The sequence below is a fragment of the Monodon monoceros genome, unplaced genomic scaffold, assembly GCF_005190385.1.
Source record: "Monodon monoceros isolate NGI ecotype Baffin Bay Population unplaced genomic scaffold, NGI_Narwhal_1 Super_Scaffold_20, whole genome shotgun sequence".
In the NCBI taxonomy this organism is placed as follows: Eukaryota; Metazoa; Chordata; class Mammalia; order Artiodactyla; family Monodontidae; genus Monodon; species Monodon monoceros.
Window position 1 is genome coordinate 50,165,288 of NW_021703777.1, and position 72,089 is coordinate 50,237,376.

Below are 72,089 nucleotides of genomic sequence, written 5' to 3' on the forward strand. Positions count from 1 at the left end.
TTTAGGTCTTATGTTTAGGTCCTTAATCCATTTCAAATTAATTTTTATGAGTGGTGTAAGGTAGAGGCCCAGTTTCATTATTTTGCATGTGAATATCCAGAAGAGACTGTCCTTTCTCCACTGATTATTATTGTCTCTCTTGTCAAATATTAGTTGACCATATATGTGTGGATTTATTTTGGGGTTCTCAATTCTGTTCCATTTGTCTGTGTGTCTGTTTTCATGCCAGTATCCTACTGTTCTGATTACTAATACAGATTTGTTGGATATTTTTATTCATACCTTATAAGGGTCATATAGCAGGAGCCCATATCAGTTTCTATGTTTCTACATGCCTGCAACCCAAGGGGATATGTGAAGCTCTCCCAGGAATGTTTTCCTTAAACTTCATTGCAACTGATAGCCCCAAGTTGAGTTTGCATTTTCTGCAACTCAACAAGGCATGACCAACATAATGTTGGTGATAATTGTTATGATGATGATAGTAATCACTAGTACCTATTTAGCACTTAGCATATGCCAAGATCTGTTTTAACTTCTTTATATGTAGTAATACATGTTAAGCCTCACAACAGTCCTATGAAATATGTATTGTTATTATCCCCATTTTATAGAGAGGGGAATTGAAACATAGAGGTTAAATGATTTGACCAAGGTTTGCCTAGTGTCTCACAAATAGTAAGTGGTGGATTGGGTGGTAAACGCAAGCAGTCAGACTCAGAACCCTTTGTATTCGGTTGGCCAAAAAGTTCGTTCGGGCTTTTCCATAACATCTTACAAAAACCCGAACGAACTTTTTGGCCAGCCCAATATTAACTATTATGTATATTGTTTCTCAGTTTCCCCTTCTTGCAGGGTTCTTGATCTCTTTATTTTCTTGATTCTCTCCCTCACTTAACTTTGGGGAGAAAAGAACACCTTGTCCTGCCCCCCTCTCAAAAGTAAAAGGGGGAAAGTCTCTTACCACAAACAGTGCTATTTCCAAAAGGCCAACAGCTTCTGTGATAGCATTCCCCTTTTCCCTCCAAAGTTCTCTAAAGACTAGAGGATTGAACCTGGAAGTGGTGGGGTAGTGATGGTAGTAAGTTGAGTTCTGTTGCTTCTTGTTAAGTCTTGGAGGAAGTATCCAACTCTCTTTAGAATTTAGGGTACTTAGCCATTCTTGTTTGTCATCTGTGAGTCCGAGTTGCCAATGCTGGGGCAAAGGAAAAAATCACTTTTTATTACTGAGGCTATTATAGTAGTCTAGGAAAGAAGACAGAGGCTTGGACTAGGGTAGCAGTGAAAATGGAGAGAATCATAACGTTGGGATATATTTTGGAAATAAAACCAACAAGACATGGTAGTAAATTGAATATGAGGGAGAAGAACAGAAAGGGATCAAAGAAGAGAATTTTGCCTTGAGTAACCAGGTAGATGGAGGTACCATTTACCGAGATGAGGAAGACTGAAGATGAAAAGAGATTGGAATGGAAGTGTGAGGGTGGCTTGTCATCAAGAGTACTGTTTTGCCTGGTTAAGTTTTAGGTACCTGTATCAAATAGAGAGTTGGATACAGGAGTTTGCAGCTCGATGGGCAAGGTAAAGTCTACAGTTATAGATCTGAAAGTCACAGCATGTCCTATATTCAAAGCCATGGGATCAGATAAAATCAGTTAGGGAGAGGATGAGAGAAAAGAGAAGGCTGAGGATCAACCTTAATATTCAGAGGAAAACTCAGCAAAATACTGAACAGGAGTCATCAGTCAGATAGGAAGAAAACAAGGAAAGTGTATTGTCTGTGTCTCAAGAGAATCAAGTCTTTGTCATGATTTGAGTATCCTAAATATAATAAGCTATGTACAGAGGAAGTGAAGCATCGACCTATTTCAGATGGTTTTCTGAACTCAGGCTGTCTGCTGTATAGGAAATTGAAACAAAACTTGAGTGGGAATAAAGAAGGTGAGACTAAATTACCTTAAGATCTCTTTTATCCAAATGAGTCTACCACTGAAACTCTTACTGTAAGAATCATATGTTTAAATGTGGAAAAATAAACCATTTTTGATGAAGAATTTAGAACATGGGGCTAAGCTCCCAATTATTTTAACTCACTTGAATGGATACATTTTTTAGTAGGAAGAACAAAATCAGAGATGAAGTGGTTTAAAAATTAAACCAGACCTACTAAAAAGATTATGAAACAATTCACCTATAAAACATAAATAGAAGTGAACATAAGCCTCAGCTAAGTGATTTCCAATGTAAGCCCATTTGTTTAAAAAAATTACCTTTATTAGCTTCTGTCTCTTCGATAGTTAATGCTGCTAGTTATGTCTCCTCCCCACAGGCTTCTAGTCTACCAATTTTCAAATTTTAGTGTACATCAAAATCAACTGGAAGACTTTTTAAAAATACGTATTTCAAGGTCACATCTCTAGAAATTGTGATAGGGTGTAGCCAGGAAATCTATATTTTGACTAATACTCTAGGGAAGATGACCCCGGGACCACACTTGACAAAACACTTGTCCTGATCCTATGTTGCATGTATAGGTAACTCTCTTCTGGTAGCAAAAGTGCCACTTGGCACTGTCCACACTATTTTTATTAAAATAATTTATTTTAGATGCATGGTTTACATAATAGAATTACAAAACTATAAGGTTGAAAGAATAGAAATCAAAGAGCTTTTCTTTAGCTTAGTAATTATATGTCAGTCTTGGCTTTTATAAAAAATAAGTTTTGGGGGAGGCTTTAATTTGTCTCCAGAGATTTACCAACTTGCTTGTTGGGGAGGCAGTCTACCCTTGAGTTTATTTTCAAGGAAATAATGGCTTAAAAAATGTATCCAACTAACTTCTAATTACTCTTTTTTTTGGAGTGATATAATATATCAGTTATTTAGATCTTAAGTGGTTGATCTTTGTTTTGACATCCTGACCACACACTAAAATAATGAGCTTTCAGTTGTTTCTTTTTCTATAAGATATAATTATTCATGTGAATCCAGTGTATTTTTCTTAACCTCAAATAGTTTCTAAGTCCTATGAAAGTATAAATTAAAATGAGAACAAAGTTTGACAGTGCAATAATATTGTGTGTTCTAGTGCCTGGCACTTTGTCCTTGCTAGACGTTCAGTACGTGTTGACTGAAGGAATACAGTTATGTGCTAGTCTTTAATAGCTTTCATTCTGCCATTTTTTACTGCCAGCTGTGAAATCCGCTTGCCTACTTATGGTCCTGAAGTATTTCTTTAGTAACTCGCAAAATTCTACAAGATCCTTAAAAAATTAGGGAACTGAAAACCAAAAGGAACATAGATTTGATGTTGTATAATTGTAGCCAACCCTGCCTAAGAGACATTCTAGCATGTTGGGGTAGGAGGTAGGGGGATGCCCTATCCAAAAGCTCAGGGTTTTTTTTGTTTTGTTTGTTTTTTACACTAATTAATGAAAATAATTTATAAGCAGTACTGTGGTGATTCAGTTTTCTGTTGAGGCATCTCAAACACGCATCATTTCATGGATTTACAGTTCTGAAAGGTATAACTGGGTGAGCAAATACAGGGTCTGCTTTAATACTATCAAATTGAAACATGGCAACTGATAACATCTAGCATCCACCTGTTTCTAATTCCAGTTCCACATTTGAACTTATAAAGTAACTGAAAGTAATGAGAATATGTATATATTATATATATAATCTATAATCTGTATGTTAAACCTGGTAACTTGGTTAATGAAGGACGAGAAGAAAAAGTTGACATAAAATGCAATTGGAACCTTAAAGGGCTTTAATTTTTTCCTCCTTCTTCTCTCTTCTTCATTTATTGTTCCAGGCACAACAAATACTATATTATGTTTGACTTGAAAACTTTATTATCTAGGTAATAACGTTGAGAATCCCCATTTAAACATTCTTAATGGACTACTGCCTTGAAATTATTATTAGTCTTCTGATTTAATTATATAGAATAAATGTAAAATAAAAAGTCATTGCACCAAAACATGGCTTTAGGGGATATTTTGGAAGAAAATACGTAAATCTGAGCCATGATTTCCTCCAGTGCAGTATTTAAATTTCAGACTTCAACCGCAGTTGTGATTGTTTTTAGTTTGTTAGCTGCCTGGAGTGTTATTTTAAGAAAGCAGAAGCACCATCATTTGCACACTCCTTATAGACCACACACCTTAACCCTGACTTTTTAGCTCCAGTTTTTCAAAAGAAAGTCAAGATGAAGAACTATTTGCTTTTCTGGGGAGTCCTGGCCATTTTTGTTACAGCTGTTCTTGTGACAGGTATGTGGTATTTTGAGAATGAACCCAGATAAAAGGAAAAATAGAACACAGATCTGTTCTTCAGATTTAAACATTTATATTTGTGTTTTGGTTGGACAGCTAGCTGGCTACTTTTTTCTAGCATGTCTTAATCTTTGTATGAGCAGTGATATTTACATGGACAAGACTCACTGTAATTCTTTTTATTCTTTTTTCTCTTCTCTTGTTTGCCTACTACAACCTAGAGAATAAGAAAGTAGATATTTCTGGATAAGTACAGATAGCTATACTTACACGAATACCCATATTGAATCTTGAAAATCAGTAATCTCCTTGAGTATCTCAAATTTATATTCTGGAGAAATGAAGTAATAATTATTATAAATACAATATAGAGTGCATTGGGATTTTATTTCCCCAGAGAGCTTGGTATTAATACGTTCTAACAATGTTCCTGGATCTGAGCCTACAGATTTATTATGACCCTTTAACAATGTTCAATGTTGTACACGTTTCCTATAACTTGATGGCTGAACCTCAGTTATTTTGTTTATTAACTTTCAAACTATTATAGAAAATGGATTATTTTCTGAATATAGAAGTACAGTGTTTAATAATTTTCATCTAGAAGGGCATATGAATTAGAAGTGATATAATTTGGCTGGTTTGTTCTAAGACTTACTGAGTTTCTTCTTTTTTTTTTGATCTCATTCTTATTTCAAGACAGAATATGATGTAATTAAGAACAGTGATTTTACATATACTAACTTAGCATTAAGAATAATGAATTTAATAATATTTAAAACAAAGATATTAGTAGTAAACCATGTATATGTACCTATACATATATATAAATACATATGTTTATAACATATTTATATACCTATAAACATGTGAAACATATATATAGCTATATATGTATAAAAGAGCAATAATTTATTGAGTATATACTATATTCTAGGCATTATGCTAACTTTAATTCTCACAATAACCATTTGAGGGTAGGTACTATTATTGTTTCTGACATATAGTTGAGCCCATTGAAATTTAGAGAGATGAAGTAACTTACCTAAGGTCATACAACAAGCATGTGGTAGGTAGAACCCAGGCCATCAGACACTATAGTCCACACCTAACTACTATCCTATTCATCCTGTATAAGAGAATCACCTTTTAGTAAACTCATTACGTTCATATCTAGTATGTATTGTCTATTTTCTTACTCATTTGAATTGAACTAAATTTAACAAATATTTATTGAGCACCTACTATCTTTCAGGTGCTCTTGGAATAAAGTAAGGGTTAGTCTACAATAACAGGTTTATTAGGAAAAATACTGCTTGTTGATGAAACAGAATGTTAGAATCTTACAAGTCTTGGTGAATTGAAAGTATTTGTACATTTTTCTGGTAGGTATATTAGGCTACGTAGTATTTTTATGTAGTAACAGTAATGATGGTTTTTTCCTAGGTTTCTGGCAAGAAAATATATGCCATAACTAAAATACAGATATTTTCTATTTAAGACTTAATGGTCAAGTCACTACTTGACTCAATCTGTATTTTTTGGTCAGGCATTACATGCTCATTTCTATTTTATTGAGAGAAAACATTTAAGAGTCATGAATACAGGAGGAGGGAAAGGACACCATTTAAGTCATGTTACTCTTTTCAAAAAATTAAGAAGAATTATATCATTGTCTTAAATTGCTTCGTAATGATTTTTCTCCAATACCATACAGACTTTAATCAGAAGATTTATTAAGAACTTATGAATAATGGCATAATAATACATTATAAAGTACTTCAAAACAATTATAAGTACAATAACAATGGTCTTAAAATGTTTTGTAATGACTGTTATCATTAAGACTGAAATACTGCAGTTAGCTCCTTTCTGCTCTGGGATCGTCGCCAGAATAATTAGATTTCCAGTTACAGTTATATCTATCCTTATCATTTAACCTTTATAACTTGAATTTGTGTGCTAAGTCTTTGTTTTTTTAATTGAGGCTTGATGGAAGGAAATTTTAAAGGTCACTTAGCTAAAATTATAGGAATAAAAAAGATATTTAGCATCATTATTATTGTTTAACACTATTAAATAAAGCTATTTATTTTTTGGGAGGGAGTGGGTTGTCACTTTTTATTTATGTCTTTTACATTGTTTTAATTTTTTACAATACTTTTTCAACTTTTTAAAGAAAAAACAATGTTTTTTTTACTCAGGTTCTTATGCATTTTAAGAGAGATGAAATGACACTGTTTTCCCCCCACTACATATATTATAAGCATCTTCTCTTTTTTTATTAAAAATTTTTACAAGACAAGGAAAGACTGAGGAACTGTCACAGATTAGAGTACATACATATATACTAGGGAGACACAACAAATAAATCCAATGTGGGATCCCAGATTGGATCCTTGGACAGGAAAAGAATAGTGGAAAAACTGGTCAAATCTGAATTAGGTCTGTAGTTTAGTTTATAGTATTATATCAATGTTACTTTCCTCATTTTTATAACTGTACTATGGTTATGTAAGTTGTAAATATTAGGGGAAATTAGGTGAAGGATATATGAGAACTTTCTGTACTATTTTTGCAAATTTTCTGTAAGACTAAAATCATTTCAGAAAAATGTAGAACTTTTTTTATATATTCCGGAACTTAATTCACTATTTTCCTTTCCAAGCTTGCTTTTTCTTCTGTGTTCCTTATATTTATTAATGGGATTATTAGTCTCCTCGTCACCAGTAAAGCTATTTATTATTAACTCTTCAGGTATCTGTTAACTGATCTAAGTCCAGATAATAAGAAATTTTCTTTGTTAATTCTTTGCGGCACTTACCAGACCTCACTGTCTAGTATTCAGATTAGACAATAAATGTTGACATTCAGAGTTAAGGCTTTAATAGCCATCTGTGTATTCACTCATTCATTTATTATTTTTTTCTGTACACATGCATATTATATTAAATAGAACTTGTACCTCACAATATATTCTAAATTGTTTTAGCAAATTTATAGCACCTTATGTCTATATATATTGTATCTTTAAAAATAATTCTTATAAGAAATATTAATAAATATAGCACTTATTATTTTATTGTATTAAATCATTATACTATGATAACCTGAATGTTATGAAAAAGAAGAATATAATTAAGTTTAGGAAACTTTTAGTGGAGAATATTTAAAGTGTTACAAAATAAGGTTATCTTTGGGAAAATATGCATGTTCTTAGTTCTAATGCAATCTAAGGAAAAAAGAACATATAACTGGGAGTTCAGGAAGGACGTGACACTTAAAACTGGGCTTATTAGAAAGGCTAATGTTACTTTTTGCTCACTTTTGAATTAATTGCTCTGGTCTGAGAGAAATCCAGTTTAGATTTTTGTTTTCTTTCTCATTTTGGCATTTGGCACTGACTTTTACAAAGCCACATCATTCAGAGGGTTGTGCCTATATTCATAGCATTAGATTAAAACCAGAATTCTTTCAGTCAGGTTAGAAAGACCATGGACTGGTCCAAGGGAAGGAGAGAAAATTCCTTTTGGAGTTCATTTGGATTTCCTTCACTACGCTGTGAGATTCCACTTAGCTATTTTAGATTAGGAAAAAGAACAAATGGAGAAAGCCGAAACTGATCAACCATAAAACTTAAGTTTTCTGCTGGGGGGAAGGGCATAAATTAACTCGATAGAAAGTATAAAAACAGACTTTCATTTACCTTTCTTCTTAATATGTTTATCTTTCAAGCCCAAGATGAAGATGAAAGGACTGTTCTTGTTGACAACAAATGTAAGTGTGCCCGGATTACTTCCAGGATCATCCCTTCTGCTGAAGATCCTAGTCAAGACATTGTGGAGAGAAACATCAGAATTATGTATGTGGTATTTCATGTTTCATTTTTTCATATTGTGAGCAGAGATACTTTCTGATATTAGCAATTGTTTGCATGTGATACCTATATCTTTGCTCCTCTTTTTGGTGTGTAGCACCTTACATTAGTTGAATCTGGTTAATGGACTTGAGCCAATTATGTAGAAGTTGGGAGCAGGAACAAAGGTTTCCAGGCAACCTAAAACCAGTCAGCTAGATCAAATAATAACCGAAGGTCGCATCTAGTCATCAACATGCCCTGTTTATACAGAGTTATTTCAATTTGAATCAGAACTTTTAGTTGCCCTTGATCAGTTCAAAGTGAAACTTGAGATAACATTAAAAGGCTTGTTTTGTACCATATATGGACCACAGAGTATTTCACTTTGTACTCAACTGCCGGTCTCCATAAAAGTAAGGTAGACTAATCAAATTGACTAAATTAATTTCGTCTACACTTGTATATTGGACTTCAGATATTTATTTCATATCACACATAGTCTGTCATAAGCTATGAGTCTTATTCGACAGCAAAAATGCTAATAATACTTAAGAACTGAGATTCCTATTGGATCTAGTCATTAATGTCTTCCTTGTGAACTACTTCTACCTTGAATAGCCTCCCCCCCAAATCAAATACCTCTTATTGAAACAGAACATAGCATTCGATCCCATTTAATCAATGGGAGAAGTATAATATGCTTAAGAATTTGTTTCGAGTTCTGGCTGTCACTAAATAGCTATGTGCTCTGGGATGCTAGTTACTGAACCAATCTAAACTTCAACTTTCTCATCTTTACTAATAGGAAAATAATATGTATCTCATAGGGTTATTGTAAAGATAAATTGAGAAGATCTATTCCTTTTAAAGACTGTATAGTTCCTGGCACATTTTCAAAACATATTTGCTGTTATTTATTCACCTAACCTATGTGCCAGTTATCATTATGTCACTATCCTTCTTAAAATCCCTTTGCTGGTTCCCGTAATGTTGTTACTAGGATAAATTACGAATGTCTCAGCCTAACCTATAACGCTCGGCAAAACTCTCAAGCTCTTCCATTGCCACTTTTTTTTTCACCTCATGTTTGAAAAGCCAGTACATTGCAGTACCTTTATTTTCTCATACTCACAGTGCTCTCTTCCTCCCGTTTTTGCATAACCTAGCTCCTCTGCTTGAAGAACTCTTTCTCTCACCCCTCTTAGCCTGGTTAACTCCTCACCCTGCATGTCTTAGCTTGGACATCTCTTCCTCTAGCAGATTTTCTCTGACCAGAGTCTATACCACATAGCTCCCTGTTAAGGATAGAACAATTGGAGAAGCATGTAACTTGAGGAGATGGCATCCATGACACTGGCACTTAAACCATGTTGAAGAGGAGTGTCTATCTTATGTTTAAATCTCCAGGGGACAGATTTAAAATGGCACACCAGGATTTTCTAATTTATCTTTTTCTTCTATTACATGATTCTTTTTATGATATATTATTTATTGAAATCAGGCAATTCAGTTACTTCATGCCACTTCCCTGATGTGTATTGATGCTTCCCTAATCTTATTTCTGAAAGTTTTATTATCATTGCTGTGTCATTATGGCATTATTCCCAACTCCATCACTTACTAATGATGTGACTTTGGGCAAGTTACTTAACTAATTTGAGCCTGTTTCCTAAACTGAAAAAAAGGAATAATTATATAGGTATGTATATATACACATATACTTCCTAAGGTTGTGAGGATTAAATATAGTAATGTATAAAAGCACGTAGAACAGTGTTTGGCCCATGGTGAAACACTCATACATGTTTATTCCCTTATTTTTCTCATTATTTAAAGCATTTTTAAATACTACTAGAGATTTTACAGTGTAATAAAGAGTTGATCGTTCATCCATTCATTTGGCAAACATTTACTGAGTGCTTCTGAAAGCCACTGAGGATTGGAGCTGGGGATAAAATAATTTACATAAAACACAGTCCATGCCATCAAAGAATTTACAGTCTAGTAGGGAACTTTAAATAATTGAAAAGGCAATTTCAATACAGTATTGTAAATGCTATGACAAGAATAGGCATAGGATGTTATAGGAGCACAAAGTGGGGGCACCCAGTCCAGCCCTTGGGGGAGGTGGGAGAGTGGCAGGGGGAGGCAGGAGAGGGTATTTGGAGTAAGTGGTAGAAGTGGATGATGGCTGTTAGCTGACTGAACTGGAGTTAGCTAGGTAAATGTGTGTGGGGAAACGGCAGGGTTGATGGGTGAAGCAGATCATGCCAGGAAAAGGAAACAGGGTTGCTGTGAGGATTATATGAGATCATCATGTTAACATGTTTATCATAGTACCAGGCACATTGTAAGTGCTCAGTAAATGTTAGAACTGTTATTGTTTTTGTCACTGTTAAGACTTGGAGATGAGAAAATCGTGGTTAGTTTGTGCAATTGCAAACAGGTGTTTACAGCTGGCACATGTTATAAAGAGGGTGGTGTGGTGAGAGAGAAGGCTGGAGAGTTAGAGGTATTTCATGTAGTGTCTTCTGTGCCATCTTAATGATACCCTGTTTTCTAGGGGGAGACAGCGTAGGTTTTAAGCAGAGAAGGAAATTAGGCTTGTATTTTAAAAAGACTATTTTGACAATAATGTGGTTAATACATTGGAGGGGTCAAGACTGAAGGAGAGTATTGCTGCAAACTAGGAGAGAAATGGTGGTGTCCTGATCAAGCAGCTGGAGTTCACAGATGCAAAGAATCAGAATCAGTTGAACTGTGAGATGGATTAGATATAGGTCATGACAGAGAGGGAAGACTGAGGGTGGTATCCAAGTTTTTGGCTTGGATATCTATGTGGATAATATTGCTAAATACTGAGTTAGGAAACATGAGGGGTTTTTTTTTGTTTGTTTTTTGTATTTTTTGGTAGGGAGGGATGCATATGATGAGGAGTGGTGACATAGATGAAAAACTGTAAAATTTAATGAAATCACCTGAACTAGTCGATGTGTAATTTTTCATGGAACATCTCCAAATCAAGAGGTCTGGATTCCAGTTCCAGCTTTACTACTTAGTAGTTGTGTGACCTTGGGTAGGTCACCAACCTCTTTGATTTATAATTACTGCATTTCTAAAATTTGGATATTAGTATCTGTCCATTCATTCCATAAATATTGAACATATTCTACATGCCACACATGTAGCAAGGCACTGGGAATGTGCAAACGTTTTTGCTTCAAGGAATTTATAGAATCTAGAAGCAACTACTGTGTAGGTAAGCAACTGTAATATGGCATTTGTTATAATAAGATATATGAAACTTTAATGAGACTACAGAGGAAGGAGTTTATTGAGGGGTGGTGATGGGATCAAGGTAAAAATCACAGAGAAGGTAAAACTTGAGCTTATTTTGAAAGGAAAAGCAGGGATTTGCCAAGTAATCAAAGATAGTTGACAGAGGAGTTGTTGTGAGGTTTATTTTGAATGACAGTGTTTAAAATGTAACAATTACTGTGAAATCTGAGTAATAGTATTACTAAAGAGTGTTTATAGAGTGCTAAATGTCCGAATGAAATAGTAAGTACTGTCCTAGCAATATACCTATTACCAAAAATGGCAGTATCTGCTAATTTCATTATTCTTCTTTGTTTTCTTTCTTTCTTTTTTTTTTTTAGTGTTCCTCTGAACAGCAGGGAGAATATCTCTGATCCTACCTCACCCCTGAGAACCAAATTTGTGTACCATTTGTCCGACCTGTAAGAGATTTTCCTTCATACTAATATAGATATTGAAGTCAATAACTTTTAATTAAATTGTTAGTAAGAATGTTTTTGAAAACAAATTGGGGTATAAACATTTACCAATATAATTTGAAGTTTTGAATACATTAATTCCTGTGTTAATCATTAGGTATCATAAATTCATAAAACTTTATCACAGATAAAAGTTAGCTGTAAATTTATTCTAAAGATGAAATTATTGCCATTAGTACAAAGGACCAATTTGTCTTTATAGTTCAATAATCGGACACATTAACATGCAGGTGTTTCTTTGGAAACTATAGAATCCAACATAAAAAATTAAAGAACAAACCCTTCTTTGTTACTGTAAATAACTCATTTACTCCTAGTACCTCACAATCATATTATCATATTATTAATTATATTGCTTCCTTTCAACTGAAGGTTGAAAAATTACATAAATAATTCTGTATTATAGAGACGTTGAAGTCTGAAAGGAGTCACCCTTTGTCAGAACTAATTGATTTTGGATAGAAATGTATAGCTACTCAGATTCTGAGACAACATTTGATGGGGGTTGTCTAATGCATCTATTTGTTTTTCAGCTGTAAAAAATGTGATCTTACAGAAGTGGAGCTGGATAATCAAGTAGTTACTGCCACCCAGAGCAATATCTGTGATGAAGACATTGAGACTTGTTACACTTATGACAGAAACAAGTGCTATACAAACAGAGTCCCACTTACCTATAGTGGTAAGACCAAAATGGTGGAAACAGCTTTGACCCCAGATTCCTGCTATCCTGACTAATTTAAGTCATTGCTGACTGCACAACTCCTTATCTTGAGAGGCTCTCCATTTTGATTCCAGGTAGTTAATATATTTACTACCAGTGAATGTGAAACCATGATTTTTTTGGCGGGATAATATAAAACTAACTACCCCACTCCCCCCCACCCCCCTGCCCCCGGGAAAATAACTGAAATAGTAGCATTGTTATTTTTTAAGGTAAATTTCTAGCATTTAAAAAAATAAACAAGGGGAGAAAATAAAACTCAAAAGAGTAAAAATAAGGAGACATAATTAAATTTTGCCTTTTTTTTTTTTTTTTGGCTTTGCCCTGGAGAGCCCAAGCTTTTGCGCATTCCACACTATTCTCTTCAAAAAAAGTATCACTGTGCAGAGAAAATTTATATGTATATATAGGTCAATTGTTTGTCTTCATTAGAAAAATAATAATTGGAAAATATGTTTTGGAAATATTCATAAAATAATTTAAAATGGATCTCTAATATTTTTGAAACCAATTCGCTGAAAGTGACATAATTAAGCATATAATTGAAAAATATATTTTGATATAACAGATTTGGGAGCAAATGATATGGATTTTTTAATAAAATTTTTTTGATAATCAGGATAGTGTGAGAAATTCCCATTAGAAACCACCTCTGTTATAACTGAATCTAACAAATTATGTATTCCAAAATATGTATTCTCCAGCACAGTTTGAACAATTAAATAGATTCATAAGCATATACCTGTGTGAAATAATTTACTGGAAAAAAGTTTGCTTGTGTTAACTTTGCTGTATGTAAGTTAAAATATCATTTATGGGACTTCCCTGGTGGTGCAGTTGTTAAGAATCCGCCTGCCAATGCAGGTGACACAGGTTCATGCCCTGGTCCAGGAAGATCCCACAGTCCGCATAGCAACTAAGCCTGTGTGCCACAACTACTGGGCCTGCACTCTAGAGCCTGTGAGCCACAACTACTGAGCCCACATGCCACCACTCCTGAAGCCCAGGCGCCTAGAGCCCCACCCTGCAACAAGAGAAGCCACTGCAATGAGAAGCCCGCGCGCTGCAACCAGAGAAAGCCCGTCACAGCAACGAAGACCCAGTGCAACCAAAAATAAATAAACAAATAAATAAACAAAAATATCATTTATTATTGAGGAACAGTTTGTAAGTATAATTATGCATTAATCACTGAATTCAAACCTGTAATATTTGAGGTAGCTTTGTCATTTTATACCTAAAATTAAATAAAAAGGCCAGGTCCATCCTGACAAATATAGTGTTTCTCATGGCACATAAAACTTCTTATGGCAGAAAGTCAAGGCCAATTGGCATACATATCTAAGACTACTGTGGAAAGTAAATGCTGACCCTGCATTTAAAATAATGAGAAGCTGATTAGTAAAATCAGTTTCTTGAAGAAACATTGTTCTGTTTTCTTTTTTTTCAAATGGTAATAGTCATTTTTAATAACTTCCACTGTGTTCATACTGATTGTTCAGTGTTTTTTTTTTTTTTTTTAGGGATAAGGCTCCAACACTCTGGTACTTCAGTAGGAATCATAGTTTTGACATGCTAAAGACAAATCATTCTTGACCAATCTTCAATCTGGTATGTGGTTTTAGCCAAGAATTTGAACTTTATTTAATCAGTAAACAGTTATTGAATATTTACCACATGCAAGGAACTCTGCTGGATTTTTGGTGATTAATCTGTGATAAGTGCCCTCAAGATAGTGCCACTCACTTCCTAGACCTCTGCTCAGTTGGATCCCAGTTCAGTTCGGTAACAATCTTCACCATGAAGCTCACCCTGACTACTTAAAAAAAATTGCAAATCCTGTTCCCTGTCTTGGTTTATTCCACCCCCATGTACTTATAACCCTCTAGCAAACTATATCATTTTACTTATATATTATGTTTATGGTGTCTCCTCCACAACAATGCATAAGTGCCACAAGCACAGCCATTTTTATTTTGCCCATTGATGTATCCCCAGCACTGGGAAGGGTGTCTGGCACGTAGAGAAGCTCAATAAATATTTGTTGAATGAATGAATATGAGTACAGCTTAGTTGAGGAAACAAGACATATGCATAGTCACAATCACTTGGCAGAGTCACGTAAAGCAAAGAAATAGGTTTCGAAGTGTTCTGAGTATTTATGGGAGACTTCTCCCCCAGTTTTATTGAGATATAACTGACATACAACTTTGTATAAGTTTTAAGGTGTACAGCAGAATGACTTCACATGCTTATCTATTGTGAAATTGTTGCCACAATAAGTTTCGTTAACGTCCATCACCTCATATAGGTACAAAATTTTTTTCCCTTGTGATGAGAACTTTTAGGGGGAGACTTTCTGAAGAGGCTCCTCTACTGTATTCCCATCTTTGCCTTAGTTTCTCTGCATACCCAATAAAAAAGTTTTTGGTACCATGTTGCAAATTCTCGTAGGAGAGAGCCCTATGCCAGTATTATTGCCTCATTAAATGCCAGCTGGAAGAGGACTGCAAACTTAAAGTCCTGTGGGTCTTCCTTCTTTCAGAAGTTCAGTTAAACTCTAGAATTATCATATTGATAACAACTTAGCACTTACACTAAGTGCTAGGTGTTAGTCTAAGTGCTTTATTAAGCATTAACTCATTCAGTATAAATCCAGAGTAGCAGGTGACTCTTAAATGAGTTACTGAAGAGTGATTAAAGCCTTCCTGTTTCATTCATACATTTAAGTGGACAATTTAGCAGGGATACATGAGAAGTCAGTGCAGATGAAGCAGCTGTGAAAGGAACCTCTCCTTTGTCTTTGTGTGAGGTCCATGGGCTGTTCCCAACCAATGATGACTGAGTGTGGCAAAGATACTAAGACAAGCTTTGGGGTGGCAGTGTGTATAGTGGTTAAATCCATGGCCTAGCTTGGAATACTCTACTTAGAGACTAACAAGTCACCAAGGGCAAGTTTATTCAATGTAAGGTTGAAAAATGAGTAAAAATAACTATCTCATAAAATATCTCATGAAATAACTATCTTATAAAAGTAAGCATACATGCCATAATGTATGCTTAACACACTTAACACAGCTTTTATAGCTTTCAGTAACCTTCTGTAAATTACAGTTGATGTTATGTGTTGTCTTTTGGCTCTTCTCTTTGCTCAGGCAACAAATCAGAGAAAAATGTGAACACATATTAGATCAGTGATTCTCAAACTTTAATGTGAGACTCACCTGGAGGACTCATTGAAACAGATTGCTGAGCCCCACCCTCAGAGATGCTGATTAAGTAGTTCTGGGATGCCACAGGAGAAATTGCACGTCTCAAAAAATTCCCCGGTGCTGCTGCTGCTGCTGCTGCCTGGGAATTGCTTTAGAACCACGACTTTAGAATTATAAACCTCCATCTCCACCTAGTGGCTGATTTATGAAATACAATACAATACACGTTTCATTTAGTCCTCATAAGTGTCCTGTGAAATAATCATTGTCTTCATTTTACAAATCATGAAACGAAGATACAAAGAGTTAAAGTAATCTTATTAAGGTTTGACAAATAGTATATGGAGAACTGATAATTGGATCCAGACTGTGAGGCTCCAAAGCCAATGATCTCATTCAATGTTATCCTGTCTAAAATACATTTTTCAGACCATTTCCTCCAGTAATTCCACTTCTGAGGAAGTAATCAGAAGTATGGACAAAGAGGAATAAAGATATTTATCACAACATTATTTATTATAGTGAAAATTCATAAGAGACTTTAAGTCCATCATTGAAGGGAATGATAATATAGTATATACTTGAGAATATTTTACAGACAACAAACATGAAGCTTTAAGTATTTTTAATTATATGGAAATTGCTTATATAACGTGAAGAGGGAAATGTAGGCTATTTCATAAAATAATTACTTCAAGACCCTCCCTCCCTTATACACATAAAAGAGAAAATAGACCAAAGTATTAACATTGGCTAGTGGGATTATGTGTTATTTTTATTTGTTTATCTTTTACTTTTTATTACTTGCCAAATATTCTACAATGAGTATGTATTTCGGTAACTAGAAAAATATTAATTGTTATTAATTTTTATTTTTAATCAATTATATTAAAATTTGGGAAATTCTAAATTTCTATCCATTTACAAAATGTATTTAAAGAAAAAGTGACATTTATTTAGCATCTACTCTGTCCTCAGCACAATGCCAGTTACTGTGATAGTTACATGAGATGAATAAGAACTGAGCCTCCCTTTTTAGGAGTTTTCTTCCCTCTTCTATAGGTAGAACTAACACAGGAAAAAATCAGCACATGATATAAGACAGTGAGTGATTAAATATAAAGAACGATGTGCTGTGAGCCTTCATGGAAGTTGGGGAGCTTAGGGCTAGGGTAATCTTGGAGGAGATATTAACGGAATAGGGCCTTCATGGATGGAAGTAGAACTTTCTAGAACTACATGAGCCAGGCAAAGAGACAGGAGGAAGCATAACATACATGTAGGAATAGAGAGAGGATTGGCCTGTCCCTCTTTCTTTGTGTTGTGTATCGAACCTGTCATTTACATGCTTCATTTATATAAATCCCCTCAAATTGGTGATATTCAGTTTTTTCAGTGGTTGAGACCTTTGTGTTCCTTCTCTGGTGAGTGTGCAGTTACCCCTTACTTACAGGAAATAGCCTAGCACTTCACCATTCCAACTTTGATCTACCAACTGGCTGATTCAGCATCATCTGGGAGCATGTTCATTATACAGAATTACAGGCCCCACTCCAGATCACAGAACCAAAGCCTGCATTTTAATAAGATTCATGTGCACGTTAATGCTCGAGAAACTTTGATGTAGCGTGCTGTGATTAGACTCACTCTTTAAGGGCATGGTGGATGATTTGGGAGGACCACATATTAACCAACACTTGAGAAGGAATATTTTTGCCAGGTTAACCATAGCGAATACCTGCTGTATACAGCGCAGATAAGAATGAGGCATGGTTATTTGGATAAGTACAGAGGAAACTACTGTCCCTTTTTTTTTTTTTTTGTGGTACACGGGCCTCTCACTGTTGTGGCCTCTCCCGTTGCGGAGCACAGGCTCCGGACGCGCAGGCTCAGTGGCCATGGCTCACGGGCCCAGCTGCTCTGCGGCATGTGGGATCCTCCCGGACCGGGGCATGAACCCGCGTCCCCTGCATCGGCAGGCGGACTCTCAACCACTGCGCCACCAGGGAAGCCCCTACTGTCCCATTTTGACGAAGCACAGAAATGGAGGGTGCAGGTGCTGTGTCCTCAGGGAGATGAAATGGGGCACTGTGATAGCAGAGGACCTTGACTGGGAAGGTGATGGGGCATTGAGGGCAGCTTCATCTATTTCACAGTTACATCTGTGTTGAATTACAGCTTAGTTTCCTCTTTGCTCCTTTATTTGAAGAATTCTGCTCTTTCAGCATGGTATTCTGTTTGTTACCAGCTGAATCCTGTTTATTGGCTATGAATTCAAAGGGAGAGAAAAAGATCCAGTGGCTGATGTTACTGGGCTAGGGATGAGGTGCAGAGGCATGGAAGAACAGGTGGACAAAACCAATAGCTATAACCCATTATTAAACGGTGATTACCTCTTTCCTATCAAGTGCAGTTTTCTTCTGAGTTTTAGTTGTGTACTTGGTCTGAGTCACAGTGAAACCTTTGAGGTTTTGTGAAGGAAGGACAGAGCTGTTGACTTCCAGTCCTACATTTCTGTTTCCCTTTTTGGCTTTTAGAAATAAAGTTTCGTTTCCTGAAGACAAGATGAATCTTCTTTAGGGTCCTTCAGGTCACGATCAAAGGAGACTAGGTTAAGTGAGGGCAGAGTCATGTCAAAACAAATGATAAAAGTAACTCACATGGCATGTCTTGTGAATTTTCTTTAAAGATGTATAAATTTAAGACTCTGATATGAGTGACTAAAATAAATCATGTTCAGGGGATCCAAAAAGCCAGGGAAGAATCTCTTTGATAAGGGCTACTAGGCTGAGTTTTCAGAGGTGGTTTGACCCTATATTTCATCATCCTATTTTGCTTCTTGCTCAAAGTGAAAAAATAAAGGACTTCCTTCAGCTAACTGGATCAATGCCCAGCCACCCCTTAGAGAAATCTGTTACAGGCTGTGAGACAGAAAAGCTTATAAGGCAAGTGTGTGTTAGCTTTGCTGGATTATTTCCTTTGTTTGTCATCCTCAGATATTATTTTCTTCTTCTTTAATTTATCAACTGGAGTCATCACTAGGATATATCCAGCTATTTTAGAATCAGCAGGTGATGACCACTAAACATAGGAACTCATCATAGAAATAGGGCCACGGTGGTGGGATGGGGGCACTAGAGGCAAGAGGGGATCACTTTCAGAGCCTGCCATCCCCACTGTATGCACCTTCATCTTAGAGCTGACCTTAAAAGCTTAATGAATAACTCAGCAAGGGCACACAGAATAAGTTTTTTATTGTAAGGAACTTAGCCCTGGTATCCAGGTTTATGGAAGAATACCTATGGTGGTAAGAGGAAGAGTCGTTTTCTACAGGGATGTCTCCTCCCTCCTTTTCTTCACTCTATATTCTCAAATTCAGTAGATATTTTTGTCCCCCTGTGCTTTTACATTTTACATTACAGAGGTCTCAGATGATAAATTAAAGCTGTGGTGCCTCGTAGATGAAGATCCATTGACATATCTGCCAAAAGAAATATATGATTCATGCATTTTGATGAAATACTGAAGTGAATGAGTATTTTACAGTGAAAGTATTCATATCTAGATTTTAAAAATCATTTGGAAAATAGTAATGAAACATAACAATGTAGTTTTATTTTGATGAGGATAATTCTTAAGAGACAGTTTTATATAGAATAAGTTAATAATTTTTCAGGGTGTGATTAAAATCTGGTGGTGGCGGTGGTGGATTTAAGCACCTAGTTGATTGGCCTAGGTAATCTACCTCTAAGATCCCTTCTTACCCTGAGATTCTACAATGCAAATGTTGTTGACTATGTAAAGCTACAGAGTGTGGTGGCTTGTTCAGCATCCCAGATGGTTTACCCACAGGACAAGCACACTGTGCTATTTTCGTGGGAGCTTCAAAAGCTGTTTTAAAACCAGTCAATAAATATTTATAAGCTGTCTACTATGTGCAAGACACTGCGCCAGGAACTTGAGAAGACTCAAAGGACAAGAATCCTCAGGAAGTTTTCAACATATTTTCTTATTGTCTTCTTGTGAAATCTGTCCCAGGAAATTTTCTCCTAATAAATTCCTAAGAGCTAAAAGGTAACTTTCTAGATAATTCAGAGAATTCTTCCTCTCTAGGAAGGAATATACAGAGAGTAGGCCGAAGTGCCATTATTAAAAACAAAACAAAATACCTAGATGTATTCTAAGCAAGGCAGTATAGAAATATCTACTTTACAAAATAATTTACACTATTTAATCAAGATACAAAGGAAGTGTGTGAATAGTTCTACCAGGGCATGAAGAATAAGTCTATATGTTAGTAGTAGCATACACCGGTAGGATCACTTACACTGGGCTACTAAAGAAATTAACCACTGAGTGTTTCTCTTATTTGATTGAGATAGTGTTACCCCCAATATATTCTCTAGATCTTGCAGATTATGAGTTGGTGATGGGGTATGGCAAGTCCTACTCTTTTTATCTGATGCTCAGTCGAAGAGGGGGAGTTCTTCCCTCTCTACCTTCCTAAGTCTTGTCTCCAGGCTACTAGTTCTGGGTAAATATTCTCTCTTCCCCCATTCTTCTTCTTGGATGTGTTCCTCTGGCTTAGTTGTGTCTACCTGGTAAAGGCCATAAGAAAATTAAAAATAAAAGTAGGTAATAGTGTCTACTATTTCCAAAATACATTCTACAATGATGGTTAGGCTGGGCCAAGAGAAAAATTGGGATAGAATTTAGAGGAAATACAAAGAGGGAGTGAGATGGGCAGTCTTAAGATATGCAAATGGTATAGCAGGGAAAAAAGATAAATGGAAGGGAAGAAAGGAGTCAGAGAAAGAGATTGATTGACAAGTGATACATTGGGAGACAGAACAGAAAGGTGAAAAGAGAGGAAGACATATGGAGAAAGTAGATGTAAAGACTAGTGATGGTTAAAGATAGCTTATTATATAAGAAGTGATAGAGGAAGATGGGGAAGGAAAAAATAGAAAGCTAAACATAGAATGGTTGAAAGAAAGAAAAGAAGGAAGGAAGATAAAAAAGGAAATGATAAAGGTAAAGAAAGAGGTAGTAGAAGAAAAAATTCCAAAAGAGAATATTAACCAGGAAAAAAAAAAACCTGACAAAGACCAACATGAGAAAAAAAAAAGTACAGTGCATTAGGGTTATATTGATGTATAGATCTCCATACATAAAATGGAAAATTCATCTGCTTTTCTGTCTTGCAAAACCAGACAATTTTGCAAGTATGGAACCTTGAGAGAAAAAGGAAGAATCGGCAAGCAAAGGGAAACTAATCCAGACAAGTGGCTTCTAAGTTTCAAGGCACTGGTGGTCATAGCCTTCCTGTTTTTTTTTTTTTTAAGTGTGTGCTAATTGGTGACAATACTGGATCTAGCAACTCCCAGAGCCCCAACCTCCTATTGCTGGAATGGGGAAAAACTTAAGGATAACCAAGAGGGTGAGATACTTATCAAATCTTGGGGGAAGAATGTCTGGAAACCACTGTAGAATAGCAGGTATTTTCCTTCCCCAAAGAATGCTTGATTGAGATAATTCCTAGGCCTAAAGTAGTAAGCAGTCTTGCACCTGGTCCTGTGGATTGGTCCCTACTTGAAGAGAATCAAATAGAGTGTGTTCATCTCCATTAAGTGGGTCTACATTTATATTCTGAAACTGTGCCCTGGTAGCTAACTCAGCCAATGAGTTAGGAATTTCAGTAGGCATAATTGGATCCCCATCAAATGAGCCTTGCCTTCCAATGCTAGATGGAGTTCCAGTGCTGGAGGTGTGATACTTTGTTAATTTGGAGGCAAAACATGGTAACTGTAGGATGCTAGATGGTCTCTGCTGCCTTTCACCCTCATTTCCTTGCACTTCACTTGGAATTCCTTCTGGCTTGGGACCTTCATCAGGTGTACCAATAACAAGCTGCTCAGGAGTAAGATCAACAGTTCTTTCATTGAGCTGGTTGCCTTCAAATATTTGTTCCAAAATGTTTCCTTCTCCTCCAAGATCACTTTTGAGGCAAGGTGTATTCTTTGATTGAAGGGAACTGGTTTCGGGAAAGGGCATAATTCCCCTTTGGCCCAACTGATTTATGGAACGTGGTGTGTTCCTCTTCAGAGTGGACATGTCATCTCTGAAAGGACTTGGGTTTTGACTTTCTCCAGGCAGTCTTTTCTCTGAGCTGTTTCTTTGGCCAGCTAGGATGCTTGTCGGGGAGATAGTATGTCTTACATGCTTAGTTTGACTGTCTTTTATATACACAGGGCTGGTGTCTTGGTTCTCCCCTGGTGCAAGACCAAAAGATGGAGTGTAGTCTTGTAGCGCAAGTGGATTGTCCTTGGGCCCTGTGGAGCCACCAGCACAGCAAGGGCCTCTCTGGCTTAGGTGAAATAAATGTGCTGCTTTTTGAACTGCTGGGTAACTTGGAGGAATTAAGTCTGGGAAAACCAAGTGTTCTCTCTCTGGTGAATTTAACCTAGTGATCTGCATGCCATAATTCAAATTCTCACCTTCATGCCATACTGGATTTTTCTGAAGCCCAGCTGGGGAGTCACTGGAATAAGGCTTGTTCTCCTTCTGGTATGGTGAACTAGCAGGGACTTTGTGTAAATTTGTTGGCTGATCCCAGAAATTTCTGTTAAAATATGGCTTTCTTTCTTTCTGCTCTTGGGCTTGAATCCTGTGGTCCCAGGAGTTCCAAGAAGGAAGCATAGTGCTTTCTTCTTGTCCAACGGCATTATTAGCATAATAGCCCCTGCTCTCCACTGGCCGCGGTTCAGTGGGAGCTGTATTATATGATGGGAAATTCTCATCTGGGCTCCAGGGGTAAAATTCACCATAAGGGAAATCCTTCCTGGGTTTTGATGGATTAATATCTAAGGAATAGGGAAGGTATTCCTTTGGTTGATTTGAGGTATATTGCTCGCCTTCATAGTGCCTAACTGTTGGATCTCCTTTAAAGCTTGACTCCGCCACACTCCATCTACTTTGTCCTGGAAAAGATTCATCTCCAGTTGGATCTATTGGGTCTTCTTCATTATAAGGGATTGTCTTTTTTGGGTCTGGAGTATTCATGGGATAGTGTGGATTTTCAGGTTGCCTCATTGTATTGGGAGAATCATCTCTTTCAGCCCATGTATTACTTCTAAGGTATGGTGAGTTTTCCCTGGGATCATAGGGGTTATAGTCAGGGTAGTAAACACGTCCTCCAGAGCCATGGGAAGGATGAGGTAAGTGTTCTTCATGCCTTCTAGGATCTTCCTTAAAAGGTGGAGAGATTTCTTGTTGGTTCCAAGTATTTCTTCCAGCATTAAAATGTTCCCTTGCAGGGGAAGGAAATCCCTCAGGGTACACAGGCTGATATATACTGTGCTTTAATTCTGGCTGATTAATTTCTGATTCATATGGAATTCTTCTTGGCTCTAAAATAATCCCTTTGAGCAAATTCTGGCTTTGGGTTTGTCCATTAGAATTTGGAGCTCTTCTGGAATCTCCTCTCAGGTAATAAGAGTTTGCACGTTGACCAATAGAATTAAAATTTGGGACTAGCATGTTATCCTCAGGGTGAGGCAGTTTATAGTTTGATTTATTAACTCCATAGTCTTGAGAGTTTCTCCAGGGGCCACTTGGATCCCTTGTAGGAATGACTATTCCTTCTTTTTGACTTACTGGCTTCTCTCTTGGATTTTGGATGTTTTCATTGTGGCCAACAGTACCATGTTTGGGACCCAGAGGGGCAACATTGGTTCCCACAGGGTGTTTATTTGGCCCTTCAGGCTTTCTTCTGAAATTTGCTGCATTTCCTGCATAATTGGGAGAGTTGCCTCTTGCAGTGGAAGCATAAGCTCTGCGGTATATTGGATATCCTGGACGAACTGCTTGTTTGCCTTCCAAAACAAAGGAGTTCCACCAGGGACCCCTTTGAATTTGTCGATTTCGGTAAAAAGGCCCATTACGTTTGTGCCCCATAGCGGTGCCAGTAGGTCGCCATTGTCTTCCTGCAGGAAAACTACGGATGTTAGGATTTGGATAATTTTCATGAATATTTGTCTGACTTGGTCCCCGTGGGGTTTGACTTCTTGGAACTCCCTGGCCTGAAACATTTACTGCAGGGCTGTTTTGAGCTGTAGCATTGCTCACAGTGTTAGACCCCTGGACACTGTTTCCTGTTGGGCTGGTGTCATTCCCACCCTGACTCCCTCTGGGATTGGGTGCATTTGACTGGGTAGAATTAGTTTCAGGAACTGTTGAATTAGCCGAAGGATCAGTGGCTGGACTTTCTGTTTTAGGAGGATCTTTTTCTTTTGGTTTTTCAAAATCTTGTTCAAACATCTCTTCTGAATAATAAGGAGGACGGCCCCCAAATCCATGATATCCAAAATATCCAAAGTAAGGATTCTGTAGGGAAGAAGATGGAAATTGACAATTATTCTTTGTTTCCCACCATGGTGCTGCTTGGAATTTTTAAAAGTGATAATAAAAATCTTATTGGCCACATAATTTTTAAATCACCGTTGGCTACGCTTTCTTTCTTGAAATTTGATTCCTCCTTGGTTTCCATGACCCTCTTCCTTCTGGTACTCTTACTCTCTGACCATTACTTTTCAGTTTTCACTTCCTAGGCCTGGATTCTAAATCTAAGTTCTTTTTGTTTTTTTTTAGGATTCCATCCTCTATCCACCTTATTCTTTTGTTCTCATTTTGCACACCTGCTTTGATCAATCTATTGCAGTCCAGTTCTTTCAATACAGATACATGCCAGTGACTCCTAAAGCCATAACTCTGGCACATGATTCTCTCCTGAGGTTGAGACAGCAAGACTGCTACACTAAAGAGTTTATGAGTATCTCCAATTGAATGTACCCAGACTGGACTCATTTTCCCCAAAACCTTATTCTCTAATATTCTATATCTAAGCAGAATTCACCACTATATACCCAGTTTCCCAAGTTTCCACTCTCTCCTTTATTTCCCCCAGATAATTAATGACCAAATCTTATAAAATCTAAACTTTCATCTTTGTCTCCTCCTCCTTTATCCCCAATACCCCTGAACTATTGCAACAGTTTTCTTACTGGTTACTCTGGATATAATTTTACTTTCCTATAATCCTGCCTGTCCATTGCCATCAGAGTAGTGGAGGTTGGGGGTGGGTATGTGGGAAAGTTCTGTCACTTTCCTCCTTAAATATTAATTAAAGTTGCCCTTACCTTACAGGACAAACTGTAAACCCAGAGCATAACATACAAAGCATGGTGCCAAAGAGTGGGACTCTAGACAAATATGGGTTAAAATCCCTATTCCACCAGTACTAATAATATGACTCTGGGCTAACCTCAGTTTATTCATTTGTAAAATGGAGATAATAAAATAATATCTACCTCATAGGTTATCATGAAGATCAAGTGAGGTAACATATATAAAGCTCAGTCCCTAGTACTTACTAAGTGCCTGATAATAATAATATATAATATTAATAAAGATAATAATTATTATTTTAAATAATCATCTGGCCCATAACAATTATATCCAGCCTCATTTCCTCCCCCTTGTAGTTTATGCGGTTGTAAATCACACTACTTGCAGCACTATTCACAATGACCTTAAAAAAGAAGGAAACTCTGCAATATGCACCAACATAGATGAACCTTGAGGACGTTTTGGTAAGTGAAATAAGCCAGTCACAGAAAGATGAATTCTGCATGATTCCATTTTATGAGGTATCTAAAAGAGTCAGATTCATAGAATTAAAGAGTAGAATGGTGATTGCCAGGGGCTAGGGGGAGGGGGAAATGGGGAGTTGCTAATCAACGGGCTTAACGGTTCAGTTAAGCAAGATGAATAAGATCTGCTGTAGAACATTGTACCTATAGGCAACAATATTGTATTGTATACTTCAGAATTTGTTGGGAGGGTAGATCTCATGTTGTGTTCTTACTACAATAAATAATAATTTAAAAACAGCTACTTTTAGTTCTCTGAGTACTCTATGTTTCAGTGCCTTTGCACATGGCTTCTTCAGATTGAACTTTCTCTTTGCCTATACATTTATCCCTCCTGGAGAACTTGATTCATCTTCTGGACTCAGCTTGAATGCTCCCTTCTCTGTCCTGGTTTTCTTAGGCAGAATTAGGCTCTACTCTCAGGTGTCCCCAGCAGTATAGGCTTCTGCTTTAACAATTATCCCACTGAATTTCAGTTGCTTATTTTTCTGGGATTCTCCCACTTGACTTTCCCATGTGAAGTTTTTGAGTGAAAACATTCTTCTCATCTTTGTTTTCCCCAGTACTTAGCACAGTGGGAAGTGCTTAATGTTTGTTTAATGAATGATGCAATCATCATGAGCAGTGTCAGTTAGTATGTTTGTTAGACACACATGTGGCATTTAGGTCATTTAGTCTTTCTTTAAAAAAAAATACAATCTAAAGAAAAAGTATTTTTATCCCTACTTGTGGATAGAGATGAAGAGATGGATGGGTGAGGATATGTCTCGGACAGCATGCAGCAAATCAGGCAGTGTCCCTGAGAGGTGGAATGCAGATGTTAATACCTATGCAAATTGCCTGTGTCATCCTCCTTCACTCTCTCATGAAATGTTTGTAAAAATTTGAAGTGCCCATATTTACAATAACCAGGACATGGAAGCAACCTAAATGTCCAAAAGAATGAAATAATGCCATTTGCAGCAACATGGATGGACCTAGAGATTGTCACACTGAGTGAAGTCAGAGAACGACAAATATCATGTGATACCGCTTATATGTGGAATGTAAAAAAAAGGGTACAAATGAACTTATCTACAAAACAGAAATAGAGTCACAGATATAGAAAATAAACTTATGGTTACCAGGGGGTAAGGGGGAGGAGGGATAAATTGGAAGATTGGGATTGACATATACACACTACTATATATAAAACAGATTACTAATAAAGACATACTGTATAGCACAGGGAACTCTACTCAATACTCTGTAATGGCCTACATGGGAAAAGAACCTAAAAAAGAGTGGATACGTGCATATATATAACAGATTCACTTTGCTCTACACCTGAAACTAACACAACATTGTAAACCAACTATACCACAATAAAAATTCAAAAAATTGAAGTGCCCATTTCCAGGTTGCATGCACTTATCTGAATAATGATTTGGGATTATTTCACAATGATATATCTGAAAGCACCTTATGCTATTACTGAATAGGAATTTTCAATGTCATTGTTTTAACAACCCGCCCCTCAGCCCCTCCCCCTAGAACTATCAGGTTTCCACATTTCACTGAGGACATATCACATATTTAGGGAAAAAGAGGAAGTACACTCCAGGGGTGGGGTACTGTGCCACAATCACTACAATGGCTTTTTTTGATGACACATTGCTAGAATATTTAAATAGTGTATCACTGCATTTGGCCCCTCTCCTAGTGTGGTGTACTAAAAAACCCATTGAATAGGATATCAGAACACTTGGATTCTGGGTCCAGTTTATCCTCTAACTCAGTAGGTAAAACTGAATAGTAATTTAGCTTCTCTTGGCTTCAATTTATTTGTACAATGAGGTCATTAGATGGTTACTTAATTTCCTTCTGGGGATAACATTCTGAGATAGATTTACTTCGTTCCTGTTGACTAGTTGTTCCATCACTGTTTAGAGTCCAGCATCAGCCTTGAGCAAAGGTTAGTAAGTTAGCCTTCTGAGAGAGAGAGAGAGGGAGAGAGAGAGAGAGAGAGAGAGAGAGGTTGATTTCTATACATGCAGGGGAGAAATGATATATCACATTTATTTTATTTTAGATTACTTGCTTGGTTTGTTTCACTTTTTAAAAATCACAGGTGCTTGAGCTACAGGTTCATGTGTTGGATTTTAACTTTCTTATTAGATAGGGATAAAAAAAAGCAGAGACTTTCATATTGTAATTCCTAATGAGGATTGTAGCTTTGCTTGTACTTACTCCACCGTCTTCATTGCTGACTGGTAGACGTCCATAATCTGGTGGTACCCTCTGAAAGGTGAAAGACACAATGAACACAGAGAAAACCACTTTCTATGTTGCCATTTGATTGTAAAACTCAAGATTTTTAAAAATAGTTCAAGTCAGCGTTAGCACTGTTGGTGGCTTTTAGCTTCTGAGTCATTAGCTCTTAAAATCTAGCTATTAATAATTATGACATAACCATCAGTGAATTCTGGTAAATACAAAGCCTTCATCTGGATCCCAGGTTATCTTACGGAAAATACCACATGTGGCTGCATATCCTGGCAGTCGTCCTGCCCCATCACCAATGCACACACGTGTGCGTGCACACACACACACACATGCACAGAGATTTGAGTGCTGTTAGGATCCAAGCATCTATATTAGAATATCTAATAATTGAGATTAAATAATGATGTTATTTTTTGAATGTTTACATTTAAGGTGACAAACTGACAATCCTTCCTGGATTATTACTAAAATATTTTTATAGTCAAAACCAAGGTTTATTTTCCTAATCAAACTAGGAGGTTGGGTTTCTGCTCATAGGAGGGTTGAGAAAAGCATAGTGGGAGGGTTTCAAAAAGCAATTCAGCTCCCACAGAAGTTCTACATAGATGAGATTAATAGCTATTTCAGCAAGAGAATCATGTTCATCTCCTCTTTAAATCTTCACCTGGTACTGCCTTCATTTTCTTTGTTCAGTATTGCCAGTAAAAAGGATGTCACTCTTATAAGGAAAAAGAAATAAGAAATTTTTACTGCTTGAAATGAATTGTTCCTTGGTTATATAAAGCCTTCTTGGCTATAGAGTTGTAGACAAGAAAAACCAATGCCATAGCTAAATGAAGAGTCATCAAATATTTATTGATGTTGTTTTTGTTTAACTGCAACTGACCATTAATATTTCTATAGTTCAGTTAGTTTATTTTGCGATTCATATCTTAAATGCTTGCCATGCAATTTCAACATTATGTTTTATTTTAATGATTTTAACCTTTAAAGGATTCCTATAATTATGCAAAATTCTTTACAATGAAATATCTTTGTCTAGAAATAATAAGACATTATGGAAGGATCTTAGCCTAATCATGGTTTTCAAACTCCATTTTGTCCCAGTTTCCCCATTACATTAAATGAGGATAATCTTTGTGTTTTCTCATCTCTTGGGTGAGGAATAGTAGTGAAGGAGCACAACCTTTTGAAATTAATTCATTATCTAAGTTAGTAGTAGTGTTGGATGATTTAGGCTATGTTCATTTCAACAATTTGAGTAAAAAATCCAATTAAAAAATTCTTTTTTTCCTACATGATTACTGATGTGATGATTTTGTTTCATATTCTCTACTGATTGGCATATGGCATTCCATTTAAAATGTATGAACTCAAATTAGTTTGAGATACAGCATGCTAATATTATTTTTCAGTTCTAGTTTAAAGGAAAAGAACTCACATGTGGAACATGCCACGGTAGCTGTTGATAGGGAAATAGCCCGTTGCCAAATGGTGGGAATGCCTAGAAAGAAGAAAAGAATCAGAGTGATGTGGAAATGAGAAGAGTAAATGAAAAATGAAACAAACTTATTAAAGACAATTATTTAGAACTTGGAAGTCTACATCTTCCTTTGCATTAAACTGAATTTTTTAAGGGCAGAGATGATAATAATAATAACAATTAGTGTTATTGAGCACTTACGTTCTAGGTAATGTGCTGAGAATTTTATACTAGTAAGCTCATTTAATCTTTACATAACTGTAGAAGATATGTGCTATTATTATTTTCATTTAACTTAAGATTCTGAGGTTCAGAGAAATTGAGTCACTTGCCCCAAATCTCAGAGCTGGTAAATGATTGAAGCCAGGATTCAAAGCCAGGAGTGTCTTTTCATTCAAATTTGTATTCTCTACAGCTATAATAGGTCTGATAATGAAGGCTAATTGACTCAAGACAACATTTTAGAAGCTCCATGATGGATGAGATCTTGAGAAATCATCTGCCCGTCTTCTTGTTTTAAGTCAGGACTACATTTATGCTATCCTGAAGTCCTGGAAGCAGTGTTAACTTTCAGAGCAATGTTTTAGACAGTCGAAGCATAGATCTGGAAGGGACTTAGAGAACATTCCATTTACTCATGATGAACCTGGAGCCTAGAAAGGCAAAGTGACTTGCTCAAGATCATACAACTAATAAGGGCCGTTCCTAAGAGTCTGTTCCCTGACTTTTCTGTTGGTGCTCATGTTTATACCCTGTTGCCTCTGTATTTTAAAAGGAGCTTCTCAACAGTATTTGGGTAATTTTCCATTAAATGAAGGCTAGAATAGACTTGCCAGGCAGTTTTGGATAGGTGGTGACAGCATCACCTTGGAAGAAAGTGTCCAAACTAATGATTCTGTTTTGTACATAGCGGCATCCGTGTTGAGGAGCATTGGAGGAAGTGTGTTTGTGGGGGTGGCATGGCCCTCCGAAGCCCTCTGAGGCCATTTATGACTCTGGTTTGGAATATTGCTGGGCAAGCCTCACCTGAGGTGTCTGGGTTTCCTCTTGGGACTGAGTTGGGGTGAGTGATGGCTGCTTTAAAGGATGCTCCGGTAGGGGCTGTTTTAGTTGAGGCTGGTTGGGTTTCTGGGTCTCTGGGGCTTGATCAGTCTTGCTCTGGTGTTTGGGTGCTGAGGGAGATGAAGGTTTCTGTGGGCGCTTGTTGGGTGGTGGCTGAGGCCACATGGGCATCTGGTACGGCAGGAAGAGCTGAGGGAGCTGCATACCATTTCCATACAAGGGACCCAGTTGTGCCATCTGCAAGGGTAGTAAATAACAGTAAATTCACATGAGTGCTGGTACTCCAGCACTCCCCACCCTCTCTGTCAGTCTCTAAAACTCAGTCCAGGATCTTAAAAAGCCTATGAAGCTTAAGTCAACAATGGAAGCTTCAAGCTCTTTAGCTAGCATTTTATTTTATTTATTTATTATTTTTATTTTTTATTTTTTTGCGGTACGCGGGCCTCTCACTGTTGTGGCCTCTCGCGTTGTGGAGCACAGGCTCCGGACGCGCAGGCTCAGCGGCCATGGCTCACAGGCCCAGCCACTCCGCGGCATGTGGGATCTTCCCGGACCGGGGCACGAACCCGTGTCCCCTGCATCGGCAGGCAAACTCTCAACCACTGCGCCACCAGGGAAGCCCTAGCATTTTTTTAAAAAATGCTCTCATACTTTTTATTTTTGTTATTTTTAAAAATTGGAGTATAGTTGCTTTACAATGTTGTGTTAGTTTCCACTGTACAACGAAGTGAATCAGCAATATGTATACATATATCCCCTCCCTCTTGGACCTCCCTCTCACCTGCCTAGCTAGCATTTCTTTACATGTTTTCTTACAGAAATGAATTTCAGTCTTTCAGAAAACCAAGGAAACAAAGCAAAAGGCAGAATTAGGTGAGAAATTTCAGTTAAAGAATTCAGCTTATAATTTTCTAACTCTGAAGCCCTGACTCAGGTAAAAAGTATACAAGTCAAGTTACAGAGGAGTTGATATCAAGTTCACAATTCCTGTGACTTGTTATAGGCTGGATGAAGAGGAGAAAGAGCAAAAAGAAGACGAAGTGAGAGTGTTAAAAAAAAGAAAGAGAAAGAGTAAAAATTTTATGTGTGTAAATATCCTTATATGGGGCCTGTGCTTCTCGATTACAGGTGAATCCTCATTAATTCCGTTTTCATTATGAAAATCTCCACAATTACAAGGTTGGCAGGGAAGCAAAAGCAGTTATAATCTGAAAATGCTAATGTATGAATTGACCTCTTACAACAGTAGTTCCCATTCAAACATTCCCTCTCTGACTTAACACCAGTCTCTGTCTCCAGGCTTCATTAATCAGTCTCTCACTGTCTATGGATGATACACACACAATACCGTGCAAATGCCATGTGGATTGATGGAAGGTGAAATTGCAAATCTTGCATTAAGATGTAGGATTTCATGACAATTAAGTTGGTAAAAATTTCAAATCACTGGCAAAGTTGCTAAAACTGAGAATGAGAGTTTGAAAAGTTGGGCCTATCAAAAGATAAAGATGAGAAAATTGACAATGGTGATGGTTTTAGGTGAGAGGCTTTAAAAGAGAATGACTTGAATGAAAAAGATTAAGGGAAAATTGATGAAGTCCTTGATTTTTCCCCTAAATGGGTCTCATGATCATGTTACCAAAGTCAAAAGTAACATATAGTATTATTGTACTATCATACAATTTTTTCAGAAAAATTATGCCAGAAGATTCAACTGATAATACGTTCATTATTAGTTAGTTCTAAGAATTAGCACATAGTGGGAAGTATAAGCTAAATTTTAAAAATTAGACAAAAACTTATTTCATAATTTTAGTGTTATCTTTCAAGATAATCCAAATAAAACTTTATCCTCCTACCAGTATTTACTTATGCTATTTTTTGTTCTCATTATTTGTAAATATATCTTGTACAGTCTTTTCCCAGAACAAATTTCTCTCAAATATAAAGAAGCAGTGTAATTAATAAATGCTTTTTTCTACATGAAAGTACAATATTAATGAATAAGAAGAAAATTTGGTGTAAGGGGATAGGTGAAACAATTTTTTTTCCTTGAAACTCTTATAATGGTTAATTAAAACATGTGAATAATGATTGGTGTCTTTATTAGCTAAGACAAACCTTATAACTATCTGTATATAAACAAGAAATCATTAGAAATAATATAAAGCGGAGCTTACAGGTGGGGAGTTCATAAAGTTGAAGTGACCATAGCGCATCTGTGACAAAAGGAATCCATTTATGTGGCACAAAGTGAAAATTTTTTATTCAATAAAATCACAAGAAGCAAGTTTCTGATTTTTAGATATAACAGTCATAATGTCTTTTACTAGTTGTACATGAATTTAAAATAAGTAATGAAATTTAAAAACCTTCTATGGCACTATGATTTGAGAGTTTAAGAGGTAGAGTCCCTCTACCTCTTTCATAAGAAATTTTATATATCAGAAAGTTTTCCATTATTCTCCTTTTTATTTTTTATTTTTTGGTGGCACCTGCAGCTTGAGGAATCTCAGTTCCCTGACTAGGGACTGACTCTGGGCCTGGCATTGAAAGCCCAGAATCCTAACCACTAGGCAACCAGGGAACTCCCTAATATTCTTTTTAAATGAACTCTCAGGACAGGGCTCTGGAAAATGTCTCTCCTGAGACTAAACATACATACCTCCTCACTTTTACTGCTAAATCCAGGCATTCGGGGCATTTGCATCTGGAAGTGAGAGAATATTTGTGACAAATTCAGAACATCAATTGAAATAAGCCCAGGAATTTTCCCCACACTATGCAACAATAGAACATAAAGAAAAGTCCTAAATTTTTTTAATACTCACTGGCATAGCTATGGAATAACAAAGCAGACCTAGAAAGACCAGGAGAATCTTCATTTTTCCACTTGGTACCTGGGATACAAAACTGGATTTTAGTTTTGAACTGTGAAATAATTCTGCTGGGGGCACTTGGTGCTTATCCAGGCACTAGCCCACCTGCCTGTCAAGGAGAACACTGATATACACAGTGAAAGGGACCTCTGCTGCCATGTTTATTTTACATTAAGAAACTATTAGATGGTTATTACCTGGTACTGTTCTAAGCTGCCAAAAGGGTCAGTTAAAAAGGAAAGGTAAAAGTAAGAGGGAGAGAGAGAGAGACAGAGACAGAGAGACAGAGAAAACACTGATGCTTGAAAAGATGGCTCATAGCACTGGAATGTGAAAATTAGAAATTAGGAGTTTATCTTGAAAAATATGAATATTGGTGATTTTGAATTTCTAGTTGCTAGGCTGGTTTAGAAAGTCATAGTAGTGTCTATATTCACTGTTCAGGATAATCTCAGTCCCAGTGACGGGACAATCCAAAATCAGTACTTTGAGCTAGTTTCTAAGGTGCTATAGACTACATTCCATTATAAAAAGGCTTGTTATGTACACTGGAATGTTTTAGAATCTATGCTTTTCTTCTTTCCGCTATTGTTGTTTCTATTATTATTATTGTTATTATTTAATCTTTTTACAAATCACTTCTGCTCAAGGTCTGGTAAAAGAAATGGGAAAAAATAAGAAAAACTATAAATTTATCTCTTTGTTAGACACTTTGATTAAACATAGAGGAAAAGATAGAAACTATAGACAAATATGAAGTTCAGAGATTGTTTTCATGGATTTTATTTATCCCACTCTAGTTAATTATGCAAGGCCTATATAATTAGTACTTGTATTTACATCTTTCAATAAGGTTTCTTCTAAAGCATTTACTTGGGTAACCCCTTAAGAAAACTCTTCCACTTGCATATACAATAGACAAAAATAAAGGTTTTAATCAGAATGATATATTTTCACGGTTTATCAGATGCAAGACAATTCCTAGCATAGTAACCAGGATATAGACACCAGTATTTGCTCATTCCTTTTGTTTCTTTCATTTCCTGGGCATGAAATGCACCTAGTAGTGATTTGAGCCAATGCTCACCCTTCTACTTGCTTTCCACAGAAGCAATATAACTAGAGGACACTTCATCATTTTCTTAAACTGTAGGTTTAAACAGTTACCTTTTATATATCAGAGAAATTGGGAGAGTGTAATTAAACAAAGGAAGCAGTAATATGTAAATGTCTTTCCTACCAATTAAAGATTTTCAGAATCATAGCATTGTAGAGAATTAAAAATAACTGAAACTAGTGTGCTTAGTATAGGCTACAACAGCACAAGGAAGTTAATAAAGAGAATACTGGTGAATGCTTTCCTAAATCTATTTTCTAAGATTATGGCCTGAGATTTTGGGGGAAGCTTTGTATGTTTAATTTCTATCTTGCTTAATCATCCATCTAATTTCTATAGTAGCAGTCACTGAGATTCTTGATAATGCTAAACACTCATATAGGAAGATGTGGTCTTTTGTTTTGCAAATGTCACTCTTTTATAAAACTAATATGTTGGACGACTTTAAGATTCCTTCCATCTCTAAAAATTCATGATTGGATAAAAGTCTATGCTTAGCTGTTTTTTTAAATTATAATGATTGTTATGGAATACAATGACTATGTAAGTTCTTAGTTCTAACATTCCATCTGTGGTCTCAGATGCTCTTTTTTCTTCTGACATATTTAAATAGTGTTTTATCCTCTCAAGTGTACTTCTGACAATATTTAGTTCGATATGTGATCTGTTTGTATTAGGAAAAATAAATGAAAATACTCACCAGGTTATCTAGCTTAGGAGACGAAGCTTCATGCCTGCACTGCAGCAGCAACATTTTTTCACCAAAATTTTCATAAGCCTTTAAGAAAAGTATAGATTTTGCATGAGAAGAAACTCAAATATAGAAATGAAACAAATAAATGAAGAAACTAAGAGCAAAACTTCAGCTCTACCTTTATTAGAGAGTTTTCAAACTCTCTTCAAGCTTAATCTTCTGTTGCTTTAAGAGTAAGGTGAAAGCTAAATCAGAGAGAAAATGACCCAGGCACTGTATTTTGAGATACTTTTAGTGCAATGTTGACAAAACTTGAATGCTCAATGGGGACGTGTACAAAAGCCCAGTGTTAAATGAGATCTAATTAGTTTGGAAGAAAGCTTATAAGAAAAATAAATACACCAACTAAACGAAGAAGTTTAAAGTTTTATCAGAAGATTACTGTGCAAAAATTGATTATCAACAAACATCAAAGAATGCAATCAGGAAGTCAACCAACATCTATGAATTAAGTTCATTATTTGGAACTATGTTAATTATGTTGAAAATCTCTAATACTCACCCAATGCCACTTAGAAATTCCAACATATAAAAAATAACTTCTACTTGAACTTTGCTAGCCTGTCTTTGAAATATATTCTTAATGGTCTACAGTGGAAATGACTACAAGTTGCTAAAGCCAGGGAGATCTCAAGAAGCTAGACACATTTATTTCTTAATGATAAAACAAAAATTCTTCATGAAGATGCCATGTTCTGTACCAAAAAGTCTTAAAATAAAAAGACTCCTCCTTTTCAGAAAGCTTGGGTTACATTTAAGCACTGTTGTAGACCTGCACAACCAATCAGCTTCAAGAAAAATGGTTTTGCCATCACAAGAGTTTAAAACACATCCAATGTAAAATTTATAATATGTTATTATAGGAGCTGTCAAATCAAGCCTCTTATGTATAATAACAGTCGAGGAAAATGAGCTTACAGCAGTAAGATTTAGAAGATGCTTTCCTTGATGAATTTGGGGTTTTTTAAGTATAGAAACATTGTTTATGCAAAGATATTTAGGGAACAAAGGTGAATGAATATTAACCATATGCTATTGTCATAAAGCATTGACCATGATCAAAAGGCAGGCCAAAATATGTATTTAGTTTAATATGTTTAGTTAGTATATATTTAATATATAATTAAAATTAACTGGAATGTTATGTCAACATTCAACTCAGTGACTTGATTTGATTCATATTACATAAGGATACCAGGCCATAGAGCTCTTTTTGAAGTCAGTATAGGTTAGTTACTGGGGATTCAGAGTTGTAGAAGAGAAAGGCAAAATGACAAATGAACTCTCAGCTATTCATGATAATACAACCTCATGAAAATCGGAGTTGAGAAATTCGCTGAAGGAATTATGTTATGGATGTTTTTAGAAATCTGACTTCCCATAATAAAGACTTCACTGCTAAATAAATAAATAGGACAATTATACTTTTCATTGACGAGAGCAAGCTTTGTTATCTTTGCTGAACTTAGATTCTCCTGTTCCCTATGGCTCCATTTGTAGTGGTGATATTTGCTTATTTTAGTGTTGGCATTTAAATAACAAGAATTTTTGAATTTGATGCCAAAAGATGGTTCCTACTTTGTGTGACTGTGCACATCAGTTCACCTAGGGGTTGTACAAGGTGCTGTTCTTCCAAGGCATGAGAGATGCCATGTCATTCCTCTTGGGCTAAATAACACTGCATTTTTTAGCCCTCAAACTCCCTGAATTTAGTACCACAAAGAATAAAATTGCACCGGAATAGATGACTTTAAATTGATCTCTAAATATCTTTTAAGTCTGTATGTGTCCAAGAAAGTGTGCAAAGTTATATCTGCTCCAAGTGTCTGACTGTCTTTATCTGACTTTGTAGAAACTGAGTAGGAATTACAATATTGTGTGTATGCTGAGATTTGTTTTAAGTGGTAGGACACTGAGGGAACAGTGTATTCACGAAGATGAAATGGGAATCGTGATGCTGGATGACCCTGGTTTCTGCCTGTACCCTTCACATAGAGGCTAGAGTTTTATCAGCCCTAGCCATATAGGTTCTTGGGAGTTGCTACTAAACCTCACTTGATCGCTTCTCTGTTTACCCTTGTTCCCTCTGCCATAAGGCTGGTTAGTGGTCATGAAATAATCCATGTTTTAAAAACCCATCTAAGGGACTTCCCTGGTGGTCCAGTGGGTAAGACTCCACACTCTCAATGCAGGGCGCCTGGGTTCGATCCCTGGTTGGGGAACTAGATCCTGCATGCATGCCGCACCTAAGAGTTTGCATGCCGCAACTAAAGATCCCGCATGCTGCAACGAAGATCCCGTGTGCTGCAACTAAGACCCTGCACAGCCAAAATGAATAAATAAATATTAAAAAAAAACCCAGCTAAGCTATTGAATGGGTGAACTCTTAGTAGTGGTGGATCAGATTGAGAAAACAACCAAGCATCTTTTTTTTCTTTAAAAACACTAAAGAATTGCTTAACTCCATAGAATATTTTGAAATTAGTCCTTTGTGACTTTTCCTCCTTTACTCCAATTATCTTTACTTATTTTATAAATACTTTTTCCCTCCAAACGATTACAACTGTTTTTGAATATGTTTATTATTTGGCTTTTTAAATTTTTAGAATTTATCTCTCTCTTTTTTTCTCTGTTTCCCTCTTCGTCCATAAAACAAGACTTCTTATTCGGTCTGTGTAAACCCATGCCACTGTATGTAAGAATTTGTGTGTGGATGCAATTTTTTTCCCCTGAAGGAGAACCTATATCCTTGAAGCATCTGTGACCTCCACACTCTCCTAAGATCCTCTCGTTGCCCTAGATTTTAAGCCATTGGGAGCAGAAAAATCTTCTGATTTCTATGGTGGAAAGAGACTGAGATTTGGAGTTGCCAGACCTGAGTTTAAACCTTCCACAAATTAACCAACTGTTTAATTTCCTGTTCAGTAAAATGGGGGTAATAAGTTTCTTCTAGGAAGTAATTTAAATAATGTGTGTAAAGTGCCTGACACCTGGCAGGCACTGAATGATGATCAGTGTATGACTGATCAATACATTAAGGTACTTTTGTGGTTCCACATTATACTTCATAATTAAGGACCTACGAGCAATAAAGGCAGTAATGATTCTCAGAGCAAATAGATCTTCTAAGCATGACTGTCACGCTGAAGTTCTGTGGATTATTATTAGTAGAACCCTTCCACACTGCAGATTGCTGAACTTAGGGTACTTGAAATAAAGTAGTGTTTTAGGAATCCACTATTGGTGGCCAAATAGTATCCAAGCATCCACAATCTTGATTTCTCTCTGGAATTATTCCTATAGCATATCTTCAGGCCCTAAATGTGAAACACCTTCTTTCATAAGGAAGACAACGTGTAGTTTAATCTTTCACAGGTTAAGTGGTTAATAATGTTTATTCCACAGACATTTCCCGAGCAGCCTCTTCATGCAAATCCCCAGCTGAGGTGCCCACCCATCCTGCATAAGCTGTTGGGATAGGAAAATTTCTGAGTCAGAACTCAGTAGTGGGTTTGAATTCTGGTATCTATGACTTAATTGTTTTAAAACCTTAGTCAAGTGACTTAAAGTCTTTAAGCCTCAGTTTCTTTGTAAATTGGGGGATAATAAAAGCATTTCCTTCATTAGTTTGTTGAGAATTTAATAATTTATTTAAAGTTCTTAGTACATAGCTTAAATAAATGCCACAAATAGATATATAAATGTTACCTGTGATTATGATTAGAGCTTGCTCAATAGCTGCTTTGTTACTGACCACTGATACATTTCTTAAAGATTTTTAAGGCTGTTTCACCTCTTTGTGCTTATTGATGAAAAAAAGAACAAAAAGACAGAAAGCAAACAAAGAAACCTCCAAGGAGCAAACAAACATCTTCATAAATAGAATATAGAAAAAAAACTGGATCATAAAGTTTATCAGATTTATTCAGTTTAAGTCTAGCTTTTGATCTACAAATACAAAAGTTACTCTGTGATGCCAGTGAGTTACTGCTGGCAGGTGGTTATTTATTTGGGCCACCCTCAGAGGTAGTGTTTATATGTACTGAAGATCAGCTTAAAAATGACTCAGAATCTAAGAAGATTACTTTGTTCTCCATCTTCTCTCTTCAGTCTGAGAAGATGTAACCCAATAGTTAAGAACCCAGGCCTTGAGTTTCAAAATACTGAGTAATGTATACTTAGAATAGTGCCTGACTCATAGTAGGTGTTTCATGTGACTTAAGCATTTTTCTACTTCTTATACTTCGTGGAAGCTGGTTGTAATGTCATCTCATCATGGAAATAATATCTTTTATATATTGACCATTTATTATATGCATTGGGTGCTGCTGTAAACAATTTTCATGGTTTAATTCTCACCATTCCTCACCACAAGCCTATGAGATAGGTTCTATTATTATATACATTTTACTATAAGGAAACACATAGAAAGATTAAGTAGCTTGTTTAATTACATAGCCAGTAAGTGGCTAAAGCCAGACAGTCTGACCCCAAGGTCCCTGTTCTGTCCTCTACTCCATGTTGTCTTGGCCTGAATTGAAGCAGTGACATTAAGATACAGCTTATTTAGCTTTTTTTTCTTAACGACTGTCATTGTCCCTATTTGAGTATCTTGGTGTAAATGGTGGGGAAAAATCACAGGGAGTCAGAATACCTAGTTTCTAGATTAATTGATCACTCACCAACCCTGGGACATTGGGAATTTCCTTAGACTTCACTGCCTTTCAGTTTCCTTAACAAGAATCTCCCTATTTGTTTTCCAAAGCCTATGATATTGTCTTTTATCAGCAGAGTAGAATACTAGTAGTCTGGACTTTCAATCTAAGAGAACCTTAAAATATTTGCAGTTCAGTTCTGCTGAAATGCCTGGTTGAGAGAAGTGGTTTTGGGAATAGAGCTATTCAGCCACTTTCTGTCTCTGGTGTGACTTGAGTCACACCATCTGTAGCCCATACCTTTAGATTAGCTTAGCTCCTTTAAAGAATCACTTCCACTAAGGTGTATTTACTAAAGCTCACAAATGAGAGATAGATGTAGGAAATCTATTAAGCACCCAGCAGGTGCTGGAAACAGTGCAAGTGAGTGGTGTTACGATGGTAAACACCACGGACAGAGTCTGGTGCCATCATGGAGCTATTTATCCAATAGTGGATCTAGACCTTGCAATGTCAGGTGTAATACTGACATTGGAGGGATACGTAGGAGGGATTTTATGGAAGGTGTCTCAGAGGAAGTGAGATATAAGCTATAACCTGATGTCTGAGTTGAAGGTATCCAGAAGAACATAGAAAAGTGTTCAAGGCAGAGAATAGCATTGGAGAAGTCTGGAAGAAGAATGAACAAGGTGAATTCTAACAACTTAGAAAAGTCTAGAATGGCTGCAAAAGAACTCCATGGCTGAGAGTGGTGAGAGATGAGGCTAGAAGAGGTGAGCAGGGCCAGTCAAACAGAATCTCAAGCCTAGAGAAGGACTTTTCCATAAAATATTGTTGAAAGCTGTACTATGTCACTCAATATGCATTATATAAAACTCTACAGAGGAAATTTCTTCTAGAATTTTATTTCAGGAAAAACCTTGCTGTCCTTGACATCTAATAACTTATTTTTCTGGAGTCCCATTGCTAGTGGAGTATCCAGACCAGTGCCTTTCCCTTCTACATCTTATTTTAGGAATTCTAATCACTTTTCTTACAACAGTCATGTGATTTATTTCCTGCTTTTACATAATAAGAAGTATGTAACATTCTGTGTTTTCCTACCACTCTGGTTACTAGCTAAGCTAAATACGATACTTAATTAACAGTGGATCCAGGTTATATGAGGCCTTAGCTAGTATAATTTTGGGGGCTTTTCCTTTAAGAAAAACAACACAAAATTTAGGTAATAAAAATGTTTGTTTAGATAAGAAAAGAAATAGCAACAAATTTCAGATTTTTAAGAGGTGACAAATAGTACAAACAATATAAAATTTCGAAAAACAACTTAATATTTTTACTAACTACCTGACCTCTGTTATAGCATCTGTATGTTTGAAGGCCTATTTCTCCTCCTCTACTCACATGTTTCCAGTGCCAGCTTTCAAGACATATTCGTTTCACAGTATGATCTCTGGTCCTGCACCTTTAGGTCAGGTGTAGAATGAGTAGGTATTGAGAATTAGGCATGGGAAGTAGGAATATTCTTGGAAGCCATTCCCACATGAGGATGGCTAGCTATATTTTAACTATACATAGAAGTTTACTGTGGATCACATAAATATATCACACTAAACCCAAACTAAATGTCTCCACATCTCAGCTTCTGAAAATGCCCATGGTTATTCCAATGCCATTTGAATTTAAGAGAAGCGTGATGGAGGGACCATGGGAGTGGAAAGAGGCAGCAGGCTTAACCAATTGTAGGCAACGGACTCAACCTCTGACCCCATGTTGAGCCTGTGAACTTCCTTTTTGCTTGTGTCTACCTTCTAATATTACTAACCTTATTATTATTTCTTTTTTTTTGAGTTTTTTTCTTTTTCTTGCACTTTTTAATTGAAGTATAATTTACAATGTCACGTTAGTTTCAAGTGTACAGCAAAGTGATTCAGTTATACATACACACACATGCACACATATATATATACATATACACACATATATATTCTTTTTCAGATTCTTTTCCATTATAGGTTATTACAAGACACTGAGTATGCTCAGTTCCCTGTGCTATATAGTAGGTCCTTGTTGTTTACCTATTTTATACATAGTAGTGTGTATATATTAATCCCAAACTCCTAATTTATCTCCCCTCAATTTTACTGTTTCTTGCTGTGAACTGTCTAAAATAGTTTTTGAGAAGAGACAGATATAAAAAATTTAATTAATAAAATAAAATAGTGACAATAATAAACCCTGCCTAATTATCATTCTTTTACAGTAATAACACCTTGAAATATATAACAATAAATATCTTCATTTACTGCATGCTGGGCACTGGGCTAAGTGCTTTAGATGATTTATTTTACTGTTGAAAAAATGGAATCTTAATGAAGTTAAATAACTTGCCATAGCCTAAGTGGTATAATGGAGATTTGAACCCACGTCTGCCTGCAGTTAACTATTTCTGTCTAAATAGGGTAGACATACATGGTATGTATGTTTTTATCAGAGGTGTCAGGGTACTAGAACCAAGTTTCTACAAAGGACTTCTTTGTAAAAATGAAGTGGGATGTGAACTTATATGAAATGGGTTTGTGAAATTTCAATTCCAAATAGTAACATGACTTATGATTTTTTAAAGTCCAATTGCATGAAAAGTAAAAAAAAAGTCTTGCTTCTCTTGAAAGCAAGAGGCTCTGACTCAGTATTTGGAGTGTAGTGCATACTGGGCAAGATGAAACAATTTTTAAATAAACAGAGCAGACTAGATAATTGTGTAAGTTGAAGCTTGTTGAGTCTATCACGTCATTTATTACCAGACATCATCTAATCACTTTTTTCAGAAATGCTAGCATCTATGCTGACACATCCACACTGAAATGATGCACACATTTCAAGCTCTTCTTCCTCAGTAGGCCCAAATACATGGGATACAGTCTTCTGTTTATGGCTTTTGTGTTGTATGGGTTCCTTTTCCCACCTGCCACCACCAACATTCACCCATCTGTTCACAGGGAGGGGGTCTCATAAACCCACCTGCGGGATGCTAGACCAATGTGAACTTGGATTCTGAGGTGCTACCACCCATTTGTTCAGCCTGAGATGTAGGGTTAGAGTTGTATACTTCAGGTATGTGGCCTTTTCCTCGTAACTCTGAATGGTAGATATTTAATACTGGTAGAAACAGAAACTTGAGGTGATTAAGTAACAAACATAAGCTGAGGCTACACAGAGCATTAGTTTGCACCAATGTCTGTTGCCTCCACTTTCCAGTTGCAACAATACCATCATCACAGGGCTAGGCAAAGGCCAGCACAAGGGGGACCAGCTAACTGGAGCCATCAGCATTAGTAAGTCAACGTTGTCCCCAGGCAGTTTCCCTCTATTTCTGGCCAGAGGTCCATCTTGGTTCTTCTGCTTTCCTTTGATGACAAGATCATTCAGGGCTCACCAGCAATTTAGTATTTGCCTTCTATATAAGAAATGTAGGAACCCAGCATAATTTAGTGATCAAAAGATAAGCAACTGGATTGGCGGACCCAGCGCGGCTGCGGCGGTGACAATAGTGGCTCTTCCTCTAGCTGGAAGCTGAGCTGAAAGCCCTAGAATAAGCCCAGTGTGTTGCTGCTGTTGCTATCCTCTGGCTTGGTTTGTGCACGCAGTGGGAAATATTGCTGTCTGACCAGCAGTCTTTTGACCTCAGGACTGCATCTCTATTCTTCTGGAGTTTCAGAGGAGAAAGAGAATCTGTCATTAGCACTGTGTGTTTTTCACAATCACAATACCAGTAACCCTGCATCCAGAGGTAATAAACAAATTGGCTATGTTTCCTTCCTACCTTTCCTGAAGTTTCTACATTTGCAGAGTTCTGGAGAGCCTTTGAAGATACTGGTCATCAGAAAACAGGAGGAAGGAATAGCCGTGTGGCTGACAGGGTCTTGGTGCTCCGACCAGGTGTCAGGCCTGTGCCTCTGAGGTGGAAGAGCCGAGTTCAGGACATTGGTCACCAGAGACCTCCTGGCTCCACGTAATATCAAATGGCAAAAGCTCTCCCAGAGATCTCCATCTCAACATTAAGACCCAGCTCCACTCAGCAACCAGCAAGTTCCAGTGCTGGACACCCCATGCCAAACAACCAGCAAGACAGGAACAAAACCCCACCCACTAGCAGAGAGGCTGCCTAAAATCATAATAAGTTCACAAACACCCCAAAACACACCACCAGAAATGGTCCTGCCCACCAGAAAGACAAGATCCAGCCTCATCCACCAGAACACAGGCACCAGTCCCCTCCACCAGGAAGCCTACACAACTCACCAAACCAACCTTAGCCACTGGGGGCAGACACCAAAAACAATTGGAACTACAAACCTGCAGCCTGCAAAAAGGAGACCCCAAACACAGTAAGTTAAGCAAAATGAGAAGACAGAGAAACACACAGCAGATGAAGGAGCAAGGTAAAACCCCACCAGACCTAACAAATGAAGAGGAAATAGGCAGTCTACCTGAAAAAGAATTCAGAGTAATGATAGTAAAGATAATCCAAAATCTTGGAAATAGAATGGAGAAAATACAAGAAATGTTTAACAAGGACCTAGAAGAACTAAAGGGCAAACAAACAATGATGAACAAGACAATAAATGAAATTTAAAATTCTCTAGAAGGAATCAATAGCAGAATAACCGAGGCAGAAGAATAGATAAGTGACCTGGAAGATAAAACAGTGGAAATAACTACCACAGAGTAGATAAAGAAAACAGAATGAAAAGAATTGAGGACAGTCTCAGAGACCTCTGGGACAGCATTAAATGCACCAACATTTGAATTATAGGGGTCCATGAAGAAGAAGAGAAAAAGAAAGGGACTGAGAAAATATTTGAGGAGATTACAGTTGAAAACTCCCCTAATATGGGAAAGGAAATAATCAAGTCCAGGAAGTGCAGAGAGTCCCATACAGGATAAATCCAAGGAGAAACATGCCAAGACACATATTAATCAAACTATCAAAAATTAAATAGAAGGAAAAAATATTAAAAGCAGCAAGGGAAAACCAGCAAACAACATACAAGGGAATCCCCATAAGGTTAACAGCTGATCTTTCAGCAGAAACTTTGCAAGTCAAAAGGGAGCGGCCGGACATATTTAAAGTGATAAAAGGAAAAAACTTACAACCAAGATTACTCTACCCAGCAAGGATCTCATTCAGATTCAACAGAGAATCTGCTTTTGCTTACAGACAAGCAAAAGCTAAGAGAATTCAGCACCACCAAACCAGCTTTACAACAAATGCTAAAGGAACTTCTCTAGGCAGGAAACACAAGAGAAGGAAAAGGCTTACAATAACAGACCCAAAACAATTAAGAAAATGGTAATAGGAATACACACATCAACAACTACCTTAAATGTAAATGGATTAAATGTTCCAACCAAAAGACATAGACTGGCTGAATGGATACAAAAACAAGACCTGTATATGTTGTGTCTACAAGAGACCCACTTCAGACCTAGGGACACATACAGACTGAAAGTCAGGAGATGGAAAAAGATATTCCATGCAACTGGAAATAAAAAGAAAGCTGGAGTAGCAATTCTCATATCAGACAAAATAAACTTTAAAATAAAGACTATTGCAAGAGACAAAGAAGGATACTACTTAATGATCAAGGGGTCCATCCAAGAAGAAGATATAACAATTGGAAATATTTATACACCCAACATAGGAGCACCTCAATACATAAGGCAAATACTAACAGCCATAAAAGGAGAAATTGACAGAAACACAATCATAGTAGGGGACTGTAACACCCCACTTTCACCAATAGACAGATCATCCAAAATGAAAATAAACAAGGAAACACAAGCTTTAAATGATACATTGAACAAGATGGACTTCATTAATATTTATAGGACATTCCATCCCAAAACAACAGAATACACTTTCTTCTCAAGTGCTCGTGGAACATTCACCAGGATAGATCATATCTTGGGTCACAAATCAAGCCTTGGTAAATTTAAGAAAATTGAAATCGTATCAAGTATCTTTTCCCACTACAACGCTATGAGACTAGATATCAATTACAGGAAAAAATCTGTAAAAAATACAAACACATGGAGGCTAAATAATACACTACAAAATGACCAAGAAATCACTGAAGAAATCAAAGAGGAAATCAAAAAATACCTAGAAACAAATGACAATGAAAACACAACGGCCCAAAACCCATGGGATGCAGCAAAAGCAGTTCTAAGAGGGAAGTTTATAGCAATACAATCCTACCTCAAGAAACAAGAAACATCTCAAATAAACAACCTAACCTTACACCTAAAGTAATTAGAGAAAGAAGAACAAAAAAACCCCAAAGTTAACAGAAGGAAAACAATCATAAAGATCAGATCAGAAATAAATGAAAAAAAAATGAAGGAAACGATAGCAAAGATCAATAAAACTAAAAGCTGGTTCTTTGAGAAGATAAACAAAATTGATAAACCATTAGCCAGACTCATCAAGATAAAAAAGGAGAAGACTCAAATCAACAAAATTAGAAATGAAAAAGGAGAAGTAACAACTGACACTGCAGAAATACAAAAGATCATAAGAGATTACTAGAAGCAGCTATATGCCAATAAAATGGACAACCTGGAAGAAATGGGAAAATTCTTAGAAATACACAACCTTCTGAGACTAAACCAGGAAGAAATAGAAAACATAAACAGACCAGTCACAAGCACTGAAATTGAGACTGTGATTAAAAATCTTCCAACAAACAAACCCCAGGACCAGATGGCTTCACAGGCAAATTCTATCAATATTTAGAGAAGAGCTAATGCCTATCCTTCTCAAACTCTTCCAAAATTCAGCAGAGGGAGGAACACTCCCAAACTCATTCTACAAGGCCACCATCACCCTGATACCAAAACCAGACAAAGATGTCACAAAGAAAGAAAACTACAGGCCAATGTCACTGATGAATATAGATGCAAAACTCCTCAATACTAGCAAACAGAATACTAGCAAACAGAATCCAAGAGCGCATTAAAAGGATCATACACCATGATCAAGTGGGGTTTATCCCAGGATTGCAAGGATTCTTCAAATCAAGGATACGCAAATCAATATATGTGATAAATCATATTAACAAACTGAAGGAGGAAAACCATATGATAATCTCAATAGATGCAGAAAAAGCTTTCGACAAAATTCAACACCCATTTATGATGAAAACCCTCCAGAAAGAAGGCATAGAGTTAAGTTACCTGATCCTAATAAAGGCCGTCTGTGAGAAGCCCACAGCCAACATCATTCTCAATGGTGAAAAACTGAAACCATTTCCTCTAAGATCAGGAAAAAGACAAGGTTGTCCACTCTCACCACTATCATTCAACATAGTTTTGGAAGTTTTAGCCACAGCAATCAGAGAACAAAAAGAAATAAATGAAATCTAAATCAGAAAAGAAGGAGTAAAGCTGTCACTGTTTGCAGATGACATGAATCTATACATAGAGAATCCTAAAGATGCTACCAGAAAACTACTAGAGCTAATCAATGAATTTGCTAAAGTAGCAGGATACAAAATTAATGCACAGAAATCTCTGGCATTCCTATACACTAATGATAAAAAATCCGAAAGAGTAATTAAGGACACACTCCCATTTACCATTGCAACGAAAAGAATAAAATACCTAGGAATAAGCCTACCTAAGGAGACAAAAGACCTGTATGCAGAAAACTATGACACGGATGAAAGAAATTCAAGATAATATAAACAGTTGGAGAGATATACCATGTTCTTGGATTGGAAGAATCAACATTGTGAAAATGACTATACTACTCAAAGTAATCTACAGATTCAATGCAATCCCTATCAAACCACCAATGACATTTTTCACAGAACTAGAACAAAAAATTTCACAATTTGTATGGAAACATAAAATACCCTGAATAGCCAAAGCAATATTGAGAAAGAAAAACGGAGCTGGAGGAATCAGGCTCCCTGACTTCAGACCATACTACAAAGCTACAGTAATCAAGACAGTATGTTACTGGCGAAAAAACAGAAATATAGATCAATGGAACAGGATAGAAAGCACAGAGATAAACCACGCACATATGGTCACCTTATTTTTGATAAAGGAGGCAAGAATATATGATGGAGAAAATATAGCCTGTTAAATAAGTGGTGCTGGGAAAACTGGACAGCTACATGTAAAAGAATGAAATTAGAACACTCCCTAATACCATACACAAAAATAAACTCAAAATGGATTTAAGCTCTAAATGTAAGGCCAGACACTATAAAACTCTTAGAGGAAAACGTAGGCAGAACACTCTGTGACATAAATCACAGCAAGATCCTTTTGAACCACCTCCTAGAGAAATGGAAAAAAAAATAAACAAATGGGACCTAATGAAACTTAAAAGCTTTTGCACAGCAAAAGCAAACCATAAATAAGATGAAAAGACGACCCTCAGAATGGGAGAAAATATTTGCAAATGAAGCAACTGACAAAGGATTAATCTCCAAATTTTACAAGCAGCTCATAGAGCTCAATATCAAAAAAAGAAAGAAGCCAATGCAAAAATGGGCAGAAGACCTAAATAGACATTTCTCCAAAGAAGATATACAGATTGCCAACAAACACATGAAAGAATGGTCAACATCACTAATCATTAGAGAAATGCAAGTCAAAACTACAATGAAGTATCACCTCACACCAGTCAGAATGGCCACCCTAAAAAATCTACAAAGAATAAATTCTGGAGAGGGTGTGGAGAAAAGGGAACCCTCTTGCGCTGTTGGTGGGAATATAAATTGATACAGCCACTCTGGAGAACAGTATGAAGGTTCCTTAAAAAACTAAAAATAGAACTACCATATGACCCAGCAGTCCCACTCTGGGGCATACACCCTGAGAATACCATAATTCAAAAAGAGTCATGTACCACAATGTTCATTGCAGCTCTATTTACAATAGCCAGGACATGGAAGCAACCTATGTGTCCATTGGCAGATGAATGGATAGAGAAGATGTGGCACATATGTACATTGGAATATTACTCAGCCATAAAAAGAAATGAAATTGAGTTATTTGTAGTGAGGTGGATGGACCTAGAGACTGTCATACATAGTGAAGTAAGTCAGAAAGAGAAAAACAAATGCCGTATGCTAACACATATACATGGAATCTAAAGAAGAAAAGGTTCTGAAGAAGCTAGGGGCTGGACAGAAATAAAGACGCTGTCATAGAGAATGGACTTGAGGACATGGGGAGAGAGAAGGGTAAGCTGGGACGAAGTGAGAGAGTGGCATGGACATATATATACTACCAAATATAAAATAGATAGCTAGTGGGAAGCAGCTGCATAGCATAGAGAGATCAGCTCAGTGCTTTGTGACCACCTAGAGGGGTGGGATAGGGAGGGTGGGAGGGAGACGCCTGAAGGAGGGGATATGGGGATATATGTACACATATAGCTGATTCGCTTTGTTATACAGCAGAAACTAAAACAACATTGTAAAGCAGTTATACTCCAATAAAGATGTTTAAAAAAAGATAAGCAACTGGAAAAGATTGGGTTTTTAAACAAAAGAATATTTTTCTTTGATTTATTTTTAAACAATGAAATAGATTTTCATAGATTTTCCTGCATTGGAAAAGCTTCCTGAAGAGAGAAAATAATATAAAAGAGATATCATATATGTTCAGTTTTTTAAGAACTGGTTTCTGAAATAGTGGAAGATTCCACTATGAAGGAAGAGAAAAAGTTTCTCCAAATCATTAAATCTCAGAGGTAGAAGAGACTTTAGGATTATCTAAAGGGATGGTGTCCTTGTTCTAGTTTCACAGACCTAAAGCCTTGGGATAATCTTTGAGTCTTCTCCCATTCCTCGGAAAATCCCGTCAGCCCTACCTACAGAATAGATCCAGAATCAGACCATTTTGCACCTCTTCCACCCACTGTGGTCCAATCTTACCACCTTAGTGGCCCCTCTTCCTCCTTTTCAGTTTATTCTCAAATTAGCAGCCAGAGCAATAAATATATAAGTCAGATCATGACCTTCCTCCAATGGGTCCTCATCTCAGCCTGTTTTAAAGACAGGCTTTAATTAGCCACAAGCCCCTATGTGTCTGATCCCAACTCTCTGATGTCCTTCTCCTCCTACTTTGTGTCTTTCCTCTGCTCAGGCCACACTGGCCTTGTTACTTTGTCTTGATCATACCGGGTATGCTTGTACCTCAGGATCTTTGCTATGCCTTTTGCTTAGAATGCTTTTACCCAGAGTCTATGCGGCTTACTCCCCTGCCTCCTTTAGGTCTTCACTCAAATTTTACCTTCTCAGTGAGGTAAAACTGTAGCCCTATCATCCTCACTAATCCCCTCTCCTGCTTTATTTTTCTCGATTTCACTCATCATCAACTGACGTATATTTTCCTAACAAAGCTTTTGTCTGTCTTCCTCTTCTGCAATAAAGGCAGGGAATTTTATCTGTTTTGTCCATTACTGAATTCCTAGCACCTTGAACAATAGTAAGCACTCAGTAAATATTTGTGGAATTAAATAAAATCTGGTAATTCAACCACTTCATTGTGCATATAAGGTAGGGGGGGGATGATGGTCTAGAGAGATTAATTGATTTTTTTAGGGTTCCACTCCTGGTCAGGGTCAATGTTGGTGGCACTGACTTTCAATTTAATGTCCATTTCAGCACACGATGTTTTATTTTGAGCAGTTATTAGCAGTTGATAACCACACTCCAGGTTTGATACTCAGTACATCAAATAACGATAATGGGAGAGGCAGTCAGCCAGAGAGAGTGAGAGAGTGAGAGAGAGCAGAGAGCCAGAGGGTGCGAGAGAGGGAGACACACACACACACACACACACACAGAGGTTGGGGAGACAGAAAGGGCAGACAGGAAAAAAGACTCAGAGGACAGAGACAGTCCTAACTGGATTCATGCCTCCAATCGTCCCCCATTCAAAGACACCCTCCAACCCACTTCACTACTATCAAGGTTAATTTCACCCAGACCAGTTCTGGTCCTGTATCACTCTTCTCTGAGAGCTACAGAACAAAATGTACACTCCTTAGCTGGGCATACAAGTCACTATCTGCCTCCTCTTGTTTTTCATAACCTAACACTAAAGAATATTTCCTGACATCATGCCACTCTTGCCATATTATTTCCCCTCCCCAGACTCTCCAGAGCTTTCTAAATATTTGTCCATCTGCATTTGTGGTTTTCTGAGCCTAGAATTCCCTCTTTACTTCTTCCACTTAAAAAACTCTGTATCTTTTCAGAGCCAACCCCAAAATACCCTCTTCTGAGAAACTCCACCCTTCTCTCCCAGCAGAGTCAACTTTTCTGTTCTTTGAGTCCTTATCTAAGCAGCAGCATTTATCGCAGCGCCTGAGTTACCTACTCATCTTGGTATCATTGTGTCTCTAGTGGCCAGCACAGTACCAGGGTCTAGTAGGTGCTCAAAATGTGTTGGCTGAATGAATTAAGTACAATCGCAGAAGCTTAACTGAACTTGACTCTTATGATAAGTAATTATGGGCAGTATAAAATAGGGGACCATGTACATGTAGCTGCTTATACAAAATGACTTAGGCTATTGCCTACTTAAAGCCCTCTCTTGTGGCAACAAATAATTAGTCTAAATTAGAGACTCATTAAGTCTAAATGTGCAATGGCAGTTTTTACTGGCAAAATTCTCACCAGCTTTGCTTTCTTTTTCAAAATCTATGGCAATTATGCATTTTTAATTCATTAAGTCATTCAGTAAATATTTATCAGGCACATATTCTGAGTCAGGTACCATTCTAGCATCTGGAGACACTGAGGTAAGCAAGACAAATATCCCTGCTGTCACAGAGCTTATGGGCTATAGCAGGGGAGGCAGATTTTAAACAAACATTACACAAATAATTAATTCATTGCAATTGTAATGATAGGCGATATTATATACATCAATAGTTCTAAAAAGCACAGTAATTGCTAGCATTTATGGAGCTCTTAATATGCAAGTCACTATTGTAAGTTCTTAACAAACATGTTGAGTTTTAATACCTTTCTTAACCTTGCATGTTTTGCTTTCACATAAGGAAGCCATGGCACAGAATGATGAAGGAATGGGGTCACCAACCAGGAAGGGCAGAATTGGTATTTAAACTACTGTGCTGTACTGCTGTCTAATGAAATCCAGGCATGGGGTCAGGGTTAATTCACAGGTTTCCTTCCGCCTGTGTAACACCAAGACTCAGAAGGTGCTTTAGAAGTGGTAGCAGGTAGCACAGAATAACAGACTGGGAATACCTTGGTCAGACTGGCTTCCAGTGGGTCCCATGTTCTTCTCTGTGTAATTTTGAGCAAGTTATTTAACTTTTTTGGCATTCAGTGTTTTATTTTTAAAAATTGTAATGTACCTTAAAGGTTCTCTAAGGACCTTTCAGTTTGGAAATCATCCTATTCAAATGTCACCTCCTCAGTGACCTCTCCCTAACCACCCCGTAGTATCTTCTTCCTCCTTCTTCCCTCACTCTGTTTTAGTTTCTACACAGGGCTTATCATTATTTAACATTGTATCACAGATTTGGTTTTCTGTTTACTGTTTTTTTTTTCAATGCCTGAAATAGTGCTTAGTGCATGGTGTTCACTTGGGTCTTTGTTGGACAAATGTGCTTTCCAGGAGACTGGGATAGGTAACCACCCTCAGCACCAGCATGGGATCTTTCACAAAAGTATGTGCTTGGCACTAACATTTCTAAAACTGCAAAAAAGGAGACAAAATCTATGTTTTCAACACCCACACCTTTCATAAACTTGGCTTGAATGTAGCTGACTTGGCATATTTGGGCATGGGCTGGGTATAAAAGGAAGTCTCAGAGATCCAAGACAGAGGGATAGTCTTAGGATTTCTGACTTTCTATCTTCCATTTTTTCCCCAAGGTTTTGCCCTGTAGTAATGCTGTAGCTTCTGTCATCTGGGACTTAGCCTTCCTTGCATCATGGAGTAGCATAACCCTAGACAGTCATATTGAAATCATGTCTAACCTGTGCTAGACACATGACTCCAGGGCTGACCATTTTATGTCAGTTTTTCTAAACACATCTTTAAATAACACCTCCACATTTCTAGGTTGTGAATATATTAGAATGTAATCCCCATCCACTTGGGAAAACCCACAGTCATTTCCTTCGCTGTGCTCACATAGCTTATCTTTAAGTCATTATCAAACTGGTGGTTATGTGAGGGTTTCTGGGCAGGAAGGTGCTGAGCCCTGTGAAAGATGAAAGTGCGGGCAGAGAGCTGAAGACATCAGCAAAAGGTATGCTGACAAACAGCTTCATAATGATCATTTCTCAAAGCTGGGAGTTTTGTTTCTAGCGTCTGGCTTCTGCAGAGTGTGGTTGCCAGTACTCCTACTTTCCCCCTAGTCTCTAGTGTTTATGGAAGAAAGGAACTGTCTAAACTTTGGGTTTGGTGCCCCTCTTTGCAAAATGCAGCCCAGCCTGTGTGTTGATGTCCTTTGACTGATAGTCACATGCAGCCCATATGAGCTGACCTTTCAGTACGAGCTGCAGATTTGGATGGAAGTGGAACACACCTAGGAATTCAAAGCTGTCATGAGTTGGAGACTTGTTTTCCCGAAGAGAGTACTTTCAATTTCTGAAAAATTCAGACTATGAGTCAGGGTCAGTTTGAATATTTGCTCAAGTCATACAATACCATATACTGGTAGGTATATGAATGATTAGACTTTAGGCTGTCTGAGTAATCTCTGAAATTGTAGGGAGAATTTTATGAATACTAGGAAAGATGATTCATAGCTTTCATTTGATTCTCAAGTGGATGCTTGACTGCTGTGGAGGGTCTGTGTGAGAGTGCTGAATGGGAAATCTGAAGATCTGCATATTTCAGCTATTAACAGCAAGTAGAATTTGAAAAAAGACATTATTTTTCTGGACATTATACTCCTCACCCATAAATGAGAAGATTGAATTAAGTTAGTGTTTTCCCAAACTTTATTCATATACATAGTCATTTATGTACTACTGCCTTCGTGATTGTTGCCATATCCTACCCTAATCTGTACTGTTTACTTAATTTCAAAAATTTTAACACTTAAAAAATAAAATTTAGTTTAAAAGGAACCTCATTTTTGCATCTGTAAATGGAAAACCATCATCACTTGATGTAAGTAAAGTATGGTTATTTATGTACTACTTCAAAATTATTGCCTTTACACTGATGGCAGGTGTGACAATTGAGACACATTGGCATAATGGATCTATTATGTTTACCATTCCAGATTCACTCCCAACCTTTCTCCACCCAGAATGGCCTAGAAGACACTTCCTTGACTAAGGCATTATGAAGAGCTCTGTGGTTTTATCCTCTGTAGGTCAGATAAAATGATAGGGGCTGCTGCTTTGGAATATCAATGGGTAATATAGAATTATGAAATAATAGAGGCCAGGTGGTGACGCTTATCTCTCAGAGACAAGGAGGATATAATAAGCCACCAGATGGAATGGTAGTCAGTGTGCTTTGACCTACAGGGGTCTGTGGTGATGACTAGTAGATCATGGTCTCTAGAAAACAGTAGATGGACATCCTGTTAAGGTGCTGCTTGACATAAAAAGATAAAAAGATTTTGGTTCACTAGGGGCAGGACAAAAATAAAGACGCAGATGTAGAGAATGGACTTGAGGACACGGGGAGGGAGAAGGGTAAGCTGGGTTGAAGTGAGAGAGTGGCATGGACATATATACACTACCAAATGTAAAATAGATAGCTATTGGGAAGCAGCCGCATGGCACAGGGAGATCAGCTCGGTGCTTTGTGACCACCTAGAGGGGTGGGATAGCGAGGGTGGGAGGGAGATGCAAGAGGGAGGGGATATAAGGATATATGTATACGTATAGTTGATTCACTTTGTTATACAGCAGAAACTAACACACCATTGTAAAGCAATTATACTCCAATAAAGATGTTAAAAAAAAAATTCTAGGTTCACCGAACCTAACTCAAGTCACCACAATGGAATTCACAGTCTCTTATCTAGTTCTCAGACCTAGAGCCCCTTAGCTGAGGGGAGATGAGGTCCCTGAGGGGAGATGAGGTCCCTGTGAGAAAGACCACATATGTATATTATGGAAGTTTCCTTAGATTTTCTCCAGAAAGACTTGAAGCAGTTTACTGTGGTGACTGTGTAGGGTGGAGTGAGGGAAGAGAAATACCCAAACTTTCTGGAGGTTATTAGATAGTGGTTATGAACCTGAAAATCTTCATATTTTACCAATTAAAGCTTACAGAAGTCATATGAGAGATGGAATCTTGGTCTACATCCATCTAACTGTGGCCCAATGACTCTATCTTGTGGTTATTTCCCCAGTCCCAGAATATATAGTCAGAATAGTTATGCCTAACAATTGGCAGCATTCCACATTGATTCCTACCCCAGTGGAATGAAAGCTATAAGTAGGAAGGTCCAAGTGGAAGGAAGCTCCTAGAACTGTATTCCTTTCTTTAATCCCTCAACAAGATGGTAAAACCTGTAGGGGGAACTACAGAGATTAGTGTCACCACTGAAGGCTTGGGAGATGACCTCCCACATCCGCACTTAACTCACTTGTTTGGCTGATGTAAATGCTATATGGGTCATGGGGACACAGTGGATTATTGCAAAATCAATCAGGTGGTGATGCCAATGGTAGCTATAGTTCTAGATGTGGTAGCTTTATTGGAACAAATCAGTATAGCCCATGGCACTTCATATGTAGCTATTGATATGACAGATGCTTTCTTTCTATTCCAATCAGTAAGAAAAATCAGAAGCAGTTTTCTTTTAAACGGCAGGGACAATACAAACTTAAACTGTTTTGCCCCAGGACTGTGTCACCTCTCCTGCAATTTGTCATAAGATAGTCCTGAGGGTCCTTGATCATCTTCAAATCCCACAGGAAATCATGCCAATCCATTACATTGAAGACACAATGCAACAGGTTTTGATTAGAATGAAGTAGCAAGCCAGAGGGTGGAAGATAAATACTGCAGAAGTTTATGGGGCTCCTGACATTTCTAGAGGTCTAGTAGTCTGGGGCATGTCAAGATAACTAAAGTGAAAGGCAAGTTGCAGCAGCTTGCACCACCCTACAGTAAGAGAGAAGCACAATGCTTTTGGATTTCTTTGTGTTCTGAAGACAACATATACCACCTAGTGTATAATTTGAAAGGCTGCCAGTTTTGAGTGGGACTTAGGACAAGAGAGGAGTACGTGTTGTAGCATAAGCTTCCCTGTCACTTTGGCATTACGACTCAGGGCTTTATGGAAGTATCTGTGGACCTCTGACAAGTCCTGACAGGAGATTAAGAGCATGGAACCTTAGGGTTCTCCTTGTGAAAAGAAGTTCTTATCTTGCTACTGGACCCTAATAGACACAATATGATTTTGGGATGCCAAGTGACTATGCTACTTGAGTTACCCATCTTGAACTACGTGATTTATGATCCACTGAACCAAAAAATAGTATAAACAGCAGCATTCCATTGTAAGTGAAAATGATCAGGCTTTAGCAGGTCTGGAGGCATCAAGTAATTTGCCTAAGCAACAGGTTCAGGTTCCTCTTTATAACTTTGATGGCTTTCCCTCAATCCACACATTTGGCTTCACGGGGAGTTCCATATGACTAGAATAAACAGATGTCAAGGTTTGCCCTAGGTAGTACTGGTTTACACCTGTTGTCCGACATTCATTCATCATTCATGACACCACTTTTCATTATCAAAGTATCCTAGTCTGGAGAATCAATTATATGACTACCTTATTTCTGATCAATTAATGGAGAGGAAAGAGTGTGTGTGTGGTTCATGGATTTCTATACTCAGGTATCAGCTGGAAGTGCACGGTTAATGCACCACAACCCCACTGAGTAGGCAGAATTTTAGTTTGTCTATTTTGTGTGGAAGGACAAATGGCCTGAGATATAGATCTATACAAACTCAGGGACAACACCAGATTGGTCAACTGGTCAAGGACTTGGAAAGAGCAAGATTGGAAGATTACTAATAAGGCAGTCTAGAAGGCAGGCTATTTAAATAGAGGCTTTGGGATAGGATGCAGTAGGAAGATATTCATTTCTCATATAAATTTCTGGTAGAGGGAAGCCATAGTAGAAGAAATTCTCAATAATTAAGATGGCTCCTCCTGTGGGCGACATTTAGCCTCTTTCCCTGACCACCTTGGTGTTTGCTCATGGACTGGTGTTTGAGGTGGCTATGGTGGCAGGGTATCAACAACTTGGTATCCCACCTTGTCAAAGTTGATCTAACTATTTACACAATTAAGTGCCCAGCCTGCTTTGAGCCCTTTATAGGACAACATTCATCAGAGAAACCAGCGTATGTGAGCTCATAAATGTATGCTCTGAATTACAAAGAAGGACGAAAAAGGTAGTGTGTGGAAGTGTGAATAGAAAAGCACAATTTCGTCAGATAATGGGAAAATTCCATTTCTCCACTGTTACTGCTGCTGTTTTGCTTGGTTCTCCTTATGAAAATTATCAGTAGGAAAAGAAGGAAACTACTATGATTTAGCAATTTTATCTGTGTACTTTATCTCATTTAATTCTCACAACAACCTTGTGAGGTGAGTTGGGTTGTAGCTCCAATTTGGAAATGAAAACACAGGAGCAGAGAGATTAAGTCTTACTTCCAAAGACTCATAGCTGATTAGATGTGATGTCAAGGTTTGAACACATATCTCTCTATATGTCTTTTACCATACTGCTTTTTTTTTTTATGTGGACCATTTTTAAAGTCTTTATTGAATTTGTAACAATACTGCTTCTGTTTTAGGTTTTGTATTTTTGGCCCCGAGGCATGTGGGATCTTAGCTCCTCGACCAGGGATCAAACCCGCACTCCCTGCATTGGAAGGCGAAGTCCTAACTACTGGACTGCCAGGGAAGTCCCCGTATTGCTTTTTAGAAGACTGTCTGGAGTGCTAAGGTGAGTCTCAGTGGGCATCTGCTGGCTACCATGGCAGTCATTCTGTTACCCTTACACCTTTGCCAGAGCCACTATGGGACAAAAACTGAATTTGAATCTCCTACATCCTCCTTCTGCTCTAGCCCATGGAGTGGGGGTGAGCAGAGCTCTGCCTGGAGAAAGCGAGAAAATAAGAGGTGGCTGCATCGTCCTGTTAAGGCTCCTGAAGTATCCCAGGTCAGGAGGCATCTCAAGGCTCTTTTCCTTGGCTGCATCTCCAAAATCTCCACAGGGCATGGAGGGGAATCTGAGCTCCATGGAGCCTAAGACCTGGGCTGGGCAACTTGGGAGGAAGTGGAGAGAATGGGGGAGGAGGCTCCTTTTTAGGGATGAGGCTAATTTTCAGATCTGGCCTTGGAACCTCTTAATTTAGGCAAATAGACGTGACTGATATATACCTAGCTTTGGTGACAAGTAATGATCATTTTCTGGTTATCGTTTTCCCACATTATATTTCACAGAAATGAGCTAATTCTTACATGGTGCCCACATAACTCTTCTTGTGTTTCTTCCTCTTGGAGGCCTCATTCTACAGATGCTTTTGATACTGTTCTGAGAAAACTTATGTGATCCCTCCCATCCCCTCCCATGCTCCTAACCTTAGGCTGGAGACACCCCTAATCTCCTCTGTGGTTCAAGAATACCCTGTACTTGGCCTTGTTATAGCACTTTCACATGTTTGCAGGTTTGGGAGTATCTATTTTGCAGTGTTGTTGTGAGATAATACATGTAAAGTACTCGGGCTTGGCCTAGAGCGGCTGTTTTTGTTATTACTGTGGTTGCTTGTCTGCTTGTCAATCATCCCTATTGAAAGCTCTGAGGGAAGGGGCTGTGTCGCTGTTCCCTAGCACAGTGCCTAGGACATTGGTAGATACACAATAAACTTTCCAGGAAAGAAAAATGAGTTGAATAAAATGGGTTAAAGAGTAGCAAATACAGGGGATGAGTATGCTTTTCTTAATAGTTTGAATATATGTAAATAATAACCGTATAATTTCTGATAGTTTCAGTGAGAAAAATTTTTATTTAAAATAGGCTAGATGCTTTTACTAGATTAAATAAAATACTCTACAAATGAGAATTTTAAATCCAGTATACCAAACCCAGTAATACCAGTCAGGGCTTGTCCACCAATCCCCATTTAATAACATTTAAATGAAATAACTTATAATTCTAAGAATATGTGCCTTTGCTTAGAGAAAAATTTCCAAAGCAATGTCACATTTCCTGGATATAACAGTGTCATGCTAGTAAGAGAAATTCTATAATGTCAAGACAGCTAAGAAATGGTGACTTTCAAATGCACAGACCCTTAGACTTGCTCTGATGTTATTAATAGTATTTCTAAATCACAGAGACAGGCAACACATTTTATTTCAATAAGAGAATGAAAGCAAGAAGGGGACCTACACTATTTCTAGCCACTTATATTTATTAGTATGTGCTTAACATTTTTAATGCCTTTGCTGCAGAGGGTAATAAGTGTTTTCGCAAAAAGATAGACTATTGGGACAAAGCTGGGGAGCTTGTGCATACAGAAAGTAGCTGATATCTCAAGGCTCTCAGGGCTCTTGGAAATGCCATGCATCACGCTTAATCTGGGGCTGCTGGGCCTTGTTTCCTGGCATCTATGTGTGCTGACTGTCAGAGGTCACTGTGGAATCCATGGTGGTTTCTTCCTGGAGACTCAGAGTTGTGGTCTCATCAGCACTGTAGGTCTCATAAACATCAGCTAATCCAGGGGTCATCAGTGGGTCTGCAGCTGCTGGGGTGACCCTGAGGGGTCCCCTGCTCTGCCCTGCAGGGCCTTTTGCTAGGTTGGGGATATTGCCTTTAGGATTAGCAAGAAGCCCTCCAAGGGCACCAGGTGCTAGCTCTGAAAGGAGAGCTGGGTTTTCCAGATTGGCTGGGTTGGCCTCCGGCACAGGGGGGTCTTGTGCACCTCCTTCTCCCTTCTCCGGGCCTTTGGTTCCAGCGACTGGGGAGTCAAATTCCAGAGTAAAGTCCCCACCCATGGCTGGATTGGGGGGCATCCCTTCAAGGCCGGGCCTCATGCCTCCAAATCCCGGGAACATGGCTCCATAGGCCATGGGGCCTCCTCTTCCTCCCTGGAAAAAAACCATTTATCACATATTATTAACTATACGATGACATTATACCAGTCAGATTCACTGAAAAACCATAAAAAACTGATAGGGAACAGAGAATTGGCTGACAGCTTTGTGTAAGCACATTTCTCACTAAATTGGCTTCTGTACTTTTCTGGGTGGGGACGCTCACTTCTTTGAAAGGGAGATGAAGACCCTTTGAATGCCTGCCGAAGGGTAAGAGGGAAAGAAGCAGGGAAGTAGGACAGAACGAAGTCTACAGGCAAAAGGTAGTTTGAATTTCATTTTAAGAAAACAATAAGCAGTTGAAAAGGGCAATACCATCATAAGACAAACAAAATCTGAAGCATTCCTGAGTTTGTTGAGCAGAGTTTTGGAGGACATTGTCAGTATCATTTCTCAGTATCCCTCAAAATGAATGAAGCCCCATGTAATATTTTTTCTTTTGCTTTAAAAATTTTTCCTTCCTTCCTTCTCTACTTCCTTCCTTCTTCCCTCCCTACCTCCCTCTGTAGAAACAGAAATATTTTCTTCCTGTGGACAGTTAAAATTCTAGAACTGACCATGTGTCCTTTTTTCCTTTGTTGCGAAAAATGTCAGGACCAAATCTTGGGCTTCTTACAGCAAGTGTGCAGGGCTTTGTAACTTGCATATCTGTATTCTCATTTCCTCATTTTAAATTCTATCTTCAATTTTTTGGTTATATTTATTGTGTTTTTCATAAGCTACAGAAAAATCTTTTAAGAATGAGGCAAAATATAAATTAATTAAAATTCTAAAATAATAATTAACACACTTGAATTTTCAACCCGTTTCGTTGGTGTTATGTAGAGTCCGTACTTTTTCCTCTTATCTTCTCCTGGCTCTCCACTCGCAGATTTTCCCATCTCCTCCAGGGATGGCACTGTGAACCCCTGGGCTGCTACCTTTATCACATGATTTTCACATTTTCTGCCCCTGTGTCTATTTTTTCCACTGACTAGACTGTGAACTCCCTGAGATCAGGAACCTTATCTTATTTATCTTGCCTCCATAGGATCTTTTTATGTGTCTCACTCACAGAAGGCACTCAATAATGTTGAGATTCAAGTTTTCTTCAGTGATAGCATGTTTACATGTATTTATTAACTCAGTAGGATCCGTAGTTGATAATGATTTGTTAATTCAGTACGGTTTTGTTTTGTTTTGCTTTGTGCTCTAACAGATTTAACGTAGAAATTTCTGAGGGAAAAAAGTCCAGTTGTGTGAGTCTATTGATCTCAAATTTTAAAGTTGTAATATGCATAGATAATGATAAGAGAATAACAATACACTTGACTTACATTGTTAATGTACTTTGAATTTTACAATAATCAAATTTTAAACTTGGTTAATTTTGTTTCTTTTGATCTCTCAATTTTGAGGTCTGAATGATTTGCAATTTTGTTGAATTTGTTGTTTTGAGGGGTTAAGTGGTCTGAGAAGTAACGGAAACTTCATGAACCATGTGTATCTTTTTTGGTTTGAAGCGTTTGCTGTTCAGTAATGGTGGCTTTTCAAGAGAGGTTTCTCCTGTTCTCATATTCAAGAAATGGGGCAAAATCCTATATGCAAGAATGGTCATCACTCAGAAACGACTATATGGGAAATGTGATGAAATCTTTGCATACTGCTTCAGGATCAAGCTTTTGGTTTTGGAGTGGAACAACTTGAGTCCCATGCTGTATATTCAGCTATATTCAGGGCCAACACCTCTTGCAGCCAGTCATCTGTGACTGTTCTCCCTTGGCCACTATTGTAAGTAGACTTTGAAGACATTACTCACAGCCATTTCTTCTGAGCTCATGATGCCAAGTCTGGCAGGAGCGTTCTGTTCAAAAAGAAACACAGCATCATATTATGAGCCAGCTGACTCCTATTATCTTTGTAACTACTCAAGACAAAGTTAAAAGTCATTTAGTCTTTCTTTAAAACTTAATATTAATACCGTGTCCAGAGGCAGGGTAAAGTGGAGAGATGAGTCATTATTAAATAAATGTAGCCAATTTGGATAATTAAGATAGAAAAGTTACCTTTTCTTTAATGCCACTGTGTGTGTGTGTGTGTGTGTGTGTGTGTGTGTGTGTGTTTGTATGCCTGGCCAGAATTATCCAAATAGGAAGTGTGCCTCCTTGCCATTTCAGTTGCTAACTTAGGCATTCAGAGAATATGGAATCTATTGTTTGAGGCCTAGATTTTATAATATTATCTCTTAAGAAAACATTTAATTAAAATGATACTTTTTATAGGATAAAGACTTACCAATTGATTTGCTCCATAGGACATGTAAAATATTCCTGGATAAAGCTAAATATAAATACAATAATCATCACAAAATGCATTTCCCAAGAGAAAAACTTTTAAGTAAATCACAGAGAAGTGGTATTAAAAAAACTTACTGGAGATGGTTTATTTTGTGGCACTGGTCCCAGAGATATCAAACGGGCTATTGGAAACATCTTTAAGTGGTAGAAAGAGAATAAGCAATTCATATTTGCTATAACACAGGCAAACCTCCCATTACGGCCATTTCTAGGAATTATATGAAACTTATTTTCAGATGGATTACTATGATAAACAAGTATTTAATACTTACACAAACAAGGGAACACGTTATATTTCATATTTATGGATAAATGGGGCAATTAAAAATTTTTACTCTCCTTTCTTGAAGTATAGAGATGTATTTCCCAAGAAAGTGTCTTACTGAGATTTGTACTTACCGATGGATCTTGTGGATCGGCAAAATTCATTCCTGGCAACTGCATTACAGAAAAATATTAAAATTACTGAACAATTAAAATAGACGAAGTGAACTTAAAATGTTCTTATCTTATTTACGATTATGATAAAACAATCTAAAATGAATTTCCTTGTTTTTACTTTCATTTCGCCTCTGAGGGTACAACCAAAGAGATTACAGTTGCCCTTTACTGACATGACTCAAGTGCACAGAGAGGAGATGGGGCATGTCTGTCATGAGTTTGCTTTGTTTTGCAGAATAGAAAGTAATGAATTTTGGAATCAGAGCATGCCAGATTGATTTGAATGCTGGCTGTGCCACTTAATTTTTGTGTAATACTGGGAAAATTTTATAACCTCTTAAAATATGTCTTTTTAAAAAAGGATGATAATATCTATCTTCATAGAATTGGAGTCAGGATGGTATGTGGGGATGTTAAATGCCTGCAGCATACTAGTTACATGATACCTTCCTTTTCTGTCCGTTGCTCTTTTCTCAATATTATTACCTGATACTTTTGCTTGATTGTCTTCTCTATTACCAGATAGAGAAATAATAATGCAAAAATACTATTTGCAATGCTGAGGGATCAATCACTTTTCTCAGTCCTTCCAACATTGAAAAAAGAGCCTGGTGATAAGAAGCCTGGAATTCTCTGGGCTGTCCTATTTCCTCTGAAAGCTTTCATCTTTTGTAACTAGGAAACCAATTATACAGGAACAGGATCTTTTAGAATCCATGCCCCATCTCAGATGGCAAAGGGCAGGAATGGATATTTATATTCTACTCCCAGATATGTCAATTGCTCGAAAACATTTGTATTTTCATGCATTATGCCCAAAGCTCTGATTATTTAAATGTGCTCTGCAAATCGATTTTCTTTCACTAAGTTAATGGACGATCCAGATCTGACTTCAGAGAAAGGAATTACCTCAGTCTTTGGTGGCTTTTCTGATGGTGCCACCTGTTGAATCATTGGCCCCTCTGATTGCTGCAAGGGTGGATGTCCCGGGTAAATCAGAGGCTGAGGTATTCCCTTCTGGACTGTGTTCTGGACGGAGGTTACAACGGTGGGCTGGAGGAAAGGTTTCTGTCCTGGCTGTGGAGGCTGCAGGGTTGGCTGAGGTGGGGGATGCACAGGCAAAGAATATTCATACTGCAGAGAAATTTGAAAGGAGCGTCAGGAAGCGATGGCTCACTGAACTGTGGTGTCTGACAAAGCAAAAGGGCTTGGGGAACTTTCTACTTGGAAGAGAGTCTAGGAGACTTGTCTTGCAGATGTGTTCCATAGGAAGCACTGATTCACTTAAAGTCAGTGTTTTTGGGAGCAGTCTGGTAGGTGTTTACCTCCCCTACTTCCTTTGGGACTATGACTGTGCATGAAGATGGAAAGCTATATGAACTTCTGGGTAGACTGAGCCGTTTTCGTCCTCTGGGTTCCCACAGCTGCCTCTATGTATCTCTATTTTAACACTTTCCCACTAGATTACAGTTACTCCTAATAAAGCTTTGTCCCTTGGTCAGCTGACAGAGAATAATGTCTTATTTATCTTTATAGCCCCAGGACTTAACATAGGTCCTAATATGTGACTGGCACAGGTTAGATAATATATTTTTTGAGTTAATGAAAGGAGAAAGGGTAATTAAATAAAATACCAATCAAATTCTTACATCATGAGTTCATTTTGGAAACAATCAAGTGGAGAAAGAATCACCATTAACATAATTTACTGTCCCACTAAATGTGGCTTGGTGAGTAATGCTGCTTGTTATGGAAAACCATCTGGAATCAAAAGTTCCTATTAAAACAACCATGTTTTTTTGCTCCTCTTTGAAATTACCTGTTGTGAACAGCTCCCTATTATTTTTAAATTATTTGCAAGCTCCTCAAAGTGGCTTAGAAGTCTCCACCTAGAGGGGTGGGATAGGGAGGATGGGAGGAAGATGCAAGAGGGAGGAGATATGGGGATATATGTATATGTATAGTTGATTCACTTTGTTATACGGCAGAAACTATCACACATTGTAAAGCAGTTACACTCCAATAAAGATGTTAAAACAAAACAAAAAACAGGGCTTCCCTGGTGGCACAGTGGTTGAGAGTCCGCCTGCTGATGCGGAGGACACGGGTTCGTGCCCTGGTCCGGGAAGATCCCACATGCCGCGGAGCGGCTGGGCCCGTGAGCCATGGCCGCTGAGCCTGCACGTCCGGAGCCTGTGCTCCGCAACGGGAGAGGCCACAGCAGTGAGAGGCCTGCGTACTGCAAAAAAACAAAAAATAAACAAAAAAGAAGTCTCACAACAATCTGGCTGTGCTTCATCTCTTCAACCATTGCCCATCTCTAAACTCCTGGGCTTTCATTACTTGTACCTCATTCATTACTTATACCTCACAACTTAGCACCTTGTAATATGTTGTCTTGTCTTATCCCCTAATCAGATGTGAAATTTTGTAAGCTTTGAAGGCATTCTTAAACACCTTCACTTTCATTTCCAATCTACCATTTGGTTTATGTATTTGTTAGGTATCTAATAAATAATGATTAACTGATTGAGGTATTTATTAATTGCTTAGGGTTTATGATTTTTTTTTTCCAGTACGCGGGCCTCTCACTGCTGTGGCCTCTTCCGTTGCGGAGCACAGGCTCCGGACGCGCAGGCTCAGCGGCCATGGCTCATGGGCCCAGCTGCTCCGCGGCATGTGGGGATCTTCCCGGACCGGCGCACGAACACGTGTCCCCTGCATTGGCAGGCGGACTCCCAACCACTGCGCCACCAGGGAAGCCCTATGATGTTTTAACTAGGAATGTTTGGCATCATTTTAAATGTGTCTTTTAGTAATTATTTAAGGAATCTTGACGGAAATCAGAATTTTCCAGGATAGAGCCTGCTTTCATTTTCAGGCTAGTTTATTTATTGTTCATATCTTTAACATAGGTATCTATGTTTTGGAAGCCATATCTTCCTATTTGAAGTAAATATACAAATGGGTTGAAAATTTGGACCATTTTATTTTAAATTTTCCTAAGTACTAAAAACAGTTATAGGTTTTGATTTATTGTTATTTGGAAAATTTTTTATTCATTACTGTTACCTGTCTGTGGTTACTATATGACAACTTAGAGAAGGCAAGCAGAAGAATATTTTAAAGCTTGAAGTTTCAGACACATTGATGCAATTAACTTACCTGTTGAGTTTCATGTTCCCTTGGTCTCATCCACGGGAAAGAGGAATGTGGTGGGAGGAGACCATGCATCCACAAAGAATTAAATGATTTCCCAAAGCCAAATCTTGAATACTAAAGACATGGAGAAAAAAAGTATGCTTATATTTCAGTGTTTTCTTAAACTTGGTTTCCATTTTCTAAAAAATCCACAAAAAGTGTAGAAATAGCAAAACTTAGAGTGTTATTGGTTAATTTAATGTGGCTAGGTTAAATCTTCCAATAGACTTGCTTTTTATTCTGAGCCAATGTGACATATTCCCATAAACTTCTTTGAGATTTTGCTTTTTTAAGCATTCATATTTTGGGCTGCATAATAAAATTAATAATACAAAAAGAATTTTTTTCTTACTAAAGAAAATTCAACATCTTTATTTTCTCCTACCATCCTGTCCTAGGTCCTTATTTTGTTTTAGCTTATCTCAATTATTCATTTGCTTTTTCAGTATTTAGGATATTGTTTATTCACAAACAAATTTTATGAATTACAGTGCTGCTGCTAATATCACTACCACCAACACCATGAATATTTGCAATAAGAATTATTTGAAAATAAGGTTACCTGAGAAAGCACGTTTAATCCCTGCAAACTTCCCAACTGTCTCATTGTCTATCAAGAAAAAAAAAAGTGGGTTAGTGTTTGTCACATATGTTCCTTTTGTGTATGACACAATTGATTTTCAACATATGGTAGTATTAGCACAAAGTTTGGAGTGGGTCAATTTGAATAAAATAAGAGACACAAATCATCAGTAAAAAGTAGAAATGTTAAATGTGGTTCTGCCATTGTTGTTATCATTGCTATTAAAATAGTGAGCTTGCTTTTCATCATTAATTAAAAGAGAGAAAATATCATTTAAGTGGAGGTCATATTGAAACATGGGAAAATAGTTCATTGAATTGAAATATCAATATAATCACGAGGACATTGTCTCATTGACTCTTTTTTCCCCCATTTAACTTACTTTGTCTTTTATAAATCCAGCCCAAAGAGGAATTTGAAAAAACAGGCAAACAAACCAAACAAATTAAAACAAAACAACCCTACCTCCTTCCCAAGTAAAAGTTCTCAAAATAATAAATATAAAAAACACTGGGGAAAATGGTAAGTATCTAGATAGATGGTCAAGAATGCTGCCAATTCAACAGAAAGTCAATTTCATTTTTTCCTGGGAAGAGGTTTAGAGTGCTTTGCATTGAGTTTAAGCTAGAAAGTAAGAAAAAAAAAACAAAACTCAGTGAAATTAGCTTCATTTTGAAATAAGCTTCTAGCACAAAGTATCGATTTCCCTCAGACCGTCATGATATAAATAAATTTTGCAAGGCCTTGTGAAAAATTTGTAATCTCATAAATATTTTTCTATTCATAACTGTTTATATTTTTTACTGATATCTGAAACATTTCTATTTTGCTGGGGTTTTCTAGACAGAGTATATGTTAGGTATAAGAACTGCAATAAGACAGACAGAGCCTATGCAAGAGGCACTATAGTACAGTGTTAATGCTATTTACAGTCCTCATAAACAATTACATTTTGTAAGATAAACTTTCCTCATGGGAACTTTATCATATGCTATATGGAGAAGGAACTAAGTATAAGCCATTTGTGACTTCAGAATAATGTGTTTCAATTAATGTATATATATGTATTAGGTATTAAATATTAGTACTGCTTTGACCACACACAGATGATGTTCTAAAAACCAAAACAACTGAAAATTTAAAATTGCAGTAAAATTATAAGATGAGCCTCTAATAAATGTCATAAACTTCTCTAGAACTGCACAGGAGGACAGCCACTGACTTCTGGCCAGGAAAACTGAGAAACAGCCCATGTATTTCTCTTATGAAGAACATACCAATGTAAAGATTATATGTAAATACTCTGACAATACATACCTCAAGGCTCAAACTAACCATGCCTGGTGTCCCAGGTTGCTGAGGAAACACCTAAATGGAAATAAAAATAATTTTGAATTTTCTTTGATGAGAAACTTCGTTACACACTGAAAATAGAAAGCCACACGTATACATAAGGGCCAGCTAATACTGGTTTATTACCCAAATGACTTGAGCTTTTGGGTAGAATGAAGAAGAACTTAAATTGTTTGGAGTATTAACATAATATTAAAATTTATTTTTTTGGCTGCACCGCACGGCTTGTGGGATCTTAGTTCCCTGATCAGGGACTGAAGCCAGGCCCTTGGCAGTGAAAGCATGGAATCCTAACCACTGGACCACCAGGGAATTCTTAATATTTAATAATTTTGCTCCCACATGAATCATCTGCCCTTTATCTACATCTTAATGCTATATTGCTTTAAAAGCAAAATTTGATTTAGTTTGAAAGTTATGTTGAAAACAAATGAGAAGTAAAAGAAACAAAATAGAAAACTAATAACTCAACTTAAATATTATCACATAGAAAAGCAAAGGGAACAAACTCGAACTCAGTTTTCTTGTGTGTTTGACAAATCTACATACCTGGTTTGTGGAACGTGGTGTGGGATCACGGCATTCGGCAAAACCATGTGTAAAACCTAACTTGCCTCCCATTCAAAGGGCTTCAACAAATCCTCCATCATCTTTAGTGAAAGATTATTATTTTTTAAATGTTTTTTCTTTTTTTTAATTTTTATTGTGAAAGATTATGTATAAACCTGTTGATCTGTGTTTATATTTTTGGGATCATATAAAAGGCATTTTTTCTGAAATAAAAGGTATTCTAGTACCAAGTACTATTATACTTACTGTGTTCATTTAAAAGTTGTTAAAAAAATATAGCTATATTTACAGCTAGGTTTTTAAACTGTAAGATATTTTCCTTTCTAAGCCAATCCTTATTAATATGCATGAATACAAGTGGGGAAAAAAATCAGAGAATGGAAGAGAAGAGTAACAATTAGAGTAAATTGGATTTTAAGGGGTTTTTTTTCTTTGGATATTCTTACATCTAGGGTCAAGGGGTTTTAATGCCTTACTTCCTTCATTTAAACCACAGGTATTTTTGGAGTCTCCACAAAATGTATTGGGATTATTTTTCCTTTGTGAGGAGGTTCAGGAATATTTTTCTGAGCATATGTTATTTGTCTCCACGTCCTACATTTTTATACAGGTAAAATCCTACCTTCTGGGTCATGGTGCAAACTTCTTCAAATAATGCAGTTTTGCAAGTGGATAGAAGGGAAGGAGTTATAAATGTGTAGCAAATACTCCAAGTAGAGAAAGAGGTTACCTTTGTAGACAAAAAGAGTGATATGTGTATGTGTGTGGTGAGAAAATTGTTTGGAATTTGAGGGGATGTGAGAGTAGAGCCTTATTTCCTCCTATTAGCCAGTACAAAAATAAGGTAACTGGGATAGATTCAACTACAGGACAAAGTATACTTTGCTTCTATTTGATCCAAGTCATGAATTAATGAGCAATATTTACATGAATGCAGATAGACAGAGGATATCTTTCCCAGGAGGAAGTAAAGGGAGAAGAACATCTGATTTGGCAGTTGGCAATCTTAAGCCATTGTCCTCTTGCTCAGAGTGGACCTGACTGACACAGGTGTGAACCGTTGTAAGTTCCAAGAGTGTTAAGGTGTTAGACTGATGGTGGATGGCTGAGGTGACCCCAATGTCAGTATCATACAAAGGTAAGCTAAGGTGGCAGCTTTAATTTTTCTTTCATTTAAAATTCATGTTGAGTAATGTAAAAGAAACTCTTTTTATCTGTAAGATGGAGGTTTTCATCCTAGCAGTCAGTTTTCATCCCCCTTTTTTGAAATGTTTTAACTTTAAGAAGCTCAAATGGCTACTCCTTTGTCTCAAGGAACTTAAATATTTAAAGTTCATTTAAGACCACCTATGAGCTCCTCAAGACAAGAGACCACGTCACATTTAATTTCACATCTCCAATGCCAGCACATTGCTGGATACACTGCAGGTGCTCGGTCAATATTTGTCAAATGCATGAAGCAACTGAATAATGTCTTCATGTAAACAGAATCACATGATATTGGCTGGAGTAGTTCAGTGCTCAAAGGATTGTATTCCTATGAAATCATCTCAATATATGATGGAATGTACCAGGTGCAGGACTGTAACATACAAGTAGCCCATTGCATGGCGTGTTTTAATTTAAGAAACTTCAGGGCTTAGTCACACAGTATCTCCCTATAAGGCAAATTTGTTGGTTAATTACTAGCTTCAAATGGAATTACTTAGCTCAGTTTTGTAACCATAGTAATTTGGCTAATGTTGTTCTTTTAAAAATGAAGAAGAAAATGTACTTTACTTTTTTGGAGAAATTTCCTCTTTCCATTTTGATTTCATAATGGTAGCAGGTAATTGATAATAAATTTGTGCTGTGACATTGTTGGAGACCACATACATCTTTTAACTTTGAGTGAATGGAATAAGATGTAGAAGTTGTCTTTGGAAAATTTAAAATATCTTTTTGTATAACAAAATTTTATATTTGGCTTACTGCTTTTGGATTATAAGGGCTGACATCTGGGCACCTGTCTTTTGACTCAGTAGGAAGATACCACTGGATTAATCCCAATGAGTCCAATTATGGACACTCAGCCACTTCCTTCAGTGTTGTTTGGCATCTGGCAATGTCTCTACTAGGGTACCCTCTAGAAGACTGACTTACCGGCACTGCAGAACTCATTTTCAGGAGGCACAGGATCAGTATCATGTCCTTCATTTTGAAAAGTGGGATCTGAAACAGAGTTGCATTGGAGAATCAAATCGGATGAATTTTTATTTCAGAATGGCTAAAAGACAATATTTCCATGAGCTCTTTGCTCTTCCAAAACGACTAGGTTCAAAACAAAATAAAACCAAAACAGGAAAATGTTGCTAAACAACTGATTTTTATTTATTAGTTTTTGGAATGAATTGACGAGCAATTAAAAAATTTCTAAGTACTTTTTTTTTTTACAGAGCTACCACCTAAATGAACATGTGGGAACACTTCCATGAATATTTAATTTCATCTCATAAATGAAAATGAATTAAATGAAATTCATTAAATTAAAATTTTAAATGTGAAATGTTCCACTATGTGAAATGTTGGTCTATTAAGTGTAATTCACAGGAATTTTTACTTTGTTTCCCTCCAGAATAAATTTTGAAATGCATTTTAAGTGTAATACAACCAACAGTCATTTCATAACAAACCTTTATATGCAGATATAAAGGGTATACTATTCTATGTTTAGGTTAGCCAGGAAACCATGCCAATAATTATCATTTAAAAATAAAAATTAACTAAATATTTTAATTTCCTTTGATATTAGTGGAAAATATGTCTCAAAATTGAGTTTTCCTCTTTCTAAAATGAATTATCTCTTCAGTTTATTCTATAAGTCCAGAAGGCACTTTACTCTCACATGAACAGAAATCTGACTAGTCAAGAGATTTGCTCAACTTCTAATACTTTTCCAAATTAGGTACTGTCACTAACAATCACAAATAGTAAAAAAAGTCTATAGGCAAGTCTTTTTGTCCTTAGCTGAAAGGGTATTAGGCAGGTCTCCTCTGGAACATGCTAATAATGTTTCACAATAAGCTATTATTCAGCTTCTGGTGACAAATGAAGATAAATCCTCTTTATAAAAGCTGCCTGGAGATAGGAAAAAAGAACAGGAATCACATGGAAATCATAAAATCACACTTTACCTTCAATGCTGGCATGCACTGTGCTCTCAGGGCCTGGTGATGCCAACCAAGATAGTTCTAAGAAAAGAAGATTAAAATTTTTTTCTGGACTGTGCCTGAGACTCACTCTGTATCCCTCATTCAGGGAAGACCTGAAACCTTTATTTAAAGTGCCAATCCACCAATCAAAGTAAAGCTAAATGGGGGAAAAAAAATCACAACTCTGCTCCTGCAATTAGCCCACACCCTTTTATTTCATGCAAGGACATTGGCCCAGTAGAGTCTCATTATTTTTAATTGTAACTCAACCCCTGTATTTATTCAGAGAACTCGATTGCAGAGAAGACACTGAAGGAACAATAAACATAAACTCTGAAGACAATGGTTTTGGTGAGCTGGGGGAAATATATGTAAAATAGGGGCAAAATAAACCCTTATCTGTTTTGTGCAGGTTTTTATCTTCAGGTAAAGTTAGTGACCAAGAGCTAGTATTCTCAG

At 37.2% G+C, this 72,089-nt stretch overlaps 3 protein-coding genes across 3 annotated transcripts; 1 reads left to right on the plus strand and 2 right to left on the minus strand.

The window, feature by feature from the left end:
- Window positions 1-4,060: 4,060 nt before the first annotated feature.
- On the plus strand, window positions 4,061-13,404 carry JCHAIN (joining chain of multimeric IgA and IgM). Its single transcript, XM_029235856.1, has 4 exons — window positions 4,061-4,280; window positions 8,019-8,145; window positions 11,802-11,882; window positions 12,473-13,404. Exons 1-4 carry the CDS (start codon window positions 4,217-4,219, stop codon window positions 12,675-12,677), a joined length of 477 nt encoding a protein of 158 aa, XP_029091689.1. The 5' UTR covers window positions 4,061-4,216; the 3' UTR covers window positions 12,678-13,404.
- A 6,602-nt stretch (window positions 13,405-20,006) lies between these two features.
- Window positions 20,007-35,145, minus strand: ENAM (enamelin). The gene is made up of 8 exons (XM_029235537.1): window positions 35,092-35,145; window positions 33,227-33,295; window positions 33,061-33,105; window positions 32,576-32,614; window positions 30,360-30,632; window positions 29,292-29,354; window positions 27,815-27,865; window positions 20,007-24,260 (listed from the first exon to the last, which is right to left on the minus strand). Exons 1-8 carry the CDS (start codon window positions 35,143-35,145, stop codon window positions 21,420-21,422), a joined length of 3,435 nt encoding a protein of 1,144 aa, XP_029091370.1. The 3' UTR covers window positions 20,007-21,419.
- A 24,324-nt stretch (window positions 35,146-59,469) lies between these two features.
- AMBN (ameloblastin) lies at window positions 59,470-71,627 on the minus strand. The gene is made up of 11 exons (XM_029235890.1): window positions 71,613-71,627; window positions 70,582-70,650; window positions 67,834-67,884; window positions 66,496-66,543; window positions 65,898-66,008; window positions 63,642-63,866; window positions 62,691-62,729; window positions 62,367-62,426; window positions 62,230-62,274; window positions 61,754-61,798; window positions 59,470-59,949 (listed from the first exon to the last, which is right to left on the minus strand). Exons 1-11 carry the CDS (start codon window positions 71,625-71,627, stop codon window positions 59,470-59,472), a joined length of 1,188 nt encoding a protein of 395 aa, XP_029091723.1.
- Window positions 71,628-72,089: the final 462 nt, after the last annotated feature.

Coding starts and splice junctions, on each gene's coding strand:
- JCHAIN (XM_029235856.1), top strand. CDS start 4,217: ATGAAGAACTATTTGCTTTTCTGGGGAGTCCTGGCCATTTTTGTTACA. Junction 8,146..11,801: donor GAGAGAAACATCAGAATTAT/GTATGTGGTATT, acceptor TTTTTTTTTTAG/TGTTCCTCTGAACAGCAGGG. Junction 11,883..12,472: donor GTGTACCATTTGTCCGACCT/GTAAGAGATTTT, acceptor TTTGTTTTTCAG/CTGTAAAAAATGTGATCTTA.
- ENAM (XM_029235537.1), bottom strand. CDS start 35,145: ATGTTGCTGCTGCAGTGCAGGCATGAAGCTTCGTCTCCTAAGCTAGAT. Junction 33,106..33,226: donor GTTATTCCATAGCTATGCCA/GTGAGTATTAAA, acceptor TCTCACTTCCAG/ATGCAAATGCCCCGAATGCC. Junction 27,866..29,291: donor TACCGTGGCATGTTCCACAT/GTGAGTTCTTTT, acceptor TTCACCTTTCAG/AGGGTACCACCAGATTATGG.
- AMBN (XM_029235890.1), bottom strand. Junction 66,009..66,495: donor GATTAAACGTGCTTTCTCAG/GTAACCTTATTT, acceptor CCATGTCTTTAG/TATTCAAGATTTGGCTTTGG. Junction 62,730..63,641: donor AAAAGCCACCAAAGACTGAG/GTAATTCCTTTC, acceptor TCTGTAATGCAG/TTGCCAGGAATGAATTTTGC.